Below are 66,791 nucleotides of genomic sequence, written 5' to 3' on the forward strand. Positions count from 1 at the left end.
CAATTTAATAGTCAACTTAAGACATATTCAATAATATATTAATTTTTTTGAAATAATTAATTTTGGACATTAATAAAAATAGAGGTGTTACAATTATACACATCTCAAAAGAATCTCGTCCCGAGATTCGAAAGTAAGACAAGTTATACGAACAAGTAATGTTAGTTATTAAATTAGAACGTATTCAAGAATGTACAGAGATTAAACTTAAGCAAGATAATGTTGATATTAATTAATTTTTAAACAATTCCAAAATATATATATGTTCCCATGTCGTAACAAAATCTATTATATATAGTTTAATTGTCTACATTAAAACAAATTATTATTTTCACTTAAACACAAGATAAATATATCATTTCTCTTTAGCATGCAATCTCTTGACACGTAGCAAACTCTATGATGAAAAATAATATTCTACTTAAACTAATCAATAATGTGGGGTAAGTTCATCCATGTATAAAATATTAGGGAGTTTTTCATTATCATGTACAAAAGAAAATTAATGTCCTAAAACACTTAAAACAAAAGGTCACTCATGTCATTGAAATTATAATAAAAAAATCTCAAATATATTAATTAAGCATACTCATGTATCATATGAGTCAAATCGAAAGGGAAACATCTAATTAAAAATACAAACAATAATATGAATCAATAACGTTCACTATTCTAAACACCAATGTATCATCATCATTAATAATGCATAAATATTCTGCAACATTTTTTTTTTTCATACTATCAACAAAACGCATTAAAATAATCTTATCCAAATTTATATCAATTTCTTCTCATAAATATATCAAAATTTATTTTCTTTTACTAGTATTTTTTTACTAAACAAACAAATCAAATTACTCTTATTATCATGGATGACAATCTAAGCAACGGACATATTACGTATTTCATAAGAAAATTGAAATAACAAAATACATATAATTTGTAGTTTGTTTCATGAGTACTCACTATGATAAACCATGGATCTAAAAGTATAAGAAAACTTCGACACACTAACACATTTTAATCACACAAGAATAAAATTATTATTCGGCAAAAGTTATAGAGAACGGATGAATTACACTAATTATTATGCATATGAAATTTATTGAAATGTCACATGATAGTAACAACCTCAAACAATAAAACTTTATATTTACTTTACTCATGCTATCAGAAACCCTTTTATTTTATTATTTTATTGTATCTACAAATGTTATTTCTTTGCATTGTTAAACAAAATATTAAGAAACTCTAACTCAAGTTTATGGAATTATTATTCATCAATATGAGAGAAAGATAAACAATCAAACATATGATACTCTCATTTCAGCAAAACAAAAATAATCATTTAAAGCTATATAAATCATAAATATTAAATTTAAAACAACCATTGAATCTTAACGCATGCATGCAACTAGATCAAATATAACACATATTCCAAAAATAATTCTTCATATCCATCTATCAAAATTACATAGACTGAAATAAAACAATTAAGAATAAATAATCAACGTTCATTGTTATTATTATTATTACTAATTCTTAATTTTAAACAGAGAATATGTTCAAAAATCAATGTTCATATACAATGACAATTAAAATAAGACTTGCTACTGTGTAACACGAATTTTAAATTTTTTAGGATAATATAAACTCACTTCTAATATATCATCAACAACAAATTATATTGGTATGAACAAAGTTCAATATATTAATTAAGAACAATAAATCCAAGACATATGTTTAAAAATACTTGAAGATGCAAAAATCAATGTGAAACTAATGTAACAATATTAATAAATCATGTTATAGTTTATAGGCACGAAACACACTTATAAGACAAAATAAAAAAAAATTGTTTGCTGTTGAAGTAAGATCATCATTATATTAAGACATCATCTATATAAATTCCAATATAGTTTATAACTACCAATTATCACAACTATTTTAATTAATCATTAATAACGCGGCATTAAGAAAACAACCTGCACATGCATGTCTTATTGATGAAACAATATTATCATTATATACATACACACGGTAATAGTTCATCTACATATAATAATATAAGAAAACGTGCATACGCAAGTATACACATCCCAAAAGAAATACACGTATATTTTATTTTACTTTTTCCTATTTCTAACTAATCACATTTAACAAATTAATCTTTTTTATTTTATAACAATATTAATCAATTAAAATTGTACGAGTGGGGTGAGATAGTTCCTCTAACACATAGGCAATTAGTTCCTCACTTAGTACATCATAAAGTTATTAACTAATGCAGCTCATTGAATATAGATTAAAATATCTCATTGTTTCTTGAATAATAACATAACACTCAAATACAAAGTTTACAGACATGTTGTCGTACTTAATCCAAAATCCATGTGAAAATGAACACCAACAATAAAACAACATTATAGCAGCACACAATATTTTGGTAAAAACCGCTAATAATTAACATATAACAAATATAACTACTCATATGATAAGGAAAATAAAAAAAAAACATTTTATATGCACTCCACAAAAATAACTAATACAAATATACACATTACACATACAAACAAATCAAGAAAAATATTGACTTACTTCATTTTATTTTTCTTTGAAAAAATAAAACGACTAGCGCAAATAGTTTTGAAAATAATATTTTCTAAACACTACCCATAAACCACGATCCGAGGATCACTTAGATTCACCTAAGTCTAAGCTAACCAAATGCTCTGATACCAAATTGTTACACCCCGAATTTTGACAAAATCGGAAAAACAATATTTGTTCCCGACTCTTCGATTTTCGAGGTGTGATGCACTCTCAACTTCCAAAAACCCATTATCCGTTTGATTATTCCAATAATTTGAAACCAATTAATTTTTTTTTTTTTTAAATCCTCGACATTACAAAAATTCACAAATATGATTAAGTTACAAATTTCTTTTCAACAACTTTTTAAATTATAATTACAACTAAAAATACAAAAACATTGTCTTAACTAAAAATCTATTGCACCTCAAGGAAAAACAAAATATATTATGTAATGAGACGCTAACGCAAACCACAAGTAGCAATCAATCTTCTTCAACACTATTCCTGTCAAGACTTATCGACTATGTTCATTTTATAAACACACCAGATAAGCAAACATACAAATCGAGTCAGCATTATAAACAATACTGGCCTGAGAACCCTAAAATACAAATCATACTTACTCTGAGGCGCCTTACCTTCCAATGAATAATACCACATTCTTAAGTACAATAGTTAAGGTAGGTAGTTCCTCCATTGAGGCGCTTTAGCTTCCAATTCAATAATATTAAGGTATTTAGTTCCTCCACCGAGGCGCCTTAGCTTCAAACCGTACTAGATCAACTACATCTAATAATAAAATAACCAAACTAAAACTTACTTTATATTTACACTGGTGTAGGCCTGATCACAGAGTGGGTCACACCTGCATAAATAATCAATTCAACCTACCCTTCTGCAAAACTATTGTGAATGCAACATAAATTACAATAAAACAAACATATCATATACATAATTTTAATCATCTCATTGAACCAACAAGAACAATCTCAATGACCAATTTCACAACCACAATCAATCATTTATTATAGATTTAACGTACACTTTGATATATCATTACAATTATTGTTTAGAGTTTCTTCAAGTATCTCTAGAATCACGTCGTCTCTATGTTTTACCTAGTTTCCTTGGCTACCACAATCGCTTCCCAACGCCGAACATGTACATCCACATGCCTCCCCTTACGTAATGAACCACTCCATGCGTAATTACCCTAAGCGGAATATCACATACCAAGTAACCCTCACACGAACGTCATTAGGTAAGTACTGCCACTATTCGGCATAAAATATCGTGCGTCTCGTTCTAAATTTTGTGAACAAGATAATCAAGCCACTATTCGGCTACGATTGCCCTACACATGGGCCAGTCAACATCTTATACGCCCTATACAAGGGCCAATCATATTACACCTTTTTGTTGTTTTCATCGAAAGAATAATCATAGTAAAGAATCAACGCCACGTAAAATCCATATCACCAAACAATAGAAATACTTCTTTTATTCATTCTTTATTCTTCATTTTCTTTTTTCTTATTCTTTTTAATCTTTTTTTGTTTTTCTTTCTCTATTTTGTTTTCTTCTTTCTTTTAGATCTAAAACAAACTCAAGACATTTCCATATTTACAAATTCTCTACACATTCTTTTCAAATTAAAATTTTTCTCTCTCCACAAATTATAGACATTTTCTTTCTCATCAAAGTCTTTCCATATTTTCTCCCATAAATTACGAAATTATTCTCTCAATGTTTTCTTATTAATAAAATCTCTACACATTATTTTAAAACTTAAAAAATTTCCTATTAAACCATTTTCAAACTAAACAAACTATTCTTCATCTTTTTTTTTTCAAAAAGTCAAACACACATATTCACTTCAATTTAATAGTCAACCTAAGACATAGTCAATAATATATTAAATTTTGTGAAATAATTAATTTTAAACATTAATAAAAAAAAATAGAGGTGTTACACCCACCACCTTTCTTCTTTTTCTTCCAAACTTCCTCATCATCATCCGACAACTCAATAGTATCACCACGTGATGATCCAGCAAGAGTACCACATTGTTTCTTCTTATTTGCTTTTGACAACTCACTATAATAATGATCCAACCCACGTTTTGTTCTCTTTGCTACATACTTCGAAAACTCGACCATTGTTTGCTCTCTCCTTTTTTTTGTTTTGAAAATGAAAAACTAAAAGAATAAGAGAAAATGAAGTGAAACTGAGTTTTTGTGTTGTGTTAGAGGAGGGTGAAAAGTAAATGGGATGGAAGGGTGGTGGTTGAGTAAAGGGATCGGAGGAGTAAATAAATGAGTGGGTAAAAAGAGAGAAGTAAAAGCATGCAGAGAAAGGAGTTTCCATATATGGTGAAGTTGCAGAAGAAATAGAGAGCAAGAGTGACTGAAAAAGCACGCAACACGTAATTATTTGTGTCGTTGTTTGTGTTACGTATCTTTTGCAAATCTTACTTAGCCTATTATATATATTGATTAGTATAGTGGCTAGCAAGGTATCAATCCTACTCTAAGTAATTAGTTGATAGTAATAGAAATTCCTAATCTAAATTACTCTAATGGATGCAAGTAAAAGATGTGGCTAAGTAATAAGTAATATATGGTTGATTTGATTTGAGATTTAAACTATGTATAAAATAAACTAAATTAAATATATGAATATGAATCAAGAGAGATCGAGAATATCTTGGGAGAGATGAATCCACCAAAATCATAGAATTAGTCTAACAGATCTACCTATCATGCTTAATATAAATCACCAATAGAAACTCACCATACCTACAAACCTTATGCTCATAACCATGATGATAATATGTGGCTTTCAACGTGCTTTCTATCTTTCCATCAAATACTTCTTCAATCTCCAATGATATCTTCTATCTAACCAAATTGTGCTTTAAGTGGCATTCAATATACAACTCTAGGTGCCATGGAAAATCCACATGTGGCATTAATCATACAACTAATTGAGGTGTCATAAAGAATCCAATCATCACACTAGAACACTAAAAACTAGAAGAAAAGAATCTAGGGTTTGTGGTATTTGGCTCTACATAATCTTGAATTACCCTAAGACCTCCTAACCTCCACAGGAGCGTTAGATCAATGGACGAATAAGAAGAAACTCAATGAGGGATTTAAACTAAAACATGATAGAAGAAGAACTAAACTAAAACATACAAAAAAGGCTTCATCTCCCCTCCCAAGAGAAGGGAGATTAGCCCCTCATACTATGCTATGAACACAATATGAAAAGGAATAATCTTTATAGCTATTAATGGTGAAAAGGTCTGAACTTTCTTCTCTCTTAATTCTAGATCTAAGATGCAAAAACTAAATTTCCTAGATGATATAAACTGAGGTTTTTATGCCTTATTTATTGGCTTACATCCTCGTCTGGATAGAGATCCGAATCCTATGTTTATTTGGTGTCAAACTCTCTGTAATCTTTCTAGAAGAAATCCTTACAAAGTTGAATTCGGTTGGGCCAAAGTTGGACATGGCCCACTTTGTTCTGCAGGCTATTTACCAAGCTGCAGCTTCTGACAGCTTTCAATTTCCTAGTTCTTGTGAAACTCTGACTTCTTTTCCATATTGATCTTCTCTTTCTATGAAGTCGAAATTAAGGCTTTGAGATCAGATTGAAGACTCTTCTTACTCAATTATTATCCTCTTTTAGAGTCCCATTAGGCTTGGCACTTATGGAGACAAATATGACATATTTGCCCTAGGCCTTTAGCTGTAATTCCCAGTGACTCCTTTTTGACTTGTTTGACTTCTTTTCCCTCCATATTTCATATTTAGGTTCTTTGACCTGCAAAAACTCAAATTGCATCATATTAGAATATCTAAATATAAAATGGAGACTAACATACACATAATTGGGATTATAAATCATTACTTTTGAGCACTTATCACAACCCCCAACTAGCATTTTGCTAGTCTCTTAGCAAATATGTGGTATACTAGAGAAGTGTTCAAAGCTAACAATACTAATTAAATAATAAACTAACTCACTTTCGCAGGCATCGCGGTTGCATTTACCATATGCAACAAGGCCTTAAATCTTTAAGTTACCCTTAAAGGACGAAGTTATAGCCTCGTGAGGGTTTTCAAATTGATATACCCACAAAAATCAATTTTACATATGAACTATGGTGAAATCTAGAGAAAACAACTTTTTCAGTTAAAATGTCTAAATCAAAAAGTTATTACTTATCATCCCCATGATCATAAAACATTAGGCTAAGGTTCTATTCTTAAAGATAGAAAAGACCCCACTAATCATCCTAACTAGAGCTTATTCATTTTAACCATTTTGATTCCTTTCTCTTTTCCAAGCAACGGAATTTCTACCTTACCTTTGGATTAGTATTTTGACTTCAAATCTCACCATTTCATACACTCACAAGAAAATCTCTCTCAGATAAGTTTTCTATTTTACCTCCATATGTAGGGAAATGAGTAAAAAAAAAATAGAACATCCCACACATTTAGTCTGAAAGACGGAAATTTGCAAATATATAAATAAAGTCTCATGGAAAGAATGTCAAACACATTTGAAGTGTCGGGTCCTTCACTTTAGCATCCTCTCACCTATTCTACACTTCATATCATACTTTAGTGATAAGTCTGGGTATTAAACCGGGGCTTAGGACAGGTTAACAAGAAAAGGGTAAAAAGGATTCAAAAATTTCTGAGAATATACTAAAGACTTTGTGCTTTTGACCTTCTTGGAAATTTTCTTCACTTGTAGACTTCAACACTTGACCTCTATCCTACTACTTTTTTGCTCAATTATTTATATATATATATATATATATATATATATATTTATATATATATTATATATATATATTATATATATTTTTTTTTGTTTGAACAAAAAAGAATGATTTTCTTCATTTGACTTTAGTAAAATTTCCTTCAAAAATCTTCTTCGTTCTAGCTTTCTCTTTAGTCTTTAGAAATCCTCGAAATATGGATAAGGCTAATAATATGGGATATACTCCTTATCTGGAGTTGGGTTTAAGATGATTGGTTTAAGAATAAAAGGTTTAATATATAAGACTCAAAAGTGGTTAATATGATAATCCTACTAGGTGGGATAAAGGCTGATTGGTTCACTACTTGACTTATCGGTTATGATATTCCGCTTTGAATAGACTACAAGACCTAATGGCTATCTCCCAGTTGATGTCACCTCGTGATTGACCAAATCAAGAATAAATGAGACTACACAACTAATTTAAGCACTGAAAATGGTTGAGTCAACTTGGACTCAGATTTACATAAAGACTCTCCAAGAAATTAAAATTGAAAGGCTCAAGTCTCACAGTCAAGTCTCTCAGACTAATCCTCTAGTTTGGTAGAAGTTTAAGTTGCTTTTTCATTTGAAATTCCTCTAGTGGTGTATTATATGAACTTACTCTAGACTAAGACTTTTATCGTGAGATCTATTTCTAGTAATAGAAACTTAGTCTAAAAGTCTTACTAATCCCGGTCATGACTTATAATTTCCTATTTCATTAGCCAGTTTAAACGATAAAAATATACTTTTCACCTAGAATCACCATAATTCACATATAAACTTTCCAAATATTGTAATTAAAATATTGCAAAATTTTAATTCTCACCCCCCTAACTAAATTAGGCATTGTCCTCAATGACTAAATAAAATAACCGAAAAGCTTATCATAATTGAAATAATCAGAGAAAAGGAGGGATATTACTTTAAATGCGTGCAAAATTACATCAGCTAAAATCTGTAGAATTTATATCCTTAACAAAACAAATAAGAGTGATGATTTATAAGGATCAATAATTATTACAACAACTAAATATTTGTCATGTGCTCAATCCGTAGAGTGATACGTCTCTAAAAAGACAGAGAAAATGTGCTAGAGTGGAATGTAAGAGTCACATGTACAAATGACACGACTGAAAAATAAAAATTAAAAATTAAACAATGAATAATAATAATAATAATAATAATGATTTAAATCAATAGTTTCATTTTTTTGCATGGAATACAAGATTTGTCTCTGCCTACAAATAAAAGTGATAAAACCATAATAGACAATCAAATACATGAGTGATCAAAAATAGTTTTTAAGAAAATGCGGAACTGTGAGCTGAGTCCAAATTTTTCTACCAGAAAATCAGTTATGATAATAAACTCGGTTTCATTATCCCATTACAACTCCATTTTCCCAGGCCACTCGCCTTCTCATAATCGATTCGACAATCATAAAAACATCAAACAATATATTTTCAGGACATTTGTCACCCTTAGAATACAAGAGACAGTCCCAACCCCGATTTTCGCATTCTTGTTTAAAAAAAAATCCGTTTATGGCATTGTTATCAAACAACTCTCCATAATAGAGTTCGGCATGAATTTTTCGTTCGGTCGTCATGTTCAACCGTTTGCGAATTTATCCTCGAGCTGTCGTAATGGAGATGGCCATACAGAAGGTAAACTAACACAACAACACTACTAGAACAATACTGCGAACAGTTGCTCAGTAAACCAAAAAAATCGTCTTGTACACCAAAAACTTTGTTTCTCCAAAAATTTCAAGCCTAACTACGGCACCATTCCTTCTTCACAGTTCAACACCCATTACTACCTTCATGTTTTTCCCATTCTCCTCAATCAATAGCCAACAAAAAAAAAGAAAAGAAAACAAACTGAAAAATTAATTCAAATCGCGAATTTCAGCCACCCAGAATCAAAACTGAGCGGTGATACATTCATCGTGGTTAATATGGGAATCAGGACGTCCCATTATGCTTGACCGGCGGTCGATCTTGCCGGTGAGCAAGTGTTGAACACTGACGATAAGTGCGCCTCGATCGGGTGGAAGTTGCGAAGTTGTGGGGGCGGCCGGAAGTGTGCAACTTGCAACTTGGGTGGGTGTAAATGGAAGTGTGTCCGGGAAGAAGAAGAAAAAGTGTGGAAGGGTGCGGCCGAAGAAGATGAAGTCGTTTTTTTTTTTTTTTTTTTTTTTTTGGTTGTTGGGCTTTTTTGAGTTTTAAGGTCCAAAATCGATTTTAGAGAGTTTTACTAGGATTGGGATTTAAAACAAAGTGGGATTCTAACTTACTGGTCAGGAATAGAGATCTAGTCCGTAATGGAGAAGAATTCCACCTTACTAAAGCACAACTTAACATATATATATGTGTCACGCATACACTTCAAAGCTCATATCAATTTCATTCTTATTCATAAAAACTAATCACTCACTCCATAAACTATTGATATTTTAAGAAAACAACTAATTAATCCCATGACAGTAGAAAATAAAATTAACTTCTACGTAAACTCTTCCAAATATTATACCCTAACGAGTAAAAATAGATTAATTCTCCATACTCTCGATACTTCAAGCTCCTTCCCAAACCTTGTCATTGCTATCAATGTGCTCAAAAATTATCTTCCAAACTTCCTTGTCGGTACAATTTTTGTAAATATCTTCATCACTCCAATAACACCTCGACAACAACTCTCTTCCGTATTTGATGTCCAATTTAACCTTATAATCCCAAGCCAAGAGTCTAGAGCGCCTAAGAGTGATGTGTAGTGCATTGACTGTTTGAATTGGGATCCAATCTTTGTAGTGATTCTCTAAGCCTCGGACACAAGTGGCACCATCTTGCAAATAAAAATGGGGAGCACTAGCTTATTGGTGTTCCTAATAAAGACGTATACGATTTGTGTTAGCATTCTATAGAATACGTTGTAGAATTCACCGTTCTCCAAAGCCTTTAGTAAGTGTAGGGTATATTTATCAGCGGAAAATAGATTAGGATCACTGAAGATATTGGTAGAGATCCACATCAAAGCTAAGGCACGGTTTCGAGCAAAGGTGTTTATAGGGATGCGCTTGCGATCTATTACTTTCAAACCTGGTCCTAGTTGCTTCTCGTAGGTGAGAGCCCCATTCTTTGGTTCTTGGTTTAGAAAGTTTCTATTGACTCCTCGACTCATATCCTCCACCAATCCTGTTAGTTCACGCCTAATCTCTTCATCTTCTACTCCAAACATCCTTGAAATCACTTCGGGCTTATGCGAGATGCATGGTTTTAAGAGATCCTACTAGGTATCCCATAGTACTTGAAGGTTTGAAGACAAGAATAGAATTCACGAACCATCCGAGGAGAGTAAGTGTCTTCTTACGGTGTATAAAACAAACCAAATCCAGTTTCTAACTTCTAGCCGATTTCAAAGTAATGTCCTAAAGGGTCAAAACAAATCTTGATAGCACTTCTCTGGTATGATCTTGGCATCTGGAGAGAGATTGATTTGGGTGAATTCAACAGTTTGGATTGTTCCTAAGTTTATGTAATTCATTGTAGCACATGGCCGGTTTATGATTTGAGAGGTATTTGCGGTGAAAGCGGTGAAATATGGAGAGTATGGGTCGATTTCTTCTGACATGATGTGGCTATGAAATACAGAATGAAAGAGATGTAGAACGTATTAAAATAGTGAACTCAGGAGATGCTACAAAGTATAGCTTTATAGGAGAAGTTTCAGACGTGCTCCACTTCTCTTCTAGTCAGAAATGCAAAGCTACAGCTTCCTGACGCTAGGTAGATTTCTATTCTTTTTTGAACTTGAATTCTACAGACTCCTGACTCTCTCTTCTTTCTTTGCACGAAAATATTTAGTCTTTTGGGTTATGTTGGACTATCCTAAGTCCTCTAATCCTAATTAAAATGGAATTAGTATAAAGCTAACGAGAGTTGAAGTAGAAGTAGGAAAAAATCTTCTCTTATATAGTTGAAGCAATGTGAGTTTAGTGAGGATTTTGCTATGAATTTTCAGCACAGGCTCAGGTACGCATTTTTTTTTTTTTTTTTTTTTTTTAAGAAATAATTTTACTATCTATTTAAACTACTTGGGTTGCCTCCCATAAGCGCTAAGTTTAATGTCGCCAGCCGACATAGAGGGGGAAACTTAAGTTTACCCCCTTAACTAAATTAGGCTCATCTTCTAATGTGGTATGATTTGCTCTATCCTTCGTTTTCTAGCGGCAGAAAATAAGAAATGAATGGAGCTTATTGTAACTGGTTCTGCTAGTACAAGGATATAATCTTGCAACACCGTGGGTAGTTTATCCCATAGATTGTTTTCCGGATCAGGTATGTCTTTGTATATTGGTTCTATAAGTAAAGTTTCCTCTATATCTCGTGTAGGTAGCTCTAAAAATGGTTTTAAACGGTGTGCATTTACTTTAAAACTAGTACCTCGTTTTGGATCCTCTAACTCTATTGCACCATGGTGTGTAACGTTTCTTACAAAGTAAGGACCTGACCATCTAGACCGCAATTTTCCTGGAAATAATTCTAATCTAGAGTCATAGAGTAAAACTTTCTGACCTGAGTAGAAATCTTTCCTTAAAATTTGTTTATCATGGGCTAGCTTTGTTCTTTTCTTATAGTTCTTTGAACTTTCATAGGCGTCACTCCGTATTTCTTCTAACTCGTTTAGTTGTAGCTTTCTTTGTTCTCCAGCCTTATCTAATTCGAAGTTCATGGCTCTAACAGCCCAATAGGCTCGGTGTTCTAGTTCGACAGGTAGGTGACAAGTCTTGCCATAGACAATACGATAAGGGGACATAGCTATAGGAGTTTTGAACGCAGTACGATAAGCCCATAAAGCATCATTAAGTCTAAAATACCAATCTTTCTTCGAAGGGTTAATTGTTTTCTCTAGAATATTTTTAATCTCCCTATTCGAAACTTCGGCTTGCCCATTTGTTTGTGGATGGTATGAAAGAGCAACTTTATGTGTTATTCAGTACTTGGACATTAGATTTCCAAATACCCGATTGCAAAAATGAGAGCCATTATCACTAATTATAGCTCTAGGAGTTCCGAACCTAGGTAAAATATACGCTTTAAGAAAATCTACGACCACTTTATGATCAGCGGTCCTTGTTGCTACGGCTTCAACCCATTTGGACACATAATCAACTGCCACTAGGATGTATAGAAAACCATTAGATTGAGGAAAAGGGCCCATGAAGTCTATACCCCATACGTCAAAAATTTCACATATGAGAATGGATTGTTGGGGCCATTCATTTCGTTTGGTTATTTTTCCTAAATGTTGGCATCTAGAACAGGCTTTACAATAGGCTATAGCATCTCTAAACATGGTGGGCCAATAAAATCCACACTGCAAAATCTTAGCAGCGGTTTTTCTTGAACCAAAATGCCCACCACAAGCTTGGTCATGGCAAAAAGATAGAATAGATTGTTGCTCAAATTCGGGATGCATCTACGGATTATCCGATCCGGGCAATACTTAAATAGGTAAGGGTCATCCCAAAAATAATCTTTTACTTTGACGAAGAAAATATCCTTCTCTCGGTTTTGGTCCAATGAGATGGGATTTGATTTGTCACTAAATAATTCACGATGTCAGATACCATGGTACTTGTGAAATATTATAGAGGTGTTCGTCAGGAAAGTTTTCTTGAATAGGTGGGGATTCTACGAGAGACTCACACACTAGCCTAGATAAATGGTCAGCAACTACATTTTCCTTTCCTTGTTTGTCGTGGATTTCTAAGTCAAATTCTTGTAAAAGAAGGATCCAACGAATTAAACGTGGCTTAGCATCTTGTTTAACTAATAAGTGGCGAAGCGCCGCATGATCAGTATAAACTATAACTTTAGATCCAATAAGGTACGAACGAAATTTGTCAAGGGAAAAGACGATAGCTAACAACTCTTTTTCAGTTGTGGAATAGTTTCTTTGAGCATCATTAAGTGTTTTACTCGCGTAGGATATTACATAAGGTACTTTGTCCACTTTTTGGCCTAGAACAGCTCCTACGGCATAATCGGATGCATCGCACATAATTTCAAAAGGTAATCTCCAATCAGGAGGTTTGATAATTGGTGCGGTTGTGAGTGCATGTTTAAGTTGTTCAAATGAGGTAAGGCAATCTTCCCCAAATTCAAAATCATTATCCTTGACTAAGAGATTTGTTAAAGGCCGTGCAATTTTGCTAAAATCCTTAATGAACCTACGGTAGAAACCGGCGTGTCCTAAGAAGGCTCGAATATCTTTTACACATTTTGGGACAGGGAGTTTAGCTATTAACTCAACTTTTGCTTTATCCACTTCAATACCCGCATCGTATTACACGGAATGACCTAAAACAATCCCTTTGTTTTACCATAAAATGACATTTCTCCCGTTAAGTACTAGGTTGGTGTCAATGACATCTTTTTAAGACTAAAGATAAATGGTGTAGACAATCGTCAAATGTAGATCCAAAAACAGAGAAGTCATCCATAAAGATTTCTATGAATTTTCTACCATGTCGCTAAAAATACTCATCATACACCGCTGGAAGGTAGGAGGTGCGTTACATAAGCCAAAAAGCATACGCCTATAAGCAAATGTTCCAAAGGGACATGTAAATATAGTCTTCTCTTGATTGTCAGGATGAATAGGGATTTGGTTATATCCCGAGTATCCATCTAAGAAACAGTAAAATGCTTGGCCGGCTAATCTTTCTAGCATTTGGTCTATGAAAGGTAAAGGAAAGTGATCCTTGCTAGTAACACTATTTAGCTTTCTATAGTCAATGCATACTCTCCATCCGGTTTGCACTCTAGTAGGCACTAACTCATTGTGATCGTTGGCTACAACCGTTATACTTGATTTCTTCGGTACTACTTGTACTGGACTAACCCACTTACTATCTGATATTGGGTATATAATGTCAGCATCTAGAAGTTTAATTATTTCTGCAAGTACCACTTCTTTCATGTTAGGATTTAGACGTCGTTGTGGTTGGCGAGAAGTTTTGGCATTTTCTTCTAGGTGAATTCTATGTTGGACAACTGAAGGACTTATCCCTTTTATGTCACCTATGGACCATCCTATAGCTTCTTTGTTTTCTCTTAGAGTTTCTAATAGTTTAGTTTCTTGTTTACTAGTTAAGTCTGAAGCTATCACAACGGGTAATTCCTTTGCCTCATCTAGGAACACATATTTTAAGTTTGCAGGTAAAGGTTTTAACTCACGCCTAGGTGGTTCCGTTAATATAGGTGGTTCAATTATATCCTGTGTCTTTTCTTTAAATTTATTAGATGCACCTGGAATGTTCTCATCTAGCAACGCATTAACCTGACATCTAACACTATCCTTTTCATAATCAGTAACTAATTGTGATAGGCACATTAACAGTGGATCTTCTGGATAGGTTTGTTCAAATGTTTCGGATGCTAATTCCTCAATCATACACATATCATCTACCCCTTCGGTATCATCAGGATGTTTCATAAGCTTAAAAACGTTTACTTCCACTTTTAGATTCCCAAATGTTATTGTCATGCTCCCATTCCTACAATTTATTAAAGCTTCACAGTAGCTAAGAATGGTCTACCCAAGATGATAGGAATTTGGTTTCCATTTGTAGGTAAAGTGTCAAGAACTATAAAATCAACGGGTAATAAAAATCGAGACCTTGATAATCACATCCTCGATTACCCTCGTGGAATCTTAACGGATCTATCGACTAACCAGTAGTCTAACATTTGTTGGTTTCAAGTCTTTTAACCCTAGTCGTTTATAAACTGAGTAAGGTAACAAATTCACACTAGGACCTAAATTCAATAATGCTTGATCAGTGTAGTTCTCTCCTATTTTACACATAACTGTAGGACTACCGGGGTCCTTATGTTTTACTACGGCTTGGTTCTGTAGAAAGGATGAACAACCTTGTGCAAGGAAAACTTCTTTTGGGATATTTGTTTTCTTTTTTACTAGGTCTTTTATGAATTTGGCATAGGAAGGCATTTGTTTAATTGCGCTTAGAAAAGGAATATTGATATGTAGATTTTTAAAAATATTCATGATCTCATTATACTATGCTTCCTTTTTGTTATCTTTCAACCTAGAGGGAATGGTGCGGGGTGGAATTTTTTCAGTTACGCTCTTTGGTTTTCTCGGTTTCACCGGCTTTTCCTTATCTTTTGTTATAACAACTTCATCGTAATCGGTATGTCAACTTTGTTATCTACTTTCTTTCCGGACCTAAGGGTAGATATCGAAGTTAACTCCCTCTGGGATGCGGATGAAGGAGTAGTTTCAACTTGATAAACATTTCTACCTTTTGGATTTTGTTCAGGTTGGCTTGGTAAGGTTCCTTTGGGTCTGTCTGCTAGACTAGCTAGTATCTGATTGAATTGTTGGCTCATCTGTTGAGTCATAACATCAAATTTTTGGTCAATCCTTTTGAATTCATTCTCGGTCTTGGTAGCTAAAGCTTTCATGGTTTCATCTATGGTATTGGGTTGGGTTTGGTAATTAGCCATAGGATCTATGGCTAATTCTCTATTCATGTTTGTTTGTTGTTGTTGCTGTTGTGGTTGTGGATAATACTGTGGGGCGCCTCTATTATTCATGTATTGTTGCCTATTGTTCCCTTGATTACCTTGAAAACCATATTGGTTTTGTTGTGGAGGCATATTCTGTCTCCATGAATTGTTTGAGTTATTCCTAAGATCTGGGTTATAGTTGTTGTTGTTGTTAAAATTATTTTGATAACCCGGTCTTTTGAATGTATTAAAAGCACAAACATCATCAGTACCTTGAGCAACAAACATAGAGCAAACCCGAAGTGTCATGATCTCGTAGTAAGGCAATTTTCACAAAATTGATTGACACTCATTGCTTGTTGAGGTTGATTATTCTTTGAAGGGTTTAAAGTGAATGAATCAAATTTCTTGTTTAAGTTTTCGATTCCTCGTGGTTAAACTAGAAATGGCACCTTCAAGTTTCTCATTAAGTTCATTTTAACCTCATACATACCGGTTTACTAAAACTTATTCCCCATCTACCCGTGCCATGTCCTCATGGTCACTACTATCGCCCAATCCTTAGAACTCTCAAAAAGTTTTGCAAAAAAAGTAGGCTTCATCAGGAGTAAGACTAGTAAATCTTCCTCCATTCATTGATTCAATTAACTGACGGTTCATAGGTGAAAGACCTTTTATAAAGTAATGTACTATATTAAGTATGTCAAAACCATGATGTGGGCAACGGACAAGTAAATCATTAAATCTATCCCATGTTGTATGAAACTCTTCATTAGGTTTTCCTTTGAAGGTTGAAATAGCCAATTGCATGGCTTCAGTTTTACGTAAAGGGTAATATTGTTTCATAAACTTTTGTGATAGTTGCTCCCAAGTAGTTATAGAATTAGAGGGTAGGGATCTATACCAACGTAGTGCGGCATCTTCAAAAGTCAAAGGGAACAACCTTAATCTAGTCTCTTCAGGGGAAAGATGAGGTCCTTTAAAAGTACTTAATATGCTCAAGAACTTACTCAGATGATTATACGGTTCTTCATTTGTTTTTCCATAATATCTTGGCAACATATTAAGAATGGTGGGCTTAATCTCATAATTATTGTTATTGTCGGGCATCACTATGCAGTTTGGTGGTTGAACTGCGATAGGTTGAAACAAGGTGCTAAGATTTCTTTGATCAGCCATGGTGGCTAATGATACTCTCTTTGGTGTATCCTCTAAGTTTACTAGTGGTGTGTGTGTTTCAGAATCAGAATTAGATCCTGAGTTTGATGGTGTGGTCTCCTCCAAAACCAGAATTGGAAGATTGTTACAAGAATTAGCTCTTCCGATTAAAGCGCGTTTGAGGTGAATCACGAAACCAAGTTTTCATGCACTAAATAATAAAGCTATATAAAATAATCTAATATGCAGTTAATTAACTAAATTATATTATCAAACTATATGATGCTAACTATTAATGCTAATTATGAAACCGCTAACAGGGGATTCACGGTAGAAGAGAAGCACTTACTGTTACAGCAAGCAAAACAAGTCCAAAAATTTTGATATTTTTATAGAAGCTACCTGATACGTCCAGAAAGTATCCTGTAAAATTTTAGAGCAATCGGAGCTTGCTAAGTCCCTCTTCTGTACTGTTAAATCCTACAGAGTCCAGTGAAAAAGTTTTCTGCACACACTGTAAACAATCGATTGAATAAATAAGTAAAAGAGCACTAAAAATCACGAAATTTTTACTGGAGTCTCCTGACGTGTCAGGGATGATCCTATAAAAAGTTTGGATTATTTAGAATTTATAGATCCTTCTTCTCGACTGTTCTTCCAGAGACCTTGGTCCTGAAAAGCTGTAGAAACACACTGAAAACAAGCAACTAGTTAAGTGGTCAAAACAGGTCAAACAATACTCAAATTTTTACTGGAAGCTCCTGACTAATCGAGGTTCCTCCTGTAAAAAATTTAGAATTTTTGATAATGTGCAATTAGCTCTGCTCGACTGTTTTTACAGATGCTTGCGTCCTGAAAACTAAAAACGGGGTATTGCAAAGATGATGTTAGTTACCCAAGTAAGACAAGTACTAAAAATTCGAAAAAAATTCCAATAAATTACCGATACTGTACAGATCAACTCTGTAAAATTTCAGAATTTTTTGAAATTTATAAATACGTTTTCTGTACTGTTCTTTTCTGTTTAAACAAACACTAAACTTTATGGAAATACTTTTTACTATGCAAATCTAATTGAATTATGCTAAATTAATCTAATTATGCTAAATATGCAATTTATACTATATGAATTCCTAAATTAAGTATTCTATCACCTAATCAATTTAGAGCGGGCAGCGGCGCCATTGAAAAAGTACGCAACACGTAATTATTTGTGTCGTTGTTTGTGTTACGTATCTTTTGCAAATCTTACTTAGCCTATTATATATATTGATTAGTATAGTGGCTAGCAAGGTATCAATCCTACTCTAAGTAATTAGTTGATAGTAATAGAAATTCCTAATCTAAATTACTCTAATGGATGCAAGTAAAAGATGTGGCTAAGTAATAAGTAATATATGGTTGATTTGATTTGAGATTTAAACTATGTATAAAATAAACTAAATTAAATATATGAATATGAATCAAGAGAGAGAATATATCTTGGGAGAGATGAATCCACCAAAATCATAGAATTAGTCTAACAGATCTACCTATCATGCTTAATATAAATCACCAATAGAAACTCACCATACCTACAAACCTTATGCTCATAACCATGATGATAATATGTGGCTTTCAACGTGCTTTCTATCTTTCCATCAAATACTTCTTCAATCTCCAATGATATCTTCTATCTAACCAAATTGTGCTTTAAGTGGCATTCAATATACAACTCTAGGTGCCATGAAAAATCCACATGTGGCATTAATCATACAACTAATTGAGGTGTCATAAAGAATCCAATTATCACACTAGAACACTAAAAACTAGAAGAAAAGAATCTAGGGTTTGTGGTATTTGGCTCTACATAATCTTGAATTACCCTAAGACCTCCTAACCTCCACGGGGCGTTAGATCAATGGACGAATAAGAAGAAACTCAATGAGGGATTTAAACTAAAACATGATAGAAGAAGAACTAAACTAAAACATACAAAAAAGGCTTCATCTCCCCTCCCAAGAGAAGGGAGATTAGCCCCTCATACTATGCTATGAACACAATATGAAAATGAATAATCTTTATAGCTATTAATGGTGAAAAGGTCTGAACTTTCTTCTCTCTTAATTCTAGATCTAAGATGCAAAAACTAAATTTCCTAGATGATATAAACTGAGGTTTTTGTGCCTTATTTATTGGCTTACATCCTCGTCTGGATAGAGATCCGAATCCTATGTTTATTTGGTGTCAAACTCTCTGTAATCTTTCTAGAAGAAATCCTTACAAAGTTGAATTCGGTTGGGCCAAAGTTGGACGTGGCCCACTTTGTTCTGCAGGCTATTTACCAAGCTGCAGCTTCTGACAGCTTTCAGTTTCCTAGTTCTTGTGAAACTCTGACTTCTTTTCCATATTGATCTTCTCTTTCTATGAAGTCAAAATTAAGGCTTTGAGATCAGATTGAAGACTCTTCTTACTCAATTATTATCCTCTTTTAGAGTCCCATTAGGCTTGGCACTTATGGAGACAAATATGACATATTTGCCCTAGGCCTTTAACTGTAATTCCCAGTGACTCCTTTTTGACTTGTTTGACTTCTTTTCCCTCCATATTTCATATTTAGGTTCTTTGACCTGCAAAAACTCAAATTGCATCATATTAGAATATCTAAATATAAAATGGAGACTAACATACACATAATTGGGATTATAAATCATTACTTTTGAGCACTTATCACAACCCCCAACTAGCATTTTGCTAAACAAGAAATATGTGGTATACTAAAATGTTCAAACCAACAATACTAAAAAATAATAAACTATATATATCTACATCAATGCATTTTACCATATGCAACAAGGCCTTAAACCTTTAATTTAAAAAATTTATAACCTTAGGGTTTTCATGTTATACCCACAAAATCAATTTTACATATGAACTATGGTGAAATCTATAAAAAACAACTTTTCAGGTTAAAATGTCTAAATCAAAAAATTATTACTTATCATACCCAATCATAAAACATTAGGCTAAGGTTCTATTCTTAAAGATAGAAAAGACCGACTAATCATCCTAACTAGAAATTATTCATTTTTAACCATTTTGATTCCTTTCTTTTCCAAGCAACGGAATTTCTACCTTTTTTTTTTTTTTTTTTGACTTCAAATCTCACCATTTCATACACTCACAAGAAAAAATAAGTTTTCTATTTTACCTCCATATGTAGGGAAATGAGTAAAAAAAATAGAACATCCCACACATTTTAGTAAGACGGAAATTTGCAAATATATAAATAAAGTCTCATGGAAAGAATGTCAATCACATTTGGGCCTTCGGGTCCTTCACTTTAGCATCCTTAACCTATTCTAACATATCATACTTTTAGTGATAAGTCCTCTTAAATGGTTTTGGACTCCAAAGAAATGAAAAGATTCAAAAATTTTGAGAATATACTAAAAAGACTTTGTGCTTTTGACCTTCTTGGAAATTTTCTTCAACACTTAACCTCTATCACTACTTTTGCTCAATTATTTATATTTCTTTTTTTTTTTTTTTTTTTTTTTTTTTGGAGCAAAAAGAATGATTTTCTTCATTTGACTTTAGTAAAATTTCCTTCAAAAATCTTCTTCGTTCTAGCTTTCTCTTTAGTCTTTAGAAATCCTCAGAAATATGGATAAGGCTAATAATATGGGGTGCGGTATTGGAAGTCTGCTAAAATAATTGGGGTAGAGGGCAGTTTGAAGATTTTTTAAGCAATTAGTTATGTGGTAGTTGAACTTTTCTAATCTCAGGGGTGCGACTGCCCCCACCCCCCCCTTATATCCATCTTTGGTCAGAATAGGGGCAAAGCTTTAGTTCTTTGTCCTTCATAAATTTTCTGTTATACTGAAAAGGTTGCTGCTGTTTGTTCTTTCTGGTGTTCGACTTCTACAGCTATTAAGGGTTAATTTAATTTAAACATATGCTTAGTGTTAGACCAACCAAAAAAGGACACATATTACATGACTTCATGCATCATCAACAGAATTTTAGAGCTTGAAGTCAACCACCACCGATGTAAAGACACCACCACCTTTCAGAAAGAAAAGTTAAACCCAATGGTTGTCAATCAAATCAACTGCACCTTTGTTGATTGGGCTTCTCGTTCATATGAAAAAGTGAAAAACATAGCAAACTCTGCTTAAACTATCCTCACAGCCCACCCCAAGCAACCATTTATGTTTAGGGAGGGGTTCTAGGGACATATTTTATCTTGACACGTAAACAAACTCAAAATCGTTAGGACATTTATAAGTTTTGGATTAGGCTAATTTTTTGTAAATATAATCTCATTACTATTCTAAACATTGGTCACAAATAATCAAAAAAATCAAAAATTTCTAAACTTGCCAAATATAGTATAAAAAATGGTGAAAATAAATGGTCTACAATTAGCCAAATTTTGTAAATTGTTAACTACATTTGGCAAGTTTGAAATTTTTTGATTATTTGTGACAATGTTTAGAATAGTTAGGAGATCATATCTACAAAAAATTACCCTAATCCAAAACTTATAAATATCCTAACGATTTTGAGTTTGTTTACGTGTCAAGATAAAATATATCCCTATAACCCCTCCCTTATGTTTATATAAAAATGACAATAGTTCACATAATCGGAGACCTCATATGTTAGACAAGAATCAGTTTTTGTCCCCAGCATGTGTTGAAGGTTTGATAAATATTCAACAACGAAAATCATTTCCATGCTTGGGTATGTTCCAGACTTCCAGTGTAGCAATCCAACACAGATTGTTCTCCCAACACAGATGAATGAGTAATTAGAGGTACAATAAGTGGGCACTCTTGAGTCTTGACTATTGATTTTGAAAGCACTGCTTCTGTTACAGTTATCCCGATATTACATTGCATCACAATAATTCTATACACAGATTGCTTAATCTCTACCCTATCAGGTATTTTTAAAATAAGAACAAAAAAACATCATACAACAAATAAGGCTGAGAGGTCAGACATTAGCTGAGACTTCATCTTCTACTTTTTTTTCTAAGGCTTCATCTGTTACTGATTTTTCCTTTCTTTTTGGCTGTTCTTGAATTCTTTGTTGAATTGCTTTATTTGGAAGTAAAACAAGGAAAATGTTCCTTTCTCTGAAGTTCTTAGCCTCCTCAGTGCCAAGCTGAAAAAGCCAAAAACAAAATTACATATTTCCTGAAGAATAAAATATATAAAAAAGCACATGCAATGGTTTGCCGATACATGAATAGGATTAGTAGGTGAGCAGCTGTTGAAACCATAATCTGTACAGCTCATGTCTAATGAAAGATTAATAAAGGCCCTCTAACTACCATGGAGAAAATATCAGACAACCAATTAATTTGACGGGAGGTCGGAGTACTGCAGTTTAACATCTTAGAGAATATGGACTCTAGAAAACACTAAAATGATCCAGCAATCTGAACAGCATCCACACCAAAAGTTTTATCTAGAATATATGTTGAGTACTATGACTGAACATTTGAGGAAACGTCAAGCCAAACTTTTGTGGCTTTACCAGAATGTGTGTCCTTACATTCACATATCTACTGTAACCATCACAGTAAAAGGAAGGATTTAGATTAAACTAATGTTTCTTGTTTGGATGTAGCCCAATGGTTTTCCCACATAAATTTGCCTGTGATGGTTCCTGTCCTTACTGATTCTCGGCACAGTGTTCCTATCTCGATCTATATCAAATCTTATGATGTGGTTGGAATTTCAAAACGGAGCATATGCAAAAATACAAGCCATGTGGATCACACTGAAAAAAAAAATATTTTCATTCATCCTTATTTCTTGAGAAAGTGAAAAACGCATCGATAAATTACAGGCAACGCATCGATAAATTTTCTTTCAATTTTTCTTTACTATTATTTTTGTAGTATGTCAAATAGTATATACCAACTAGCATATACAAAAATAATGTCACACATTAAAATCACCACATCAGTCTTCACTCTTTAGCTATAATTGCTGACATGCCTGCATTTTACATTTACTGGGGGAAAGACTTTGCATACCTCTCCTATGTCATTCTGAAAACGCTTGATGAGCTCAATAGCTATATTTCTGAACTCATTTTCACGCCCTTTTAATTGTACTATTACCTTCACCTGCAGAAATTGACTAAGAACTTAATCTGGTATCACGAAAGCAGAGTAGTTTTAATTTACATCATGAAGTATGAGAGTTTTAAGAACCTTGTCTCCGTCATTAAGAAACTTTTGAGCAGCTTTTAACCGCACAGTATAGTCATGAACGTCAATGTTGTACCTGAAAAAGATATAAACAGATACAGGACCATATTATATTCCTATAGTTATGGAGAACAAGATACCAAAATGGCATGCAAGTTTCTAAATCAAATAATAGTAGTTTACTTGCACATGTCTCACACAGGTTCCTGACGCTGGTTGTATATGAATAGTGTGCAATAACTAAAATTCTAATTGTTATATGTTTATCATATTTTTTGTTCTTAAAAATAATAGTGTGAAAATAATTGGTAAGAGTGGGTTATGGTCTTATAGACACAATAAGGGGATTTTTCGATTGAGCAGAAATTTGACAGCAGATTGAAGAACACTATGCTATTGCAATTTAAGCATTGGTCATTACTCGTTAATCTAGTAGAGATGTGTCAAGTGAAAGACATCCTACACTACCACAAGAATACAAACTTTGACAGAGCATGTAAGACCAACATTCTTCTATCAGTAAAAAAAACACTGCTGACAGTACCTACAAGATTATTTAAATTGGTAAGACTACTTGACTTGATGTGGCCAAACAAAATTATTTTGCTTTTGAGGCTACATGTAGAGGACACGATCATAAGTGGTGCCACGGTCATTCCATTTAGTTATTTGCTTTACATGTTATTCTTTTTGATAACTTTTAAAATGTGTGTAAATATTTAATTGCAAACTTTCTAAACACAAAAAAAAAAACTTGCTTCAGTTTGTATCTCACACTTTCCTTTCCCAATAACTTTTATTAAGAATGAAAAAAGGAAGCATAGATGCTGTTATTTTGATCCGTCAGCCATGTAAAACAACAAGCACGTCACACCTTCCTATTAAAATGTAGGTAATCATAACTATTCTGCTTGTATACTATCAAAATGATGAGTTTCACGCTTGCACCACATAAAGCAGACTGACAATTTTATTATCTCCAGGTATTGTTTAAATTTGCATTATGGAGTTTAGTGCCTCAGTTCAGTCTCTCATCCTTGCTTCACCTTTTCTTGTTCCAAATTTCTAACTGATAACTTAAGGATGACAAGGATTACTGTTATGGAATCGTGATGTGATCCCACGATCTACCAGTCTTTCCTCTTTGACACTCTTATCATAGTCATCTGTTAATCTTGTTACTTCACCAGTTCTAAATTTTAAGCACGTCCGTTTCTAAAATTCCAATAAATTTCATCTTTCTGATCGATTCGATTGTGCTTCTTTTGTAATATCATATTTGCATATAGGTTATGTTAGGGAACCTCTAATATTCTTCATTTAATTAGTCATTCCAAGTGATGCATCTCATTTACGAGACAGTATGTTCGGAGACCATGTAAAAGGTTAAGAATATTACGCTAAAAGGGTAGCATTGGAGTTCAAATGAAATATAACATCCTACAGGTAACACCTTTGATCCAACACGATCAGGGCTCTTTAATTACTATTTCATTTGTCAGATTCTAAATACCATGAACATTTATGGTCGGTGGCTTTGCAGACAATGTCCAAGGCATGAAAGAAATTCAGACTGGCAGCTGCATGTTTCAGAAAATGCTAGCCGACAAGAAAAATCCCATTTGAAGATCGAAACACTGTGTTTCTATGATTTATTCCCAATATAGACTAATCTAACACATAATGTTAAAGTATTAGAGCTTGAACCAAGAAAAATGAAAAAAAAAAAAAAAAAAAAAACAAGATAATTCAAATGTATTACTAACAACAGAGACTCATACCCCATTTTGAGCTCTTTCATATCCATACGACTGGCTGCAAATACATACAACTAAGGTCAGCACCTTAAAGAAAAATTATACACCTGAACCAGTGGAAGTGAAGTACGCCAATATGTGATATCAGGAGAAAAGAAATTTACCAGAACTTTTCTTCTGTTGTTCTTTCTTCTTTTTCTGTTGTTCATACTTATATTTGCTGCAAGTATTGGGAAAACTAGCATCAATACTTAACAGAGAATTCAGAATACAAGGACCATAAACAAACGAGTTCTTCTTAATTTATGTACAAAGAATAATATGCTTGCCCTGCAGCTCGTATTTTCTATTTGTTTGATTAAGTAGAGATTAAAAAAAAAAAACATACTTGTAATCCATTATCTTGACAACTGGAGGATCAGCATCTGGAGATAATATGACCTGGAAAATAAGACGTGGTAAGAAATAGGCTTAAAGAATGATATTACAACAGAAAAGGTGAGCAAAGAATACGTACTAGATCAAGTTCCGCTTCTTCTGCCATTCGAATGGCTTCACCTTTTGAGACCACCCCAACCTAATAATAATAATAAAAAAAAAAATGAACTTTACAAGAAAAGAAAACATAACAAGGAAAGAGAAAAAAGTAAAAAACTAACCATATTTTGCTGTGCATCAATAAGCCTGACGGAAGGTGACCTGATAGTAGAAACATCGACAGCGGGGTCAGCCTCGGCGGGCTCATTCCTTTTTCTAGAAGAATCTCTGGACCTGTTAAAACTCGGACGACCATACCGAGCTGTTATCAGACTCAACGACTCACTTTTATATCCTTTACTGTTACTACTAGACCACGAGAGAGAAGAAGCAAATGAACTTGTAGGCTTCTTTTGAGACACGAGTTTGAATGGAGGTGAGAGATTACTACTGCTTGTTAAACCAGCCATGAATCACCACAAGCTTTTATTATGTGGCTCGGTCTACAAACTACAAAAACACTGGGCTTATCTTCTATTATTCCACTTGCCACTTTCGACCAGTAGTTTTATTATTATTTTGATTCCGTTTGAAATATCACGATACATCACGGCATTTTGTACTTCCAATTCTCACCCCATAAAAGATCAAGCTCACCAAAAGTCCCCACAAGAACAGATGCCATCTTTAAAATGATGGAACCTATTGGCATCTCGAACTACAATCACTCTCTCTGTAATCTTGGATATGAATTTTGTGGCATTGTGGCAATCTAAACAAACTCTAAGATTTTTTATGATCCTAATCTCAGTCTCAGGTTTGGTATTAATGAGGGCAAATGCAATAGCTAATTTCTCACTGTGAACATTCACCATTTGCTCCTTCTCTTCCTCCTCCACATCATGGAATGCCATCTCTGTCTCTGCCTTAAATCCTGCCTCCCTCATTTTTGCCGTCAACTTCTCTAACTCCGCGTAGATTGCCACTGATTGTGGGTTTGACTTATCCCCAGATGTAAAGATGTACAGGGTCTCACCGAGCTCAATAAGGGTGCATCCTGGTGTCTTTACCAATTTTTTCTTCCGAACTGTTTGTCTTACTACTGCAGCCGCTGGATAATTCTGATCAGCTGAGTATATGTTAGAGAGTAGAACATGGTAGCCCACATTATCTGTGTCTAATTTAAACAGGTGATCAGAAGCCACCTGTGCTAGGTGCTTGTTTTTGTGTATCATACAAGCACCCAGCAATGCTCCCCATTCAGCAGGACCAGGATCAACAGGCATCTCATTTATAAACTGTAAGGCTTTCTCTAGCTTACCAGCTCGTCCGAGGAGATCAACCATGCAGGCATACTGTTCAGGTCTTGCTTGAATTCCATAATGAGCCATTGATTGATATATCTTCTCTCCCTCACTGACCAAGCCAGCATGGCTGCAAGCATACAAGACCGAAAGAAATGTAACCCCAGTTGGGAACAGCCCTGAATGTAACATTTTCTCATAAATACCGAGAGCTTCACGGCCAAGTCCATGGAGGCCATACCCACATATCATCGCATTCCAAGAGACCACATTCTTTTCTGGCATGCTGTCGAATAAATCTTGCGCCTCCTTGATGCTCCCACATTTTGCGTACATGTCAACCAAAGCCGTCGAGACGAAAATATTAGACTGAAAATTTTCCCTAACAACCAACTCGTGAACCCATTTCCCAAATCTGAGAGCGCCAAGTTGAGCACAAGCTGAAAGAATACTAGTAACTGTAACCGGATTTGGTTTAACTTCTGAATTCTGCATTTGTTTGAAGAGAGCAATCGCCTTTTCGGTTAATCCATTTTGAGCATAGCAAGAAATCATGGCGTTCCAAGACACCAAATTTTCCTCCGGAGCTCCTTCAAAAAGTTGTCTTGCAGATTCAATCTCATTTAATCGACTATAAACAGTTATCAATGCAGTACAAACCGAAGTATTAAAATCGATACCAGTTTTTACACTAAATCCATGAATGCAACGCGAAAGATTCAAATTCCCGAAGGGACAAAATACTGGGATCAAGCCTACAACCGTGCTCGAATTCACTACCCCGCCAGAAGCAACCAATTTCCTAAACATCTCAACCGCACAATCCATCTCACCGTTGCTAGAATACCCAGAAATCATAGCATTCCAAGAAACCAAATCAGGTCTACTAATCTGTTCAAACAAGAATCTAGCACTATCAATATCCCTACATTTAGAATACAAAGAAACCAAACCTGTCAAAACAAACCCATCATCATGAAACCCTCTCTTCATCGCCATACACTGTATCTTCATCCCTATCTTCAACTCTTGCAACTCCGCGACCGCAGGTAGAACATTACTCAATGTACTAGAATCAAACTTATTTCCTCTACCACTCATCTCTTCGAAAACCTTTATCGACTCATCAAAACACCCATTCTTCACTAACCCAGAAATCATAGTATTCCAAGAAACAGTATCTGGACTACTCATTCTATCAAACACTTTACGCGCAATCCAAACATGCGAAAACTTCAAATAAAAACTCATAACAGCTGACCCAACAAACACATCTCTCTCAAACCCATCCACGATCGAATGGGCATGAAGCATTTTCCCAACTCTATCACACTTCAATGCCGAAGCGGAAGAAATGATAAACGCGTATGTAAAATTATCAGGAGTTAAATGAGTGTTATGAATTCGAAGATGAGTATAATAAGAAATGGATAAAGAAGGTGATTTATTACGAGAATGACCTCGAATGAGTACATTGTATAGGAATAAGTCTGGTTTTGAGACTGTGGAAAAGAGAAGACGAGCTTGGTTTATTAAACCAAAGTCTGAGAGTTTGTCAGCTAGTTTGGTGACAGTTACAAGGTCGTTATGAAGACCTTTGATGATTATGTGAGCATGGATTTGGGTTAACTGTTTGGGGTTCGATGAGTTGGTTATGAGGTTGAGGAAAATGCTTTTGCTCTTCATTTTTTTTTTTGAGGAAGAAGAAAATGGAGAAGGCGGGAAAAGAGGTATATATATATATATATATAGTCACAAAATGCCGATATGTTTGCGAAATTTCGATAGAAATATCGGCATCTATCATTTTCTATAGAAGCAGAGAGATTTATACTAATGTAGATATTTGGTGGTGGCATTTTGTTTTGGGTACATGAAGGAAGAAATACTGAAGAGTTGAACCTTTGCTTTTGCTTGCATTTCCCATTAATTGATTCTTTTACATTTTCTTTTCATTTCAAAGATACAAAAAAATTACATGGGGAGAGCTCAAAAGCCCTTTCTCAAAAAGAAAAAATTATCAAGTGGAAACAAGTAAAATTTGCCGACAACGGTTAGACAGACAGACGCAATTTACACTCGGCGAAGCCGTTCCTCCTAGGAAGAAGAGCCGTAAAAAGTTGTTAGCAATCCGCCCTGAGATTTATGCTGGCGTTTGAATGAAAGGAATTGACTGATTCCCCCTTTTTAAAGGTTGTTTCAGTTGAATCAGATGGGTTCTCAGGCTATTTTCCTCTACCTGCTTTACACAAAAAACACCAATTAGGTCAAGAATCATTCCTGGACTCAATATTCCCATGCGCTGAGTTATGACTTCGTGGCCATTAACTGTCTTTTAGCCTCATCCGATCTATTGGCTTCTATAGCTAATATTTAAGACCAACCAATTATAACCCAATTAGTAATGTCGTGTTAGTAAAGAGAAACGATAGATGAAGAGGGGATTGTGACATTCAGATGTTTATGCATTCTCACAAATCCTGAGAACACCCAACAGTTTTAATCTCCACCGTCAAGATAGAAACAGGGTTTGCCATGTATAACAGTTTTCCTTGGTAGAGTTGGACCAACCACATGACACTTAATATGGTCAGCGAGCTTGATATCCTAATCAACCTGGAGTAACACCTTAATTTTTATTGTTTATGTACATGTGCGCATGCCTAAAACCAAATAATACTGTTATGTAATTACCTGCATCGCTGCTGCCGAAGCCAATAGATCTCGACATTCATCAACCATGGCTCTCTCTTGCGCGATTACATCAGCAAGCTCTGTAACAAGAGAATTGGTCCCTTGCACCTGTTATAAATCAACTACTTACGTCAGATTGTAAAATCAAAGCATTACTAGTTGACATAACAAACCAAACCAGCAAGTTCCAAATTTCACAGTAGCCGAGTACAAAGGAATATCTTTTCCCTTCTCTTTTTTATTAGTAAAGATATGCATTATATCACAAAACAAAAGAAAAAGTGGTATGACGATATATACATTATACACTGACGGTGGACAAAAACTGGATCAGCGCAAGTGTACAAAATGAAAGTGAACTGAAAATCACAACAAAAATTGGTGTGAGTATATGGTGGTCATATGTAGGATTATTTGCATTTGGATATTTATCATTAATATCAAGCATTGTCCATGTTTTGGGTTTGCAAATTGCCTTTTCAGACCGCTTGTACTTGTATTACAACACCAGCCCACATACCTGTGTCATTGTCACCTTTAGTTTTTGTCTAACCAGCCAGAAACATTTTTAAGCATTAAACCAGATAATGCCGTGACTTGATGACTAAAAGCCCTATTGCAGATGCTCTTAGTTTATATTTTTCAGCTCAAAAGAAAACCATGAAAGACACACACTCCACATTTGAACAAGCCAGTTTACATAGAATTAGCTTCTATTTATGAGCACAAATTATGAATAATCACTTTAGTTATCCATACTAATGCAGGCTAATTGCCAACACCATAAAGACACACAACAAGACCTGAAATATAAATTTTTATATAGCATGTGGGATAAAAGAAACATTATCACAATAGTCTCACCCTCGATAGTAAGGAATGTGTGGAGGAACACATTGCTTGCATCACATCAGCAGCTGAGCAAACAGCATTGTTCAATGAGACGATATCTGCCTGTTAAGGGTATAGATTTATTATAGGCTCCAGAAACTATTTAACAAACAATTCAATTTTTTAGAAAATAAAAGAAAACATGCATACCTTTGCTCCTCCAGTAATTGGAAGGCGCAGAGTACAAGCCTCCAAAGATTCAATAGCTGCAGACAACGAGCAAGAGTGGTCTCCTTCCAGTAAAGCCCAATCTTCAAGGTAGACCATCTAATAACAAGTATAAAAGTATATAGTTTTAGAATAAGAAGTCCATTAAACATTTGAATTTAATGAGATAAGTTAACGCAAGAAAAGTTCGAAAAAGAAAAGAGCAAAACCCAAAATGCCTTGTGTATTTTCACATTTTCAGAGGACTTACAGTGCGGATCTGAAATATTAGTAATCCAAGTTGGACATAGCAACACCAAAATCACAATTTCTAACAAGTTTCTATCCCTAAGCACCAGAGGCTTCCCATTTTCCCTTTCCCCCCCCCCCCCCTTTTTTTTTTCTGATATAAAAACTAGACGGCACTACTTTTAAAACCAGAAGTCACAACTTCCGCTGCTTAAAAAAACAGGGGAAAAATGTGTCTTTTGAAGCTAAAAGGCAACACTTCTGCCCTTTGAAACCAGAAGGCACAACTTGCACGTCTTCAACTGTTACTATAATTTGAAGAAAAATGGTAAGGAAAATAGCAATAGGAATAAGAATTCCTAAAATAGTACCACCACTGGGGATGAAAAATTACTATAGTTCTTGCTATTATAGAAATAGCAATTTTTTATAGTAACCCGACAGTGATGCTCTTACGAGTTTAATTATGTGTGATTCTCACCACGGTGCAATTGCTTATCACATGCTACATCTTTTTTTTATAATAAGTGCTACATCTAATATGTGCTCGATGTGCACAGCTCTTTGCATATATATGATTGACAACAAGAATGGTGGAGATTTTAGAAATTGGCAACATGGAAACAGCTATTTAGGAGCTTCCAGTTTTCTTCTCTTCATTGTCTTTGTTGCGAAATAAAATCTAAATGGAAAAATAGACCCTGGGACCTTGTTCTTTCCAAAATTCAAACATAACATATACAGGCACCAAGAGCAAAGGTGGAAAGGAAGTTCACAATGAAAACACAAGGGTGTTAAAAAGACCTTACTTGCTCATTCAGCATTAAGCCCAGCTTCAGCTCTTGTCTTACTTGCTGGAGTTCGATCCTTCCAATTGTGACAGAGCCCCACAATTCGGAAATAGTATTCCAGACATTGTACAACGTGTTCTGCATAGCACAATAGAGTTTGAAACAATCAGAACTTAACATACTGGACCTGTCGAGCTATTTCAACTCCAAAGAGTAAATGATGCATACACGAAGAAAGGAACTAGTATAGTAGATTACCAACTTCCTTTATGGAAAACTTTAAAAAAAAAATGGGTTTTCCCCATCTGTATATTGCAGTTAAACTGAATTTCTATATTTTACCTTTCAACTCTCCAGTCAATAAAACAAATCTGGAGAACATGATCATGTTCAAGAAAATGATGATCAAAATATGCATTTATTTCCACTTATTCAGTTTTAATAATCTATGTATAAGACAACGTCCGTTTAATGTGCATCTCTTATTTAATTGCCTATTGAGTATTTCTAGGTACTGTCATAAATTCATAACCAGACTACTATCTATATTTCAATGCATGCAAAGGACGGTAAATCTTGTTGTCCATAGGACTCCCAAGATAAAATTCTGCAAGTGGAAAACCTTGCAAGTCAGTCGAAAGTTCTTGCTGACAGACTACAATTTGTGAAATTATTAACAGTTTTCAAACAGAGAACATCTTTGTAACTGGTCCACATTTAAATCACGGTGTAGATGAAACCCCAACCATATCCAGGGATGGAGAGCAAAAAACAAAAGTAACAAAGTCATACTGATAGCACATGGGACCGCAGAACTTGGCCTAAGGGTTTCCCGGCAAGTCTAATTTATGTCTAAAACGCCCTTATTTTTAAATTCCTATTTATACCCAAGAAAAATTTATCGTATTGCCACGATAGACGTTGTGCCTATTTTTAAATTCCTATTTATACCCGAGAAATATTTATTGTATTGCCACGGTAGACTGTTGTGCCTCAAGGCATTAATAACTTTACTCAAGTATACAGGCCAGAGGTTTACACAATAAGATAATAGAATGGAACAGACCATCAGGATGACTTGGTCGAGTTAGATCTATTCTCACTGATGAAGTTCTCTTAGGTGAAAGAGAGCCTACTAACCCAATTCAAACTTTTCAATTTATGCATGGAAGACAAAGGATACCAATTACCAGAAATGAAAATTGAAACGTTTCAGGCAATAGACTCAATTATCACCATACAAAAAAATAAACAAACCTCTGATGTTATTCTTTGACTTGTTAATGCAACATATGCTTGGGCATTAGTAAAGCGCCATTGCAGATAACCATTGTAGAGTAGCCTGAGCTGATGAGCATCTTCTATGTGATTTGCTCCCTTCTTCCCTCTTCTATAATCAGTGATGAAGCTGAGAACCGATGATGAACTACTGGACTGAGTTGTCGTGGAACCTCCAGATGGAAATGGAGCAGAAGGCCTAGTACGGGATGGACTCCGAGTACCTCTAGTGGAAGAGGATGATGGCAATGTTGTCCTACTTGGTGATGCAGGACGAGAAGAATGAGATCCAGGGACCGGTAGTGACTGGAATTTGGTCCGAGTGGTTGATGCTGCCCTTTCCGCAACACTATATGAAGAAAACTTGTGGAGTCCAGATGATTGTAAAGCATCTTCAGTTGCAAACAATCCATGCTGCACTCCTGCACTTTCATCAAAAGATAACCGGCTCGCTAACTCACTATGAGCCTTTTGTAAGCCTCTGCCTGAACCATCAGCTACCGGTGATCTCCTTAGAGGAGAAACACCTCTGCCTATAAGTGGTGAAGAAAAAGCCTTGCCTGTCTTATCTGTATGGTTTACACTCATTGTTGAAGGGCTGGTGGACACCTTGCCACCCATTCGACTTGGCCATAGATGCTGATCTATCATTCGTCCGTGTGAATTATCAACAGGTTTGGAATTCTCTGACTGATCAGCTGCATTCCTTCCTCTAAGAGGAGTCCTCTTCCTCTCTGGTGTCCCTTTCCTCTGAACATTAGGCGTTTCCACCTGTCTATGTGCAAAATTGGATGAAGGCTTCAGTGTGTGATCCAACGGTGAATGGCTAGCCGGTTTTTCTTTCCTAGTAACAGGAAGCGAGAAAGTGTCCGATTGAAAAGACACGCATAGGCTCCTCACTGTCACGGAGGGCCACAAGCCTTCTGAATTCCGACCACCTGGTAACCGTTTAGAATTAGTTTGCATCTCTAGAGATGCATCATTTACAGGCGTCGCTGGTGCTGGTGGAGAAGGTGGTGTCGAGGGACGCCTCCTTTCAGCTGATTGGGCTCTTTTGGTATATGAAGGGGTAGTAGAAGGTACTGTTCTTGTGACACTAGGAGATTGACTTCTTCTAGGGGCAACAGGCGTGGAAAGGGAAGAAGAAGTGACTCCGGTCTTATACCTAGACTGCACATCTCTTGTTGTCTTGGGCCTTCGAACAATTGTGACATTTTTCTCCGAGGAACCAAGGGGCAGTCTCCCAACCTCTTCCGTTACTTGTTTAAATGGTATCTGCTCTGCTCTACAAACATCCATCATGACCCTCAAATTGAAAGCACATTGAAATATTCTTCAAATAATTCTCCACACATGACAGGCTCTCAAGTACCCCTTTTCCAGGGAATCACAAAATTCTGCCACAGAACAAGAACAGTTGTAATAAAGTAAAGGTACAAGGAATTAGAAAAATAAAATAAATAAAGCACTTTAAGAAGGAACAAAGAACAACCCAGATCTGCTAGAAAGTAAAACTCAACTACAAATGTACTTACTGCATTGTCATAACAACCCCAAATTCAACCAGATCAAGCCATGGACTGATGCCAAAACATTCCAAGGAATCAAAACAAACACTCTAGGTCATTGCATTACAGAAAAAGAAGCAGTAAAACAGTTAGCCTTTGGTAAATGTGAAGGAACAGAGAAGTTGGGGTGTGTAAAAATGGATGATGAGAGTGATAGTGGTGATGGGTATTCTTTATTTTCCTTTCTTTTTATTTGCACTGTTTAGTCACTCTCACGAGTATGCCATGCCATGCCATGGTCGGACTGGCTGTAAAATGGATTGTACTTTAAAACACTCTGTCTGTCTTTACCTTTTTCCCCTTTCCTTTTTCTCATAAATAAAAAAGAATTGTCTGAAAATGATATCAACTCCACCCCACAAAACAAGTCAGTACTAAAAACAAACTCAATTTAATAACAATAAAAAAATATTACTTTTTTTTTCCACATTTATGTAAAAAAAAATGTAAAGAAAGAAAGAAGAAGCAAGTTTCTAGCTATGGGCTAGTTTGTTTATGGTTTTGAGGAGGAAACTAAGAAAGATCGAGATCATTGTCCATCCTATAAACACATACTACTTATTCATTAATATTTTTTCTATTTTGACTAATTTAAACGGAACAAAGATCTAAAAACAAGACTTAACCTGCAAAAGATTATAAATTTCCTCGATTACAGTGTAACTAAACCAAAAAAAACATAAACTATAACTTTAATCTCTCAAAAAAAGATCAAATTTTACCTCAAAAATCTTCAACTGCAAGGAAAAGAGATGGCTGAAAACTGTTTGAATGGATGGAAAGAGGAAGGAAACGCCGCTTTTTCCGGAGAGAGACACAAGAAGAAGAAGAAGAAGAAGAAGAAGAAGAGTGATTTGCGGAGGGAGAGAAAGTGGAAACGGTTTTTCAGTTATAAAGAAAGGTAGACGTTATTTTCGCGCCATTTATACGTTGTTAATTATAGATTAGAGATAATGACTATTTTCTAATCCTTTTTTCATATGACTGTATTACCCTTTTAGCTTCTTTGTTTTACATTAATAGTAACGAGAGGATTTTGTGGTTACGTAGATGTGGCTAAGAATATGGGAGAAAATTACAACGGGGAATAAGATTGTGGGGTATGTTCTTTATGGACGGAAAAAAATAAGAAAAATAAAATATGAAGTTCACGGTAAATGTCAAAACTCAATACAATGTTTTGGGACCATAGTTTGGATTTTGACTACTCTTCCGAACAAAATTTGGAATTTGTACCTTGCAACTCTTGGAAATATTTGATGGAATTCCGAGAGATTCTGTTCAAAATCACAAACTATTTTTATGTTTGAGACAACTAATCATTTTCAATTTGCATATAACATGTGATGAATTTAAAATTAAAACTTTAGGAACAAACCTCACTTCTAGCATGCCATTTTTGAAATAGTTAATTTGAAAGCAGCCCTTTTTTTTAACACTGTTATTTAAATTGTTTCTCACTATACAAAGGACCTTAATATAATATGTTTGAACGAAAAATGAATTGAATCCCCAATGAAGCATCTCTGCGCCAACATGCAAAATTTGAGATCTGTGGGGTTTCAAATTGGCTGTTGCAACTTGCAAACTTGCAATCCCATTAGCCACAAATATAAACTGGGCCCTGTTATTGTAAGACCAAAGAGTAGTACAGAATACAGATATAAGAACCTATTGCATTTATTCAAGTTATTACTGTTTTAGGTACACTTTTATGTACAAAAGGACTTCATTCACGCGGAATAGCACCTGGGTAATTCCTCAGCGAATAATTGTTTTTCCGGGCATACAACAACCTTTCTCTATGTTCTCATGAATAGTATTAAGGCCAGCAATGTTGTTGCATGGTAATTAACTATGTTCAGTGATTTTGGGACATTTTCGAATTTCTTCCAGAGTGATGAAAACTTTTTAAACTGTGTTGCGAACCGCCTAGTTAGCTGATTAGTTGCTAAAGTAGGAGGATAATGATGTTATACTTACTAGTAACAACTATCTTACTCCATAAGCTTAAAGTTGATGGAGTTGTTGGAGTTTAGTTGAACTGAATTTCGATCATTTAATGACGGCATGATCATGCCCTGCACCTAATATACTTATGGACACTTGTGGTCCAATTTCAGAATATACAATACCGCAGGTTTATTTGTATATATCAACAATTGCCTAATGATTAATTTTGTTTTATCTTTTTTAACTCATAACATTGATACCATCTATTGAAAGTTTGTTAAAACCAAAAAGAAAAAGGGTAAAAAAAAAAAACTTACGTCGCAGGAGAATGAGGCCAGTGCTTGCTGTATTGGGTGTCTGCTGGACATCGAATTTCAACCGGAGGACAAGTGAAAATAAAATTTGATAATTACATGGCAACTAACAAGAGGAAATACAATCATCAAATATAATTGCATATAGTGATATATGTTGATTAAGACAAGGGAATTTCCTCGTAATCTAAGCTATATGGAAGAAAAAGCCCAAGATACTTAAACCATACGAAAGTATATTGTGAAGAGTATACTGTCTGCTTAAGAAGTTCTACGCGTGTAAGATAAACTTTTTATGATATCAAAGCTAATAGCTAACAATTGGCTGGGTTTTTGAGCTGGAAGAAATGGACTCTTTTAACTTAAACATAGTGACATAAAAATTAAGGATATATATATTCTGCTATTGACGAGGCCAAGGGTGTCTGTAAAATTTTCAAACCCAGAAAATGTACGAAACCTTAGTCGAAAGTAAGTAATTTGCCCAAGCATGGCGATAGCAAGATTCTTGATATGTATCGATGACGATCGGTAAAACAATTATAGGACATGGTAGTCATTTTTAAAATGGGCATGGAGGAAAAGGAGATATGATTAATTACGTGATAGAAGCAAAAAGTCTAAATATGTATCAACATCAGAATTTATAAGCCATTGGATGTTCAATATTCAAATCGGTGAAATTAACCATCTAATGAGTGTGACATAGGGATTACAGCATGCCCCAACTGACCATCTGAACGGAATTAGTTGAAAACTGCTAATACACACCAAAAATCTAGTTCAGTGACTTAGTCTTGACATTTGATTAAGAGGTGCCCCATACGCAATCTCTGCTTGCAGTTGACCAAACAACCTTAAGCTCATCTCTCTCAAAACAAAATCAAAATTTGTTAAAGGTTTTGAATTTGTCTATGGGTGCGTTTGCCAAAGTTGATTTTCATCTCTCTTGTTGAATTTTCTAGCTTTTTCTATATTTTTCTTTGGTAAAGCTCTTTATATATGTACTACAGTACGTACTACTAGTCAATTGGCTACTTATTTAAGTTATTTTCTTTTATATCTCATGATCTGTTTAACGTTTCATTTAGTAAATAGATAATAAATTTACAGTTTATGACTTGAAAACGATCGACCATATATAACAACCACAAAGTAATGCTTCTGGCCTCTATATATTCTTCTTATTTTCAGTTTTGGTTAGCTCTTGTATGTTGTGTAAAGAGAAATGCTAGCATGAAGCAGCCTCATGGAATCCAATTACTTGCTGTACATGCAATTTTCTTTAGACAATCAGATGAAATAAGAATCAAGCTACCTTCTCACACCTACCTTAGCCTTAGCCAACGAACAAATTGACTGGGTGGAAAGTCTTACTTTTACCTACTTTGCATGAATCTCTATACATATAGTGAAATCCTTTCTCAAACTACCCAAATTTAATGAAGATTAACCATCACTGCACAAACAGTTAAGAATAATCCAAGGGAACAAGACAGTGTAATGTTAAGATCTCAAGGGAAAGTGAACGTTTGTACTTGAGTCATTTTATCACTTCTTTTTTAAATTGGCATGGCTAAAAGGCCAAAATATGCATGGCCATTTGTAGCAATAATATACAGTCCAAAATACATGTTCCTTAGATGTGAAGTTCAATGTATCTTATTATCTATATTGTATCTCAGTCTCTTATATACTACAAATTAAATTTGAGGAAATTTAACGCTAAGGCATTCCAATAATCCCATGAGGCATGTTTTACTTACAACTAAATTATGTTAAGGATAATACATTAATCTACTCATTCTTAGGAGACATGAAGAACATGTGGGGTACCACCATCGACATTCGAGACTCACTATATTGGGAGGATATATCAATCGTGACCAAGAGATCACCTTGAAGTTCAAACCTTCAAGGCTAAGATGATGATGCATGGATGACTGCGGGATCCATTTTCCATTCATTAGTTTAGAATTAGATTAGACAAGTTAATTATAGGAATCTATAAACTAATATATACGTTTGATATGTATGCAGCAGATTAATCCATTGACTGTTGATTTGCGCAAGACTGAATCGCGTTGCCCTAGCATTATGTATTGGAAGTAGAGAACTAGAGATTGATGATCAATGTACTTTAGCGGGGAAAAAAAAAGATCAATGTAGACACTTTGAGATTATGATTTACGTACTTATAATGCTTGTTTAGTGTTAATCAGCTTAATAACATTGTTTTCCCCCTAATCTTAATATCATGAAGTAGGGTATTGGTCCCAAAATAGGCTGGATGATTGTAACATACCAAGCTGTAACTTTATTCATGAGCCTTCAAAATGGGACTGGAAATCATACATAGATGTTCTCTCTCAGCTCTGTCACTATATCTTTCTTTTTCAATCCTTTTGTATTTTTGAAATTTCTTTTTCATGAGTGCTCCTTATCAGCTAAATGCCTAAATCTGTCTTATTTCACTGCTATTATCTCTCCACACAAAATCAGCATTCGATATCCAATTCCAAACATTCAAATACGCGGTTATTATCAGTAATCATCGTGTACTCTTGTTCGTCCATTCAATTCAATTTCTAAAAAATTGCTCAAGACTGCTAAACCTTTTATTCGCATGAGATGCCTTAAAATTTTGATATAGTGCAAGCTGTATATAGACTTGAGATGATTATTTTTAAAAAATGAAACAATAATTTGTTAAATCAATTATCCCACCACAAGGTGATTAATAATTTAATATTCAATAGTGATCCATTAACCATAAAATATTTTCAGTTCAATCTTTGAAAGTAAAGCCATCACCATTATTACAATTATTTTAGAAAAAATGGACATTCTGTACTATGAACTTTGATGTTTTTATTAATTTAGGTTATGTTTTTTTTTTTTTGTTTTTTTTAGCAAATTGGGTTATGAGTTTTTTTTTTTTTTTATCAGTTTGGACCACCGGTGTAGTTCCGTTAGAATGTGTGCTAACGGAAGATGACGTGTCGATATTTAAATAGACAGCTAACAAAATCTGATGTGGCACGGTTATGTAAGCATTACGTGACAAACAACATCACACTTGTTGCACGTGAAAATTTTCATTTACAATTCAAGCACATGAAAATTTCTTGATTTCTTGCTATTATTTAGTAAATCGTCATCTCCCCATTTATCTATTTTGGATTTGTTAACATGATGAAATAACCCTATCTCCTTAATTTGTCTCTTAAACAAACCCCATCTCTTTTATTATCTCATAAGTCTTCTCGAAGACAAAATGTGATTAGACAAAGACATCATGATTCGAGAAATAAAAATGAGAAAAAAATAATTTACTAGTTTCGAGGCTTTTGCGAGAACTAATAATATTCTAGCACTTCAATGGAGACAAATACCGATGCTTAATTAGTTGCTTGATTTGAAAATTTGGGAATTGGGGTTTAATTAGGTTTTTTAATTTAAGAATTTGGAAATTAGGGATTTCTGTATGAATTTGGGATTCTATCTACTAACTGTGAGTTATGCCTCAAAATTCAAAACATGTGCAATGTGTGTGAAATTTCAATGCCACATCACCGGTGATTAGGTGTGTACTTCAAAAGTGACATGTGAGTATTTGGTCGGACACATATATATCCGCCACAACACATAAGCATGTGAAGTAACAGAATAGTAACGATAGCCCAAACTGATAAAAAAAAATAAAGGTCATAGCCCAATTTGCTAAAATAAAAAAAAGTTTTCGGCCTAAATTGATAAAAACAACCAATTTATGATACAAAACGTCAATTTTTATTAATAAAACTAGCACAATATCACATTGATCTTTTTTGTTGCCTGTACAATTGATGTGGGTTGAATCCCGTTTAGAGCATTGGCGTCCCTATGGTCTTCACGGTTCACAGTTACACCAATGACTGTCCTTAATGCTATCTCTGTAGTCTGTACCCTGGTACAGCATTGCATGTTTCATGTATTTGTACTATGGTGCAATGAATTGGGTTGAATCGCGAGCATTGGCGTCCCTGTGGTCTTCATGGTTCACAGTTACACCAATGACTGTCCTTAATGCCATCTCTATAGTCTGTACGTACAGCATTGCATGTTTCATGTTGTGCAATGGATTGAATAGGCAGTTACGACCCCAATAAAAAAAAAATAGTCAGTATAGGACAATTTAAAGTCCATTGTACGCCTAGATAACAGAGACTCATTTCTGTGTCCGAAAAATACTCCATAGTTCAATATACAGTCATACAGATATGCGAACTTTACTTAATTTGATATGATAGAAATGGTAGTTAACTAGCCGCCTAGCCTACATCTCTACGGATTGATTTACAAACGATACTGGCGCAGCATATATTATGTGGAAGATTATAGCGGTTCAGGTTGTACTTTTGCTGTATATTCTGATAAAAAAAGGTAGAAAATTGACATATACCCATTATAAAGTTGTAGTACTGTGAGTTCTTTTCAGTGTCAGCATTTCTACTTATTTTGGGGCCATTTTTAAATGAATTTGGTCGTGTGACACGGGAAGTTTATGGAAAGCAGTGCAGTTGTATGTATCTCTCAGTTGAGTACTGTAGGGACATATATTGTCTTCAATATATTGGCAAATTTTGAGACTAACTTATTAGATAATTACAATTACTCATCTCAAGAGTTATGAATTATACCAAATAGTTATAAAATGAACATGAATATATGTATTAAAGATCATCAATGAATAGAGCACCAAATTCAATTCATGGAGCACCAAAGGAGGGAGAAATTCTATATATTTCCTCTCCACTCTCTAAACAAAGAGGAGATTCCAGGTTTCTTCTCCGTTTACCATCGATCACTCTTATCACTCGAATTTAAATAATGAATTACATTCGACTTGATTTCAGTTCATCAGGAAACTGGATATGTAGACAACACCTGTACAGTTAGATGAAATATAACATTTAGTATGAGAGACTAATATACACAACCAACGTATATTATACACGTGTCCAGCACAACTCGTCACTATATCAAGACCTACCAGGACGCTCATATCATGACCGCAACCGGCCAGGTGGCTTATACCAAGACCACAACCAAGTCTTGTAACACTCGAAAATGGAAAGACAGACGTTCTAACAATTATATAACAACAACCATGCACTTTATTGTATCTGCATTAAAGCTCATTCAAGACCACATTAAGTGGAGGGGCTATAAAATCAGGATGAGACATCATCTAGAAGGACCTTCTCCACTCGGGAAGAGAATTGTTTATTCTCCACGATCAATCCATTTTTCTATTCAAATGACTAATCAATATAATAGGAACTACGTCAAACTTGATTCAAGTTTATCGGAGAACTGGATACGTAAGTAGCTCGCGTCTATCGCGAGCTCAGTCAAATCCACAACTCAATCCCATTATCCGAAGTTGTAAGACTAATTATGAAATCTAGTATTTACATGTACTTAGATCGATGTGCAAAGAGAATCTTGTTGTAACTTCTAAAAGTACATCATCACGAGCTCAGTCAAATCTACAACTCAATCCCATTATCCGAAATTGTAAGACTAATTACGAAATCTAGTCATTACATTTACTTAAATCGATGGGCAAGGGGAATTTTGTTTTAACTTCTAAAAGTACATCATATCTTTAAGGGAGAACACCAAAGCTTAAAGAATTTATTAATACGTCAACTGGAAGAACTTGATAGATCGATGAGCTTAGAAAATTAACGCACAAGAATCACACTGTCTAGAAAGTTTTATTGATTTATACCAGTTATTACTTACTAATCCACTGATTAACTTCTGTTTTGAGCGTCTTTCAGAAATAAGCCATACATTTGTCCGTATAGTACTTTCAATTTGCGAAAAGGGAGTTCCAATTAGTCAGTAATCTTAAGAATGCACTTCTAAAGTTCTAAGCTTAGATATAGTCTTTAAAAACGTTGCATTAAAAAACCTTTCAAACGCAACATTTTTTTATTTTTATTTTACAATTAATTATTTTTTTCTCATGGACGAACATTATCATTATCCTAACACTTCTTATTAAAGCAGTGCATTCTGGGACATAATATTATCAAACCATTGGAGCTTATAAAATTTAAAGAATAAAACCAAATGATGGGCACTCACGTGCTAGGACATGGAACACAATCATGGTGGTCAAAGTTTAAAGACCAATTATCAAAGCTAACATGTCCTATATATCTCATAACGTACTCTCTTTAGATCCTACGAGCTTCAGAGTGTCGACTGGGTGTTCATGGCTTGAATAACCAAAATATGTTACCAGCATCAATAGTATATGAGCGTGTATTGCCTTTCACCGACTGCAAGTTCCTTTTGTTTCTAAGGATAAATCATAAATGCACTCTACATTGGATACCATGCATAGTCTGTCAAATGAGACCAAAGTATATTTATTATTTAAGTATATAGGACAAGAGCCCTGAATACTAGGTCGATTGTTTACATGTAGAGAAATATTTTCTATGGGTACGAGTCTAGATCTACTAAACAATGATCTCCATTACACATTATATTGTCAGAATGCATCTTATACTCTTATGGGGAACCCATATTTTGGTCACCCTTTTCTTAATCGGCATCTTATGCCCCTCATAAGAACCCAATTTTAAGATTGTGCTAAAAAAATAGCCTTATTTTCGATTCTGGTAATTATATTTAATCATCAACCTGAACTTAAAAAAAAAAAAAAAAAAAAAAACGAAGAAGAAAATCACAAACCTCATACACAGGCACACATATGGACTGCAGGAATTCAGGCCTTTGATGGGAGATAGTGAAATGAGATATATCCTAACTGACCACCCAACACCAAGGCAAGGAGTATCAGATCTTGTTGGGTGGGTTGGTGATCAGGTGAAAATGGACAAAAACTGCGTAAATGTCACAAGGGACGTTTGATAGGAGAGTGCATCTTACCAAGCTGCTTCCCCACTCTGGACTGACTCAATGTATTACAAAATCCATAGATCTGTCGATCTTATTTGCTTGATTTTCTGATGCGCACTGACAATTTATCACATTATGTCTCCTTTATGTAAACCTATTGCATGGCCGAAAACAGAATAAACAAAGGAAATAAAGATAGAAAAATACGAAGGCCTTGTTGTTGGTTAAAAATAGTGAACACATCTAATAATCTTACTTGATTAAAGCAATATGTCGAAAAATATTCAACCGGCCCGGAGCTTACCACATGCAAATTGCAATCCAGTCCTCAGTATCCTTCGTCCTGGAATGGTCTTTTATCAATTCTTTGTTAGTTGATCATGTACTGATACATGAACTCAGCGATGCTTGATTTAATTTCTCTAACCTCTAAATACTTGTGAAAAACATTCTGCAGGTTCTCGTATATTTTCTGAAATTAAGGTCCTTCACAGTTAAGTTGCCAATTACATGTCATCTGGGATTTGCAGAAGAAGCTAACATGTTTATCACGACCAACGAGCTAACATGTCACGACCCATGAGGCTGAAGTTAGAACCCAACCTCAGCCCAGCCCAGTCCAGCCCAGTCCAAGAAAGAAGCCCATATACAGTCAGACACCAGACTCACAATTTACGCCAATTTACACTTTCGTTTCTTCATTTTTATAGTGAAGAGAAATTTCATTCACTACGGTTTTATACGCGCGTCAGACCTAGTTTAAGGTAGAGGCAAATGTGTTTATCCAAAAAAAGAAGAAGGTAGAGGCAAATGTGTTTCCTGGACTGATTCCTAAATAAGGCTCACTTTTTAAAGCGCCGGTATTGGCACTTGAAAAACTTGGAAAGGCTCTCTCCTTAGAGCCCAATGTAAGGTCCACAAAATGAGGTTTTTCTTTTCTTTTCTTTTTTTTCATTTTGTGTGGGTTTTTAACACTATAGTGGGTTTTTTCGAGTTTAACGGGGCATTTTGTTTTGGTTTATATTGGGGGCTATGCAAAGCCACTACATTCACCCAGGGTCGGCCCTACTCAAGGGGGTCACACAAGCAAACAAGTCAAGTATTTTAACTCAATTGAGCAAGTAGACTCACTCACACAAACACAATTCTTCTTGAACAGTTGTAATGCTTGCATCACACTGCACACTAATAATTCTCACACAAACACAATTCTTCTTGAACAGTTGTAATGCTTGCATCACAGTGCACACTAATAATTCTCACACAAACACAATTCTTCTTGAACAGTTGTAATGCTTGCATCACAGTGCACACTAATAATTCTACAGTGACACAGAAAATTGATACATTCATCCAATACAATACAGTGAATAGATGATATATGACATGTATTATTTTTTTTACATGATAATATATGACAAATATCATCTACCAAGTCACTCTATGCCCTATGGGATGAGTGCATTGTACACTGCAGTACTGCACAGACCACTAACTAATTTCAGCCTTTGTACTTGGGATTTGGGAAAGCTCATAGTCTCATACTTTAGTGACCGAGTTTTGTGTTAGGCCCATATCCATATCCATCTATAACTTGTTGAAAACATCAAAAACAGATCAGTCGGGATAGATACTCATCCTCTTTTTATCCACAGCTTTCCACGCAGCACTGTTGGATATACCAGATTTTGTAGCACAGCTGTCCTACGTACACTTTGAATCATTACTAAAGTTTGAGGATCGCTCAGTGTTTGCAGATAGAAATATAGATATTGCTCTAAAAACAAACTACCGAGGCTTCTTTCTTCACTGGTGAGTGTGCATTCACAACACTCATTGCTTAACTATGATATTTGATTTTGTTTCTCTTGCAATTAGACTTATCTATGTGTTTAATATGCTGTGGTTTACAAATCAAATTTATTCTTAAAATAAGGATGATTTAACGATGAATTCAAGTGTTCCTCTTCCTTTATAGGGAGTTGCACTTGTTTTCTGGTCAGATTTATATTTCTTCAAAAATTTGCATGTTGTTGCTAGTAGGAATGAACTGAACTAGAGACATTCGGAGTGCCATATTGAGGCACATTTAGTTGTATGGACGTCAGAGTAACAAAATTCGTAATGCAAATGAACCACTGAATTCGTCCTCTCACATAAACATTTTCGTTACCCTGAACTTCGTTATGGATTTATGGAAACCCTGAGTGTTTGGAAGTTCTAATAAGGACCAAAATGGTTTCTAATCTTCTGGCACATGATCGAATTGTTAAGGTAGACAATCTAATGGATGCGACACATATTTGTTTTAGGATTCTTAAAGTCTGATTGTAGATATGTGATAGAAACATTGTCTTACGCAGACGTTCTAGGCTTACATTATGTTTAACAATATTCTGCTGGGTGCAAGAAACTACAGTAAAGTTTCCGTGAATTGAGTACTCCACTGGCTACTGAGATTGTGTAAATGTGCAATGTGTAGTATATGTTTCCCAAGTCCCAACGGACTTCTTATGCAAATGGGTGTCTCTAGCTTATTAGAAATATGTAAATATGACAGAAATTGTATTGCTAGTATTTTCTGAACTCCGAACCATATCTTATGCTTTGTGAAGCTAGCTCGCACTTTTTATGTTTAAGCATCACTGTCCATAAAATCTAAGCGATCTTCCTTTACTGTTTTCAATAAAATGTTGATTTAAGTTCCAAAAGAATGTTAATGTGTTGATTTATATTGGCTACGTTTTTATTATTTATTTCATTTTGTTAATCTGGAAAGCCACTAGTTGGTTTCTTCTTTTAGGATGCAAATTAGATAGTGTAAATTCAACTTTAAGAATTGTCACCCGTATCTCTGTCGAGCTCCTTAGCTTGGTCATATTTTCATGTTAAAGACTTAGTTTTATTGCTTTTCTTGCAGATTCTTCTTAAAAGAGTGAAAACGAGGACTTCCTTTGCTGAAGATTCAAAACTCAATAGCACAAAATTTTGAGCAGGAGCGCTAACACAATATTGTTGCCTTCTGATGGTTATCATGGATAAGTTGAACTTTATTCTGCGGCCTCTGTTTGACTCAATTAATATTCAAGCGTAAAGATTGAACATTACGTTCACCAGGCTACGCCGAGAGAAGGAAAATATGAGTCTAAAAAGAGAAGAAGAGTTGCTTGAATGTCCAATTTGTTGGGAGTCTTTCAATCTTGTGGAAAATGTACCCCACATCTTCTGGTGTGGACACAGCCTATGTAAGACTTGTGTCCTCGCGCTTCGATGGGCTGAGGTCAGACTCCCAACACTTCCAGTCCAACTTCCCCTCTTAATATCATGTCCCTGGTGCCAACTCTTGTCCTTGAGGTTAGTCTGGAAAGGTAGGATAAGGTTTCCTAGTAAGAATTTCCTGCTCCTCTGGTTGGTGGAAAGTGCAAATGGGAATAGGACCAAAAGCCGCCCAACTTCTTTCAGCAAATCAGAATCTTATCAACCACCAGTTATCCCATTAGTTCGTCAAAGCACGTCTATTGCTTCATCAAGAGAATACCTTGACGAACCTTTTCAAAGTGCAACAATTTCCAGACACGCAGAGAACCATCTCCTTGGAGGCTGGAGAATTTGTGACCCACTGCGCAAATTGTTGGGACTGTTGTTGCACCTAACAGCCAAGTTTCCCATGGTGGTAATGTTCTTGTTGGTCGTTTTGTATGTAATTCCAGCTAGTGCTGCCATATTGGTTGTGTATCTATTGCTAACCTTTTTGTTTGCACTGCCATCAGTAATGGTACTCTACTTCTCATACCCCATTTTAGAATGGTTGGTTAAAGAGATGATGGCCTGAGGATTATTATTTACGTCTTAATGATTTTGCTCACAATTCTGTTGCTGTTCTGGTGGAGGAGTAGTTTTAGTGTATGCAGTATGACTTGATTTCAGAATTCTGCCTGTAAGGTCACATGATACGTACAGTTTCTTAGTATGAAACTTGCAAGACTCGTGAGTCCGCTCAAGTGTTTTTTTGTGCACACCAAAACTTTGGGATCCAACTACAAAGCAAGAAAATATTTAGTCATTTTGTAGGGCTCTTTAGTTTCAGAATTGAGAAAACGCCAGGCTGCTCATTTCTAATTGTTATTTGTTAGAAAGCATCTCTTTTGTATTCATGAGGGTGTTGCTGCTGTTCCCTCTCTTGCTGAGATCCACACATAGGTAGTGCAGCACATATAAGTGGTGCGAGCATGCAGATTAGAAGACAAGAACTAACAGTTACGATGTCTTCCCTCCCATCAATTGAAGAAGGAGATTTAAGTAATTGAAGACTTAACTGCTTTAGGTGTATGGTGGAGAGAAGGGCGATCCTCTTTTTATTTGGTGTGTATGGAGGCAAAGACTTACATCTTCTCTCTCAATATAGAAGCGATACACGAGTTCTCTTCATCTCTCTCTCTCTTACGTAGAATTGATCTCTCTTATGAACCAACCGTGTTTATATAGAGGTATGATCGAATCATAGATGGAGAAGGACACCTCTCTAATTCGGTTTCACAAAACCAAATCAAGTAGAACTCTAGCTTAGAAACTTGTTGCAAAAGCAAAACCAAGTTTAGGCAATTGGTAATCCACTACCCACTAGACAAACAGCCCAAGCCCACGTCACGACTCGGTTCGGTGCGGGCGCGTGTGTGGCTTTGGGTGAGTCCTCCCTCCTAACACAAAAGCCTTTGTACCCTAAGGGCACACCCTTATGTTAGAGGTTCACCTCATATACCTCACTTCCTAGTGGTGGTTCACCAATGTGGGACTAAACAACACACAAGTATTTGAAATACACATGAAGATTCCAACAATACCATCAATTGGAAGAATACACTTATGGTGTCTTATTCACGCTACGATTTGACTCTAATTGAAAGAGCACATCCACTGTTCCACATGTTATCTTATTCATTTGAATTTGGGCTATAGAAATAATAAACATAGCAAATGGTCTGAGAATTTTCCCTGAAGATGTAAGAGAGAAATTTGTAAAACTTTCTTACATGGAATTGTTGGGATAGTTGTCTTTTTGCAAATGCTATATTTATGTAATAGCATTACCGATAAGTTTAATGGTAGTTAAACAGAGTATATTCCGATTTGTTTTCAACAAGTTGTAGTGATAAGTGATTTGAGATGTTTGAACTTTGAAGTACTCATGTACGCCCTATTGAGATTTGAGAGTTCCACATTGCTATTTTGAGCTTTTTTGACTAATCATACCATGAAGCTTACTCAAACAAGTTTTATTCTTCTTGCAACATCAGCCGTTGCATTTGCATTGTAAATTTGTAATACACATTGGTAGATACTAGATTTTTGGACCCGTTCAACGAACGGGGCCCGTTTTTATATAATTATTTTCATTTGCTTTATTATGTATAATAAATCTTACTTCCAAACTATATTGAAACTCGGAAAGTAAATTAATTGATTGAAGTTCCTAGCGCCAATAATTTGTTACACTAATTTATTTATTTTTTATTTTTTATTTTTTATTTTTTTTTTATTTTTATCAATAGTCCTTATAGTATATTAAGATATCCAAATTTTGGGCTGTCTTTTAATTTTCATTTTTTTAATGGGTTTTATGATAAATGTTGGCTTAATTCTTAGCTCATTAGTATACTTAGTCTTTTCCTAACCCGAAAGTAAGGGGAGGACTCTACCGCTTTTCAGATGCAAATAGGTGCCCTTTTGGCTGCTCCTTTGATTTCGAAAAAACAAAATACTAACCAGAAATAGAAAAGAATACGGGTTGTGTCTTTGTTTGGATGCTAAACCCGAAAACCCTTAGAGTCTTATTTTTATGCCATTATGGAATGCAGGGTTTTAGCTCACCCTTGCTTCTTTGGATGCCAATGTGTCTCTTGTTTCAGGCTTTCAGCTGATTCTGCTACGGATGAAGATTTGGACTTTTACCACTTGTATCTCTAATTTCCACACGTGTATTCTCACTCTTATTTTTTTTAAGAAAGCAAATGGGTTAACCTATCTCTCGATTATCTATTTTCAGTTGACTTTAGCAACGAAGTAAATTCAGTCGCTCATAAATGCACTTTTATTTTTCCAAATATCACTTGAACTCGCTCTCATATTTATAGTTTCCTAATTTTCTATTGTTAGTTCGTTGCCAAGTTCATGATAAGCTTGCTGATGCACACGTAATGTGTAAAGTAAGGTTTTTCATCTGTCACGGAAAAGAAATTCAATGTTAAAATTTATAGGTTGTTGGTGGGATATTTATAGATTTTTATCTTTTGATTGATTTCTAAAGAATTTACGCTGGGGATGACTACACGAAGATTTAAATCTGTCAAAGTATTGATGTGGCTGGTTTATCTGCTGGTGTCCTTGAGTAGTTGTTTATTTTTCTACTATTAATTAATGTTGTGTTCTCATACTTAGTAACAAAATTTGCTACTAAGTATTATTAACTCCATGTTGCATCTCCATGTTGCATCTATCAGAAAGTCTCCTTCCCATGGCGGGGTAATGTTTGAGAAGTGGCCTCGAGTTGCATCTCCATTCGACTTGTATCAACTGTTGGAGAGACATTTTGTGTTTTTTTGAAATCCACATCACCTACTGAAGGCTTGTGCATAACATCTATCTTCGAGGAGTAGGATTGATGGCTTGCATGAAATTTAAAGTTATCACCATCGTAACTCGTCTTCAGACTCAAGTTATGGTGCTGCTTTTGTTACATTCTGCTTCAAATCTACTATACCAAATGTCGCCCACCGAACTTCAGTTTACTCTTCAAAGGCGTTGCTTATTTTTTCTTCTTCTTTCTAACGTCCTGGGCTACTCTCAGGCTTTTGTGCATGTGCCCATCTCTCTAACCACTTCCGCTGATTCCAAGAGCTTATGAAAAGGAGAAAAATAATTTCTGTGAGAAGCAATAAATACATAATAAAACGTGTTGTCTTCTCTCATTGGCTTGTGTTACATTTGAAGTGTCATAGTGTCACACCATGTATAATTTTCCTTTATAATTTTCCTTTGGCAACTGATTGACATTTCTTCACTACACAATACAAATGTCATTGGACATATTCTAACGTTCAAATACAGTAGGCAACAGTCACACCATATTCCACTCCAACATTATATTATACAATAAAAAATGAATAACCCCCACCCAAAGAACTCAAGATAACCACTATCTTCGTGGAAGGAAATATCATATTTAGCAAAGGTTGGTACAACCCTCGCAGCCAATGATAGAAGGCAAACCAACTGGATTCACAAATGGGAAGGCCCTTTCCAAACATTCTACAGATTCCAAATAAAAAATGTATTTTTCTCCATCGTAATAAATGGAAGTAATAGCTTGATAGATTGAGTTTGACCTTAGAGAGTGCAGCATGTTGCCTCCCTAAACACCTTTTGTGCTTTATTTTTTTAATACAATTAAACTTACCCAGCAAAAAAAAAATAAAGAATTATAGTCATGGTGCAGAGTGTATCACGATATGGAGATCCTTGACTGGACATCATCATCGTCATCACCAAACTGATACTGATCATAAACTTGGAGCAATAGTTCCCTACATTGTACAATAGCCCCAAGTTTGATACAGGCCAAGAATGTTCTTGAAGGTTTTCCATGAAGACTGTAAATCTCATCTGGTGGAGGGGTCAATCTATGCTTCAGCATTGTTGCTCCAAGGTTAGAAATACTTTGAGTGATATTGGTGGAGCGGAAGTCGAATCCTGTAGGTGTCTAAACATTGAGTTGTTCATAAAATTGTTTTGGTCTCATTGTTTATTTTAAAATAAAAACCCAATGCATTTTTTTTTTTGAAAGGAGTAGTGTTACATGGGCTTACTTTTTAAACATACTATTGCAACTGACTATTTGGATAATGTTGGTTTGCATTACAATACATGCGGATACATGTCTCTATGTAAATCAATGATTAGGACTTTTGACACATCAGTAGATATAAATAGTAGTTCAAAATGTTAAATAAGTTGGTTGGTGTAACATTACTGCTTTGAAAATAAGGGAAATTGTAAACACTTGTCTATAAACTTTGAAATGGGCTATGTTATATTGGTTTTGTCTCTACTTATTTTCAATTTTTTTTTTTTTTTTGGTTTATTTCGTTTATGTGACTTGTTATTGGAAGACCACGTGTACAGGATCTATTATTTATGTCCTTACAACAAAAAAAAAGAGGAAGTTCTAACGTTTGAAGTTTGTTTGGGTGGAATTATAGAATTTCTTCCTTCATCGTTCCTTACACCTCTAACCACAAACCCATTTCCCCTAAACTCATAGTCCTCGCTCTCTGCTATTTTAGTTTCATATTCACTGTATTCATACTTATCTACTACCGTAGACGCCATGGATGGGTAAGTTGTTTTAGTTAAATTTTGTTTTAGTCCAATTGGTTAAGATACTTAAGAGACAAAGTAGGATGAGTTGTACATGTGTGTGTTGGGGACTTGGGTGTTCTGAACTACATGAAGATGAGTCCGGATAGCCTATAGTCTTCTATTCATGTGTATATAAATCAATTATCAAGTTTAAGTGTTACAATATAGTTTTGTATTTACATGATATTGTGGAATTTTCACTTATGATAGTAATTAAGTTCCTTTAACGGGGCCCATTTTTATATGATTTTTATGTATAAAAAATATTACTTCGAAACTATATTAAAATATGGGTTGTATACAAATGTGGAGTTAAGTGATAAGCCCATTTGGTAATCTGTAATACGAACTAAATTGACCACATACAATCCAATTTTATCGCTTAGGTCTATAGTGCACTTCTTAGGGCTATAGTGCATCTTAGACATAGCCCATAATAAAGTCTATTAACCCATTTAATTGTGGTTGAGTTTGTCAATGTTTTTTTAAATGATACAACAGAAGATGTTTTTCTTTCGTGATGTTATTAAGGAAATGAGCATTTCCAATGAAGGAAACCAAGATGACCCTAAGCTCGTACACCATTGCTCAATACTAATAGCCCAATACACCTCCCACACCTCCCAATACGCCATATCGTCTAGCTAAAAACTTGAGAGTTTTGTCTCAAACGACACGCGCAGATGTTTAAAATAAAAACCCAATGCATTTTTTTTAAAGGAGTAGTGTTACATGGACTTACTTTTTAAACATACTATTGCAACTGACTATTTGGATAATGTTGGTTTGCACTACAATACACGCGGATACATGTTTCTATGTAAATCAATGATTAGGACTTTTGACACATCAGTAGATATAAATAGTAGTTCAAAATGTTAAATAGTTGGTTGGTGTAACATTACTGCTTTGAAAATAAGGCAAATTGTAAACACTTGTCTATAAGATATTGGTTTTGTCTCTACTTATTTTCAATTTTTTTTTTTTTTTTTATATTGTTTATTTGACTTGTTATTGGAAGACCACGTGTACAGGATCTATTATTTATGTCCTTACAACAAAAAAAAGAGGAAGTTCTGACGTCTGAAGTTTGTTTGGGTGGAATTGTAGAAGTTCTTCCTTCATCGTTCCTTACACCTCCAACCACAACTTAAGATACTTAAGAGACAAAGTAGGATGAGTTGTACATGTTGGGGACTTGGGTGTTCTGAAGTACATGAAGATGAGTCCGGATAGTGTATAGTCTTCTATTCATGTGTATATAAATCAATTATCAAGTTTAAGTGTTACAATATAGTTTTGTATTTACATGATATTGTGGAATTTTCACTTATGATAGTAATTAAGTTCCTTTAGTTCATCACGGAATCAAAGACTCATCTATTCTATTTTGGGTAAATTAAATGTGCTGAATATGAATTGTTGTTATGTAGAAGATGCAAGGCTGATATAGTAATTGGCAAAAGTTGTGTGTGATGAATTATTGTTGTAATACCAAGAGTTATTTTCTATTTTAATGCAACAAATTGAACAGGCTAGTTTGTGGTTATCATTCAAGAAAAGTGGAACAATTTCTCCAAATGATTGTAATCGAATTATTAAGTGTCCACAGATTCAAAGTGCTTCATAGTTACATATACCATCATATATCGGAAATACAACACAATGTTACCTTGGCTTCTAACTGCATGCTCATGTTCTCGCCATTAGCTGAAGGTTTGGCTAGTGTATTTCCTAGAAATGAAGTGAGTGAGCTTCTCACCGAGTCCCTGCAGAAGTTGAAAATGTTATCGGGTGTGGTAGTGCTGTGAATATGGGTTTTGTACACAACAATTTTTGAGAGCCTGACATAGTTAGTCTATTAGTTTTGAGGAGCTGCTGAACGTGCATAGCAGGAAAGGTGATGATCTGTCAGTGATTGGCAGACTTCTACTTCTTGGAGTATTCTTCCCCACTATTTATTGGCGTGCTGCAAAAATTGTTCCGCGGATTGTTCTAGCTTTGCATTTATTCTTATATGTATCTTCTAGGCATATTTTCTTCTATAATGATTCTGAATTTGATTGATAAAACATCACTAAAAAGAATGTGAGCAATGGTTGTTATTATTTTCAAAAAGTTATCCCTTCAGATCCCAGACCATTTTTTTATATAGGTTGAAAGATTTTGGAAGGATGAGCTCGGTACGGAAGTTATTATATAAGGTTGAAGTCTTGAAGATCATACTGGCAGTTATATGATGTCAGTTATATGTAGTATACCCGTTCATATTTGCTATCTGCTATTGCATGATGTGTGAAGTTCAAGTCTTAGTGCAAGGTATATGATCAACAATGGTTCTATTTTCAGCAGTTTAGTACCCCCTGTATGCATGCACTAAGTGCTACATATATTCGGATAAGAGATTCTATGTTGAACTTACTGTCAAAACTCGAAATTCATTGAATTTCATTGTTGCTGGAGTTGGTAAAATTGGTAATAGCTGCGAGAGATTATTTTTGCAGAAAATTCTGTGATGTAATTCCAGTTGATGGCTAAACATTTATGTGACTAACTTTCACATCATACTCAATAAAAAATAAAAATAAAATAAAAAAACGCCAAACCAAACCAAGTTATGTACTAATGTATTGTTAACAATCTCACATTTGCTGAAGTATCACGAAGTATCACCTGCAGTGAATGATACCAAAGAAGAGTACTAATCCTCATGGTTTTTTTTTTTTTTTATTCTGAAATTGTTTTTTTTCTCTTTGTTGCTTTTGCCCTTGTTTTGGCTTTTCTCAATGTCTTTCATTTCTTTAATTTTTTTTTCGAGACAATATATTTTATCTTTGTTGTGTTTATCATCAACCAAACAATCTAGCATAATATTTCTGAGAACGTCGAGTTGATTCTGTTTCTCTTCAACCTCTTTTCTTTTCTTCATAAGTTCTTTGAAATTGAAGTCTTCAATTTCTATATCACGTTCATCCTTTATAAACTGTATTGCGTGAAAAGCTGCTGAATCCTCTGCTTTTGAAACAGAATATGTAGTGCTTCCATCAATTTCTTTAGCTACGACGTCTTCATTGTTAAAGAATAAGTCTTTTGGTACCTTTAATGTTACAATTGCTTTTTGAATCGTCCGTTCTCCAATTACGTGTTTGTAGACCGGATCTTGTTGAACGTTAAGTCCCGCTTCTAGAATTTCCTTTAGCAATTTTTTTTTTTTATAAGCTGTAATTTTCATAATGCCATTATCTGCAATATACATAATAAAATTTATAAATTATTTATCCAATACTCTTTAATATAATAAAAAAAATAAAATAACAATCAATATGAAATGAACTCAGAAAAGAATTGTATATAATGGAGAAGAGGAAAAAAGTAGGCTACCTGGTTTTTGGATACGTGTAGTGCAATTGTTTTTTTTGTACATATATATAGGAGATAAGGTATGATTTGTATATATCTTAAATTAGTTTTTTTTTTTTTTTTTTTTTTTTTATATATATAGGAGATAAGGCATGATTTGTATATATATCTTAAGTTAGTTTTTTTTTTTTTTTTTTTTTTTATCTTTTTTTTTTTTTTTTTTTTTCAAACTTATCTTAAATTAGTTTTATTTTTTTTCAAACTTCTCCATGTATTATTGGGCCTAGGCCCAACAAATTTGAAAAGACATATTTTAAGCGGGTATTTGTATCGGCAACTTCTATTCAAATTAAACATTTTCTAATCTTACCGAGGCAAAGAAAAAAGTTTGAATTTATGAGCTAAAGAAGGGTGATATCTCTATCAATGTCACCAACTATGGTGCAACCATACTATCATTTGTTCTCCCTGATAACCAAGGTTTTATTTTATTTTTGCGTGAAATGTATTACGCCTCCAGCTTCATCCCCAAATCCACAGTTGAAGAATTTTTTTTTTCTTAATTTTTTTAAATTTTTTTCCAGGATGTGGTTTCACAGGGCCTTTAGAGCTGATGAGTGGTTGCTATATGTGGTAAGTATCAACAACTATGCTCGTTTTCTTGTTTCCTGGCACTGGTTTCTTTGAAATGATCCGTCTACTGTTTTGCAGATGGACAACCCTTCTTCCAGTAATGTCCGTGGTTTCTCTTTAGGTCGCATCTTTAACAGGAATGATGAGGTAAATGTCTAGCTTGATATACATTTCTTAGAGAGGTTGGATATGCTTCATTTTCTTTTCTTCTGTCTAAGTCTTTCCTAATGGATGATCAAATTTTGTTTACATAATGGGTAGCTTGTTATGTCGTTTAGTCAAGGTTTTAATGAGGACGGTGAAAACACCAAATCCTGTATACATAAGCTACTTGTATAAATAAACGCAATGTAATTCATTTCAGGTGCGATTTTAACGAAATGCAATATGTTCAAATAGTTTCAATAGTGACTAATGTTCATAAATAGTAAACTTTTATTTATAGTGCTATTCCTGCCACGCTCTCATGGTTTATGTGTTGTTGATATAGAAAACTTGTTCGTTTTTTCTAATTCAAATGTTCTTTAAGTTGCTTTCTGAGTTAGGTGTGTGTGTCCCGCCTTGTTTTCCTCGTTGTTGGCATATTTTTTTCTTTTCTACGCCTGTAAAAATAAAAAAAATATTTGCTCTTGGAAGTCTTCTTGGTCTAAATTTATCCCAGATAGTTGTATATATATATATATATATATATATATATATATATATATATATATATATATATATATATATATATATATATTTATATATCATTTTTATCTCTAACATTAATTTGTTAATTTTTAACAATCAGTAAATGTAAAACGTATTGATTTACCTTTTTCAAAATATTGGTTGTTGCGTAAATTCATCATAAATTTCTCGAGTTTGATCTTGAATACTCGGTTGACAAATCCTTCATTCCTTGAGGCAATTCCATTTTTTTCAATACATTTTGCAATTTCTTCATCAGCATTGAAATCCATTACAATTTCAGTGGTTTTTGTGATTGTGATAGCTCTGATATTTTTTTCTATAACCATTGAGTTGTCAGTAGTATCATCTAAACTTGTGTACATGTCTGCCGTGATTATTGGTAGTCGGTTGTTTGCCTTCATCTGTATAATAAATGTAAAACTTTATTTTTTTGTAAAAGTAAATGCAAATGTAAAGAAAAATAAATATTTCATTAAGTTATGATGAACTATAGATAATTCAAATCGAAAAAAAACAAAAACATTAATCTGATGGATCTAACACTGTGCTAATCTTCATCCAATATAGAATTTAGCTTGAAAACAACTAAAAAAATAAATTTGATTGATCTAATACTACACTAATCCTCATCCAATTCTGATGAATTATTTGGGATGCTTAGGTAGTCCATTTCCCAATTTGGTCCTCCTATAAGTAGTACTTCATTTATTGACTTCAAATAGGCATTTTCTTTTCTCAAGTTTTCAATATATTGATGAAGTTGTTTTTCTCTAGTATTTGCTTCATGTAGCTCTTCACGTTTAGTAATGACTTCTTTGTGGTTGACGTCTAAAACCTCAAATTTGTATATCTAGAAAGCGGATAGCGGATAAGCGTTTCTTGTTTGCATTTCTCGAGTCCACTTTCTTAGTTTGATACGTCCCCGGAAATGATTGGCTTATAGGATAATTTGGATTTTTGAAGATTTCTCTCATTATCGGCAAATCTATTATGACATTTGCAGCGTATTAGTTGTTTTCAATTTTTGATATGTAAACTGGTTCTCCCTCAATTTTTTCCTTGATGAGAATTTCCTTCAACGCTGTCTTGAGTGAAATATTGTGTTTGGTTTCATACTCCATGAGCTGCATTTTAAAAATTAAATTAGTTAATGATTTGGAATGTGATAGTAACAATAACAAAATGTTTTATAGTTTAAACGGGAACAATTACAACAGTAATCCTGGTTCCACTAAATTAATTTTAGTTACTGAATAAATCCTACATTGACGTAGTTTCCCAGTTTGTGTTCAATTAAGCAGAATTTACTAAGATGATTTACGTCCTATGAGGCATCCAGCTATAGAAGCATCACACCCTAAGTGTGCCTAATGCATTTACCTGACACAGCAAACTATTACAACAGTCTATCGTAGCGAAATAGCTTTAAGACAAATTCTATAAAAAATCTAGACATCTAAGAATGTTGCTGACTGCCTAATTATTTCGCACTACCAATGGGGGTTTTTTTTTAAAAAGTTCATCTGGTATTTGGCATTAGAATACTGAAGGAGGAACTCACTATCTCATTAATATTTAGAAGACATTGTCCAGTATTTACATTGTTGAATGTTCAGTGCATCCACTTATTTACAATTACTCACTTCTTTTAGAAGGTCAGCAAACGAAACAATGCTTTGATACGAATACCTACTCCAAAGGTGACAAATGACTTATATTTTTTTTGATATCGAACACAATATAACTTGAAGTACTCGAATTTGAAAAGCGAGTGTGCTAATATTATAAATTTAAACTAAAAATTAACGGACTCAATATTTACAAACTTTCATAAATAAAAGCGTTAAACCTCGCCATTAAAAAATACTATGTGACCAACATAATAAAGTTTTGGTATTAAAGTACTAATCCTCATGGTTTTGTTTTCTTTATTATGGAACTCTACATGCCTTTCATTCCTTTAATTTTTTCTTCGAGATAATATATTTTATCTTTGTTGTGTTTATCATCAACCAAACAATCTAGCATAATATTTTTGAGGATATCGAGTTGATTCTGCTTTTCTTCAATTTCTATTCTTTTCTTCATAAGTTCTTTGAAATTGAAGTCTTCAATTTCTATATCACATTCATCCTTTATAAATTGTATTGCGTGAAAAGTCACTTTGAATCCTCTGCTTTTGCAAATGTAATATGTTGGGCTTCCATCAATTTCTTTAACTATGATGTCTTCACTGTTAAAGAATAAGTCTTTTGGTACCTTTAATATCACAGTGCTTTTGAATCGTCCGCTCTCTAATTCTGTGTTGTAGACTGGATCTTGTTGAATGTTAAGTCCTGCTTCTAAAATTTCCTTTAGCATTTTTTTTTACATAAGCTGTAATTTTCATACGCCATTATCTGCAATATACATAATAAAATGAAGTCAATAAATAATTGTAAATAATAGAGAAGAGGAAGAAAATAGGCTACCTGGTTTTTGGATATATGTAGTTAAATTGTTTTTTTTAGGTTAATAGATTATGTTTTACTAAGTGGTTGGAAGTTCACTTTTCGTAGGTTTTTAGTTTTGTATATCTCTTAAATTTTGATATTTTGGAACATCAAGGTTCTCCTTTTTTGCAGCCTTCACTCTATTAGGAGCATGGATTATGACACGTGTCGGGTATTTTAAAATTTGGTTTTTGAGTTTTATGGTGTGGGCACGTGCAAAACGTGTGAGGGGTAATTGTTGCATTTTGAAAGGGCATAACACCAGACACACCACAATAGATGGTCAAACTTGGTAAATGAATCGTTAACTAATGATAGGGTTACCTAAAGCTAAGAAACGTAAAACTTTGGGTCCAACGCAAATACCCATATTATTGGGACGTCCTAAAGCTAAATCACCTTATTTTAAATTAGATATATTTTTTTTAATTAGGTAGAAGCTATTGGGTTTAGAAACCCATGAGTATACTATTACTGTTGGGCCTGGGCCGAACAAATTGCGGGTATTGAATCTAAAATTCAATTCAAATTTGAATTGCTATCTCTTTTTCCCACGCAGCTTCCTTTCAACTAAATTGCTCCAATCTTCTTGTTAAGATATGTATCAATCTGATTATGTGGATGTGTTCTGAAGAATTTTATCTTTAGCTTTTCTGTTAATTTTGTCATTTACATTTTTCAGGCTAGGGGAGGCCTGTTATGGAATGGTGAACCACGTCTAAAGTTGCTGCTTGTTGAGCTCGTGGAATTGCTTATCTTCATGACAACTGTAAGCATCATTTTTCTGAGAGGTGGTAAAAAGCTGATGAAACAGTTTGTGAGGTGTCAGTTTCGAATGTTACCTATTTTTTTTTCTGATGATATAACTATGCTATATCTTCTCATACTGAGCTGTTTCCGTTTCCTGTGTTTTGATTCCTCTTAGTATTGTTTGAACTGTGTAGCTCGAGCAATGTCTTTCCCCAACCCCTCAGTTTAAACTTCTGTGGTTGTAGGATACGTATTTGTAACCATTGAAACCCGCTTAACAAAATGCATATGCCTTAACAATAGGTTTCCTTTCAATTTGATCTTACTCTTGATCTATACTTGAGAGAGTGAGTGTGTTCCTTTACAAATTTACCTAGCAGTGTTTGAAGAGAGTGCTTGCTTTCACTTAAGAAAGGGTTGCCGTTAGGGAGTGGTTTGGGTTCGAGTGTGGCGAGTTCTGCCGTTGCAACTGTAGGAGTGAATGAGATTTTTGGTGGGAGAGTTATTGGTGGGAGAGTGGTTTGGGGTCGAGTGCGGCGAGTGCTGTTGCTGCAGCTGTAGCTCTTAATGAGATTTTTGGTGGGATAGTGGTTTGGGGTCGAGTGGGGTGAGTGTTGGTGCTACAGCTATAGCTGTGAATGAGATTTTTTGTTGGAGAGTGGTTTGGTCTCGAGTCTGCGAGTGTTGCTGCTGCAGCTGTAGCTGTGAATGAGATTTTTGGTGGGAGGTTAACTGTTTCTGATCTTGTTCATGCTGGGTTGTTGTAGCTGTTAATGCAATTTTTGGTGGGAGAGTGGTTTTGGGTTGAGTGGGGCGAGTGCTGCTGCTGCAGATGTTTGCATTTTTAATTCCATTATCTGTAAAACTGTCATGCTACCAATACATACATAAAACTGGCAATTATGTATCTATGATTGCAAAGACTGACTTAGGGGGTCATACATATGGGGGTAGGCTAACACGTGAGGAGCAAAAGGTTTTGTTTCAGATGACCTTAGGTGGATTCAAGCCAAAACAGGTTCTTAATGTCATCAAAAGAAAATTCTGAACGGCTCTGTATATGTTCTAAAATAAATATTTCATTAAGTTATGATGAACTATAGATAATTCAAATTGAAAAAACAAAAACATAAATTTGATGTATCTAACACTGTGCTAATCCTCATCCAATATAGAATTCAGCTTGAAAAACACTATGCTAATCCTCATCCTCATCCGATGAATTATTTGGGATGCTTAGGTAGTCCATATCCCAATTTGGTCCTCCTATAAACAATGCTTCATTTATTGACTTCAAATAGGCATTTTCTTTTCTCAAGTTTTCAATATCTTGATGAAGTTGTTTTTCTCTAGTATTTGCTTCATGTAGCTCTTCACGTTTAGTAATGACTTCTTTGTGGTTGATGTCTAAAACCTCAAATTTGTATATCTGCTGTAGGAAGCGGATAGCGTTTCCTGCAGCCGCATTTTCTCAATCCACTTTCTTAGTTTGATACGTTCCCGGAAATGATTGGCTTATAGGATAATTTGGATTTTTGAAGATTTCTCTCATTATCGGCAAATCTATTATGACATCTGCAGCGTATCGGTTGTTTTCAATCTTTGATATGTAAACTGGTTCTCCCTGGATTTTTTCCTTGATGAGAATTTCTCTCAACGCTGTCTTGAGTGAAATATTGTGTTTGGTTTCATACTCCATGAGCTGCATTTTAAAAATTAAATTAGTTAATGATTTGGAATGTGATAGTAACGACAACAAAATGTTTTATAGTATAAACGGGAACAATTACAAATTGTCAACCAATTGGGATATCCAGTCTCACCATTTATCGATATGTTTGCAGAATGGTATAAACTTGGTTGTTAACTCGAGTATTTTCTTCATGGAAGTGGGGGAGTTGTTGATTCTCTTGTCAGGGGAATTCAAAATTTTGGTGGTAGGCTCTCTCTAGGAACTCATCTAGAAAATATTGTTGTTGAAAAGTGGTGAGTTGTTGGAGTCAGGCTAAGAAGTGGTCAGGTAAAATTTGGTGTGTTATCCATAGTTCTTTGGATTTACTCTACTTATGTCTTTCTCGACAATCTTTTCTTTTAATAGTTGTATAATGTAAATAGTTAGTCCCGCCAAGTTTAGTGTTTCAATGAGAAATGCTCCATCTGTTATAGATATAGAATGCTCAACCCTCTCGAGCCATACCCAATTTTATAAAATGGATTACATGTAAGTTGCCTCCTAAATCTGCTTTCGTAGTGTAGAAAATCAGATTGGAAGCTTCAAGCTCAGACAAATCCTTCATGATACTTCTTGAGGAGACTGGTTATTGTCAGACAACTTATTTGTTTTGAAAACTTATAGGTAGCTTGTATATGTCAAATACTTCTGTTAATGGCATCTTTACTTCACTCTTCACTTTCTTTATCCCATTTTTTAGACCTCTCCTCTTGAGATTGTATCAAGAATTAGTCTGGACCACTTCTTATGAATGAAAAAAATCAAAATTCACTACAGTAATCCTGGTTCCACTAAATTACTTTTAGTTACTGAATAAATCCCACATTGACGTAGTTTCCCAGTTTGTGTTCAATTAAGCAGAATTTACTAAGATGATTTACGTCTTATGAGGCATCCAGCTATAGAAGCATCACACCCTAAGTGTGCCTAATGCATTTAGGACACCGACGACAAAACATTACAACATTCTATCGTAGCGAAATAGTTTTAAGACAAATTCTAAAGGTTGTAGCTCTTGTTAAAATCTTGAAGTTTCTGTTTCATACAGTTCTTTAGTCGCGAAAGGCTCAGTGGATACTATGGAGTTGGTGCATTCACCATATCCAACTTCCTTTTGTCCTTCCCTTTTCTTGTCGTGATTTCAGTTGTTTCAGGGACAATAACGTATTATATGGTGAAATTTGACTACGGATTCTCTCACTTTGTGTACGCCATTCTTATTATGTTAAGGCGTTTAGCTGCGTTGCTGTTGTAGAGAGCTGCCTAACTACATGATGGGAATAGTAACTGGAGTTGGATGCAAAGTTTATATGAATCTTTTGATGAATTGGGATCCATAATCGCATCTGAGCATCCTGATCTAGTTTGGGCTTCAACACTACTAAATGATATTTTGCTCACTTTGCATGCTCGGCTTAAGGTACACAACTTTTAGCTTAACAGTTTATTTGTATCAATTTGCATTGGTGTCCTAGGTTTTAGTTTATGTGCATGTTTTTTTTACCTTAACTAACCACAATAACTCTAGTAGTACTTGAACACAAACTAATAGAAGGCAATAACATATATTTTTGATGTTGAATTCATTGATTAAATAAAACATGTTTATTAATACTAATAAATAAAATTGAAGTAGATGTAAAAATAAAAATTTGTTTACCTTAACCGTTTGTGTTACTCTTTCTGTAGCCTTAATTCAATATGTTCTATTCTATACAATGAAAAAATTTAGAGCAATTCAATTAGATATGTAATATTTGATTCAACATGTATATTAGAAAAATAATAATTGAGAACCAAAAGTTTACCTGTTTTTTATATCGTTAGGAGTGGGGAGATATGATCATTATGTTTTGTATATATATAAGAAAAAAGTTTTCTTATTTCATTAGAATTCCAGTATTAGTATGACTCTAATTTTGAACATATCTATAATTTTTTTTTTTTTTTTGACAATTAGAAGTGAAAGCATGGTGGGACTCTTTCTTGTAGTCATCTATCTTGATAGTAGAATTTGCGGTATGAGATAGGGATATGAGTTGGATATCTAGAGTATAGCAACTAAGGAAAAAGTAACATGTTTATAGCGAAAAACTATTTGGCATATCAACAATCACATAAATAATCTACAAAAGCCAAATATTAGAAGTGTAAGTACCTGAGAACAAAAGGGAACTCAGTCTTATTAACAGGAAGAAGGCCAATCAAGTTTAAAGCAAGTACTAAAAATTAGAAAATAACAATCGACTTACATATGCCTATTGATAAGCACCCAAAAGTGTATTATGAAACCCCATTGAGACATATAAATTTGGTTCATTATGTGTTTAATAATTATGAAATAAATGTGTTTTCATACTTTTGCAGGTATTTGCAGTAAACATGGAAATATTGGTTAAACCTGCAATAAAGCACGAGGCGGCGTATATATGAATTCTCCCAAATCCGTTGAAGCATCAAACTTCCAAAGCTCCTACCTCTCGAACCAGGCCTCGAATCACGACAAAAAGGCTGCTTTCGCGGACAATCGAGGCGATGAACTCTACGCATAGGGGGGAAGTTGTAAAAAGCGCCCAAAATACCGGACTGCCAACTGGACTACATGGACCCACTATGTGGGGCTACAAGATGGATGAGTCATCAATCATGGAGCATGTCAAGACAAAGATAACAAATTATTGGTGCAAAGTTGACACCTTGCATGTAATAAATTAGATTAGGTGTTAATAGTGAGAAAAAGGCAAGGTGTCACTTTGTTTTAATGTGGTAGATAAAAATGAATCAATGTGGTTTGATAATTCACGTGGGAGGAAATGAGATTTCTCTCAAATGGAGAAGAAATTAGACAAAGGTGGGGGACACTCCATTTACTCCCTTGACTTATTTTCCACCCATGACATTATTTTAGTTCCTTAGTGAAAATGAGAAGTAAGTTTTATTTTATTTGCAAAAAAGCTTGTAATAGTTTTAATGGAGGAACACTTGTTCTTCTAGTTCTTCTAGAAATATATAAGTGAGTTTGGTTGTGGATTCTCTCTCTCTCTCTCTCTCTCTCTTTCTCTTTTGAGTTTTTAGTAGTTCATAAGTCCTTGTCCCAAGGATCATGAGCTAACTTCCCTTTTGGGGAGTTAATCCAACTCATGTGAGGGAAAAACATTGGTTGTGAGTTTGGTAGGTTTTTAGGATAAACAACTAACACTACATCCTATCCCAAAATGATAGTTGGTGTAGTGTCTAGTTAGAAATCAAACAATGAGCTTAGAGATAAGTCATTGTTTGGTTTCACTTGCTAGCATGTATAAGCTCTTAAGTGAGCCATGCATGCTAGGGATCAATTATATTTTTCCGTTAGGGACTTGTCTATGAGTTTAGGAAGAATAAAACCTATTTCAAATCAACACTAATGGTAGCTCACATGAGGAGGATTAACTCTCCAACTTCTCTTCCAAATTTCTATTTTTTAGTATCAAGTGCATGTTTTCAACTTAATGTTTTCTTAATGTTTAAGTAGGAATGATAAAAATCTAACATTTATAATAGACCCTTACTCCTTAGTTCCCTATTGTAACATCCAATTTGTAGTTGTTCTATACTTTAGGTAGTTGAATCCTTATTCTAACTCTACTTTCAGCGAAGATCGTGAGTAAGGAACCTTGATTTCTTTTGCTTCAATTTAGAGTTCTAAACTCTAAGTGGTGAAAAAAGCGAATATCAAATGGCGCCGCTGCTGTTCTAAAGCAATAGAACTTGGGCTACAAAGCGAAAGTTGCATCAAGGGGGAACCCCCATTCTCTTTCTTTCTTTACGTTTCATTTGTTTTTACGTTTTTTTTTTTTTTTTTTTTTTATTTTGCCTCGTAAACAACCTGTAATCCAAAAATTTTCGTTCCACCTTCAGGTACAAAAAGTTAGGACTGGGAAACATCATTTCAGCAAATTATAAGACATCTGTGAAAATTCGAAGTCATTCTGAAAAAAAACCACCGGCGTCTTTCAGGTGGAGCAGCGTCTTGTGAGTGGGACCAGCGTCCCGGGTGAATTTCTTACATTCTTTGCTCATTTTCAGCCACCAGCATCTCCTGATCCACCTTGATCCTTTTCCAGGCCTAAATATTTGGTCCAGTACCGGAAAAAGTCGATAATCCTTTGGGATTACTCGCGTCGACGAATCGAAACGTCTGTTTCATATCTTTGGCGAAAACGCGGGAAGCTACAGGTTCCAATTTTCAGTATTATTGTAATTTATTTATATTATTATTAGTATGTTTTTCTGCATGAATGCCATGTATATAGTATTAGGAAAAATTTATGGATTATTATTTAAGCTTTAGCCTCGAATTATGCATGAATCAAGTTCGTATACCGGTAAATATTTATATACGATTACACGGACATGAATTGCATATGAATGTATATTTACATATTAATGGTACTGTATTGCATGGGTATATGTCTTTCTACGTATAAATGTTGCTTGGTAAATGTTTGATGTTTCTTTTCATTATCATTACCGCGGTCTTGTATACTAAATTCGATTTTGTCAAGAAAGAGGAGAACATTCAAACGAGGGTTAAAATCTTAGTTGGGTAAGTTGTTTCTTAAACCCTACGGGGTGAAGCTGCTCTCTATAGGACATTCGCAATCTCAAAGAGTATTGTCGAAATCGATTTATTATGCAATACAAGAGTCGTATTTTAGTTTAGGTATAATACTTTGCATGTTTAGTTTTGTCATCTATTATGCATTATGTATCTTCGTATTAGTATGATAATTGTATTTAGATCGTATGAGTGATTCAAATTAAGCCATTATTGTTGATCTACATTTACGTAATATCGATTTACAAATTAGCGTACATATACGTATTACTAATGTATATTTACCTGTACGTATGGAAATATTTATCGATGACACAAGTTTGCCTATTCGTATAGCTATACGTATGAGTAGAGTACCTTCACATGCTACTGCATCTAGTATTGTATGAGTAGATCGTATTTGTATGTTTGTATTTTAAACCTTGCATAAATCTTTAA

General features: G+C 34.5%; 4 protein-coding genes and 1 long non-coding RNA gene across 12 annotated transcripts; 1 reads left to right on the top strand and 4 right to left on the bottom strand.

The window, feature by feature from the left end:
* Positions 1 to 21,911: 21,911 nt before the first annotated feature.
* On the bottom strand, positions 21,912 to 26,148 carry LOC147508362 (translation initiation factor IF3-2, chloroplastic-like). Its single transcript, XM_086600910.1, has 8 exons — positions 25,751 to 26,148; positions 25,609 to 25,668; positions 25,480 to 25,532; positions 25,256 to 25,311; positions 25,116 to 25,149; positions 23,338 to 23,410; positions 23,158 to 23,250; positions 21,912 to 22,277 (listed from the first exon to the last, which is right to left on the bottom strand). Exons 1-8 carry the CDS (start codon positions 26,036 to 26,038, stop codon positions 22,107 to 22,109), a joined length of 828 nt encoding a protein of 275 aa, XP_086457036.1. The 5' UTR covers positions 26,039 to 26,148; the 3' UTR covers positions 21,912 to 22,106.
* A 35-nt stretch (positions 26,149 to 26,183) lies between these two features.
* On the bottom strand, positions 26,184 to 28,674 carry MEF29 (Pentatricopeptide repeat (PPR) superfamily protein). Its single transcript, XM_086600900.1, has one exon. The coding sequence runs from the start codon at positions 28,556 to 28,558 to the stop codon at positions 26,222 to 26,224; it is 2,337 nt and encodes a 778-aa protein (XP_086457026.1). The 5' UTR covers positions 28,559 to 28,674; the 3' UTR covers positions 26,184 to 26,221.
* An 87-nt stretch (positions 28,675 to 28,761) lies between these two features.
* QWRF8 (QWRF motif protein (DUF566)) lies at positions 28,762 to 36,926 on the bottom strand. Of its 7 annotated transcripts, none has more exons than XM_086600906.1 (8): positions 35,213 to 35,543; positions 34,458 to 34,502; positions 32,902 to 34,319; positions 31,663 to 31,782; positions 30,608 to 30,724; positions 30,431 to 30,520; positions 29,567 to 29,674; positions 28,762 to 29,114 (listed from the first exon to the last, which is right to left on the bottom strand). In XM_086600906.1, exons 3-8 carry the CDS (start codon positions 34,222 to 34,224, stop codon positions 29,016 to 29,018), a joined length of 1,857 nt encoding a protein of 618 aa, XP_086457032.1. In that variant the 5' UTR covers positions 34,225 to 34,319; positions 34,458 to 34,502; positions 35,213 to 35,543; the 3' UTR covers positions 28,762 to 29,015. The 7 variants fall into 7 exon arrangements, with proteins under 7 accessions (XP_086457032.1, XP_086457031.1, XP_086457028.1 ...); XM_086600905.1 differs by having other exon boundaries at positions 34,458 to 34,540; XM_086600902.1 differs by having other exon boundaries at positions 34,458 to 34,823.
* Positions 36,927 to 41,370: 4,444 nt separating this feature from the next.
* Positions 41,371 to 44,316, bottom strand: LOC147508365 (uncharacterized). Of its 2 annotated transcripts, XR_015216352.1 has the most exons (3): positions 43,986 to 44,315; positions 43,514 to 43,835; positions 41,371 to 41,686 (listed from the first exon to the last, which is right to left on the bottom strand). It is a non-coding gene; the product is annotated as an uncharacterized LOC147508365 (long non-coding RNA). The 2 variants fall into 2 exon arrangements; XR_015216351.1 differs by lacking the exon at positions 43,514 to 43,835 and having other exon boundaries at positions 43,986 to 44,316.
* A 2,358-nt stretch (positions 44,317 to 46,674) lies between these two features.
* Positions 46,675 to 47,563, top strand: LOC147508366 (uncharacterized). The gene has a single exon (XM_086599131.1). The coding sequence runs from the start codon at positions 46,821 to 46,823 to the stop codon at positions 47,511 to 47,513; it is 693 nt and encodes a 230-aa protein (XP_086455257.1). The 5' UTR covers positions 46,675 to 46,820; the 3' UTR covers positions 47,514 to 47,563.
* The last annotated feature ends 19,228 nt before the right edge of the window (positions 47,564 to 66,791 follow it).

This window comes from Coptis chinensis, chromosome 3 (assembly GCF_015680905.1).
Source record: "Coptis chinensis isolate HL-2020 chromosome 3, ASM1568090v1, whole genome shotgun sequence".
Classification (NCBI taxonomy): domain Eukaryota; kingdom Viridiplantae; phylum Streptophyta; class Magnoliopsida; order Ranunculales; family Ranunculaceae; genus Coptis; species Coptis chinensis.

Bases quoted from the DNA above. Each gene is read 5' to 3' on its own strand.
- LOC147508366 (XM_086599131.1), top strand. From the start codon at position 46,821: ATGAGTCTAAAAAGAGAAGAAGAGTTGCTTGAATGTCCAATTTGTTGG.
- LOC147508362 (XM_086600910.1), bottom strand. From the start codon at position 26,038: ATGGCTGGTTTAACAAGCAGTAGTAATCTCTCACCTCCATTCAAACTC. The intron at 23,251-23,337 runs GTTCTTAAAACT...CAATTTCTGCAG, and splicing joins TTCTTAATGACGGAGACAAG to GTGAAGGTAATAGTACAATT. The intron at 22,278-23,157 runs GTATGCAAAGTC...TGGCTTTTTCAG, and splicing joins TTCAGAATGACATAGGAGAG to CTTGGCACTGAGGAGGCTAA.
- MEF29 (XM_086600900.1), bottom strand. From the start codon at position 28,558: ATGAAGAGCAAAAGCATTTTCCTCAACCTCATAACCAACTCATCGAAC.
- QWRF8 (XM_086600907.1), bottom strand. From the start codon at position 34,224: ATGATGGATGTTTGTAGAGCAGAGCAGATACCATTTAAACAAGTAACG. The intron at 30,725-31,662 runs GTAAGGTCTTTT...ACTTGTTATTAG, and splicing joins GCTTAATGCTGAATGAGCAA to ATGGTCTACCTTGAAGATTG. The intron at 29,675-30,430 runs GTGAGACTATTG...GATTTATAACAG, and splicing joins CACATTCCTTACTATCGAGG to GTGCAAGGGACCAATTCTCT.